The following is a 71747-nucleotide window of genomic DNA, read 5'->3' as shown; positions in this document are numbered from 1 at the left end:
CAGACACAAGATAATTACTACCATGGATGAGACAGACTCTTATTACCATGTATAGCCAAACTGATGAGAAATCAGACACGGAAAAGGCAAACGGAGGGGAAACTCTATGCAGACACAAGATAATTACTACCATGGATGAGACAGACTCTTATTACCATGTATAGCCAAACTGATGAGAAATCAGACACGGAAAAGGCAAACGGAAGGGAAACTCTATGCAACCACAGGATAATTACTACCATGGATGAGACAGACTCTTATTACCATGTATAGCCAAACTGATGAGAAATCAGACACGGAAAAGGCAAACGGAGGGGAAACTCTATGCAGACACAAGATAATTACTACCATGGATGAGACAGACTCTTATTACCATGTATAGCCAAACTGATGAGAAATCAGACACGGAAAAGGCAAACGGAGGGGAAACTCTATGCAGACACAAGATAATTACTACCATGGATGAGACAGACTCTTATTACCATGTATAGCCAAACTGATGAGAAATCAGACACGGAAAAGGCAAACGGAAGGGAAACTCTATGCAACCACAGGATAATTACTACCATGGATGAGACAGACTCTTATTACCATGTATAGCCAAACTGATGAGAAATCAGACACGGAAAAGGCAAACGGAGGGGAAACTCTATGCAGACACAAGATAATTACTACCATGGATGAGACAGACTCTTATTACCATGTATAGCCAAACTGATGAGAAATCAGACACTGAAAAGGCAAACGGAGGGAAAACTCTATGCAGACACAGGATAATTACTACCATGGATGAGATAGACTCTTATTACCATGTATAGCCAAACTGATGAGAAATCAGACACGGAAAAGGCAAACGGAGGGAAAACTCTATGCAGACACAGGATAATTACTACCATGGATGAGATAGACTCTTATTACCATGTATAGCCAAACTGATGAGAAATCAGACACGGAAAAGGCAAACGGAGGGAAAACTCTATGCAGACACAGGATAATTACTACCATGGATGAGACAGACTCTTATTACCATGTATAGCCAAACTGATGAGAAATCAAACACGGAAAAGGCAAACGGAGGGGAAACTCTATGCAGACACAAGATAATTACTACCATGGATGAGATAGACTCTTATTACCATGTATAGCCAAACTGATGAGAAATCAGACACGGAAAAGGCAAACGGAGGGGAAACTCTATGCAGACACAAGATAATTACTACCATGGATGAGACAGACTCTTATTACCATGTATAGCCAAACTGATGAGAAATCAGACACGGAAAAGGCAAACGGAGGGAAAACTCTATGCAGACACAGGATAATTACTACCATGGATGAGACAGACTCTTATTACCATGTATAGCCAAACTGATGAGAAATCAGACACGGAAAAGGCAAACGGAGGGAAAACTCTATGCAGACACAAGATAATTACTACCATGGATGAGACAGACTCTTATTACCATGTATAGCCAAACTGATGAGAAATCAGACACGGAAAAGGCAAACGGAGGGGAAACTCTATGCAAACACAAGATAATTACTACCATGGATGAGACAGACTCTTATTACCATGTATAGTCAAACTGATGAGAAATCAGACACGGAAAAGGCAAACGGAGGGAAACTCTATGCAGACACAAGATAATTACTACCATGGATGAGACAGACTCTTATTACCATGTATAGCCAAACTGATGAGAAATCAGACACGGAAAAGGCAAACGGAGGGGAAACTCTATGCAGACACAGGATAATTACTACCATGGATGAGACAGACTCTTATTACCATGTATAGCCAAACTGATGAGAAATCAGACACGGAAAAGGCAAACGGAGGGAAACTCTATGCAAACACAAGATAATTACTACCATGGATGAGACAGACTCTTATTACCATGTATAGCCAAACTGATGAGAAATCAGACACGGAAAAGGCAAACGGAGGGGAAACTCTATGCAGACACAGGATAATTACTACCATGGATGAGACAGACTCTTATTACCATGTATAGCCAAACTGATGAGAAATCAGACACGGAAAAGGCAAACGGAGGGGAAACTCTATGCAGACACAGGATAATTACTACCATGGATGAGACAGACTCTTATTACCATGTATAGCCAAACTGATGAGAAATCAGACACGGAAAAGGCAAACGGAGGGAAACTCTATGCAGACACAAGATAATTACTACCATGGATGAGACGGACTCTTATTACCATGTATAGCCAAACTGATGAGAAATCAGACACGGAAAAGGCAAACGGAAGGGAAACTCTATGCAGACACAAGATAATTACTACCATGGATGAGACAGACTCTTATTACCATGTATAGCCAAACTGATGAGAAATCAGACACGGAAAAGGCAAACGGAGGGGAAACTCTATGCAGACACAAGATAATTACTACCATGGATGAGACAGACTCTTATTACCATGTATAGCCAAACTGATGAGAAATCAGACACGGAAAAGGCAAACGGAAGGGAAACTCTATGCAGACACAAGATAATTACTACCATGGATGAGACAGACTCTTATTACCATGTATAGCCAAACTGATGAGAAATCAGACACGGAAAAGGCAAACGGAGGGGAAACTCTATGCAGACACAGGATAATTACTACCATGGATGAGACAGACTCTTATTACCATGTATAGCCAAACTGATGAGAAATCAGACACGGAAAAGGCAAACGGAGGGGAAACTCTATGCAGACACAAGATAATTACTACCATGGATGAGACAGACTCTTATTACCATGTATAGCCAAACTGATGAGAAATCAGACACGGAAAAGGCAAACGGAGGGGAAACTCTATGCAGACACAAGATAATTACTACCATGGATGAGACAGACTCTTATTACCATGTATAGCCAAACTGATGAGAAATCAGACACGGAAAAGGCAAACGGAGGGAAAACTCTATGCAGACACAAGATAATTACTACCATGGATGAGACGGACTCTTATTACCATGTATAGCCAAACTGATGAGAAATCAGACACGGAAAAGGCAAACGGAGGGGAAACTCTATGCACACACAAGATAATTACTACCATGGATGAGATAGACTCTTATTACCATGTATAGCCAAACTGATGAGAAATCAGACACGGAAAAGGCAAACGGAGGGGAAACTCTATGCAGACACAAGATAATTACTACCATGGATGAGACAGACTCTTATTACCATGTATAGCCAAACTGATGAGAAATCAGACACGGAAAAGGCAAACGGAGGGGAAACTCTATGCACACACAAGATAATTACTACCATGGATGAGATAGACTCTTATTACCATGTATAGCCAAACTGATGAGAAATCAGACACTGAAAAGGCAAACGGAGGGGAAACTCTATGCAGACACAAGATAATTACTACCATGGATGAGACAGACTCTTATTACCATGTATAGCCAAACTGATGAGAAATCAGACACGGAAAAGGCAAACGGAGGGAAACTCTATGCAGACACAAGATAATTACTACCATGGATGAGATAGACTCTTATTACCATGTATAGCCAAACTGATGAGAAATCAGACACTGAAAAGGCAAACGGAGGGGAAACTCTATGCAGACACAAGATAATTACTACCATGGATGAGACGGACTCTTATTACCATGTATAGCCAAACTGATGAGAAATCAGACACGGAAAAGGCAAACGGAGGGAAAATCTATGCAGACACAAGATAATTACTACCATGGATGAGACAGACTCTTATTACCATGTATAGCCAAACTGATGAGAAATCAGACACGGAAAAGGCAAACGGAGGGGAAACTCTATGCAGACACAAGATAATTACTACCATGGATGAGACGGACTCTTATTACCATGTATAGCCAAACTGATGAGAAATCAGACACGGAAAAGGCAAACGGAGGGAAAATCTATGCAGACACAAGATAATTACTACCATGGATGAGACAGACTCTTATTACCATGTATAGCCAAACTGATGAGAAATCAGACACGGAAAAGGCAAACGGAGGGGAAACTCTATGCAGACACAAGATAATTACTACCATGGATGAGACGGACTCTTATTACCATGTATAGCCAAACTGATGAGAAATCAGACACGGAAAAGGCAAACGGAGGGGAAACTCTATGCAGACACAAGATAATTACTACCATGGATGAGACAGACTCTTATTACCATGTATAGCCAAACTGATGAGAAATCAGACACTGAAAAGGCAAACGGAGGGGAAACTCTATGCAGACACAAGATAATTACTACCATGGATGAGACAGACTCTTATTACCATGTATAGCCAAACTGATGAGAAATCAGACACGGAAAAGGCAAACGGAGGGAAAACTCTATGCAGACACAAGATAATTACTACCATGGATGAGACAGACTCTTATTACCATGTATAGCCAAACTGATGAGAAATCAGACACGGAAAAGGCAAACGGAGGGGAAACTCTATGCAGACACAGGATAATTACTACCATGGATGAGACAGACTCTTATTACCATGTATAGCCAAACTGATGAGAAATCAGACACGGAAAAGGCAAACGGAGGGGAAACTCTATGCAGACACAAGATAATTACTACCATGGATGAGACAGACTCTTATTACCATGTATAGCCAAACTGATGAGAAATCAGACACGGAAAAGGCAAACGGAGGGAAACTCTATGCAGACACAAGATAATTACTACCATGGATGAGACAGACTCTTATTACCATGTATAGCCAAACTGATGAGAAATCAGACACGGAAAAGGCAAACGGAGGGGAAACTCTATGCAGACACAAGATAATTACTACCATGGATGAGACAGACTCTTATTACCATGTATAGCCAAACTGATGAGAAATCAGACACGGAAAAGGCAAACGGAGGGGAAACTCTATGCAGACACAAGATAATTACTACCATGGATGAGACAGACTCTTATTACCATGTATAGCCAAACTGATGAGAAATCAGACACGGAAAAGGCAAACGGAGGGGAAACTCTATGCAGACACAAGATAATTACTACCATGGATGAGACAGACTCTTATTACCATGTATAGCCAAACTGATGAGAAATCAGACACTGAAAAGGCAAACGGAGGGGAAACTCTATGCAGACACAAGATAATTACTACCATGGATGAGACAGACTCTTATTACCATGTATAGCCAAACTGATGAGAAATCAGACACGGAAAAGGCAAACGGAGGGGAAACTCTATGCAGACACAGGATAATTACTACCATGGATGAGACGGACTCTTATTACCATGTATAGCCAAACTGATGGGAAATCAGACACGGAAAAGGCAAACGGAGGGGAAACTCTATGCAGACACAAGATAATTACTACCATGGATGAGACAGACTCTTATTACCATGTATAGCCAAACTGATGAGAAATCAGACACGGAAAAGGCAAACGGAGGGGAAACTCTATGCAGACACAAGATAATTACTACCATGGATGAGACAGACTCTTATTACCATGTATAGCCAAACTGATGGGAAATCAGACACGGAAAAGGCAAACGGAGGGGAAACTCTATGCAGACACAAGATAATTACTACCATGGATGAGACAGACTCTTATTACCATGTATAGCCAAACTGATGAGAAATCAGACACGGAAAAGGCAAACGGAGGGGAAACTCTATGCAGACACAGGATAATTACTACCATGGATGAGACAGACTCTTATTACCATGTATAGCCAAACTGATGAGAAATCAGACACGGAAAAGGCAAACGGAGGGGAAACTCTATGCAGACACAAGATAATTACTACCATGGATGAGACAGACTCTTATTACCATGTATAGCCAAACTGATGAGAAATCAGACACGGAAAAGGCAAACGGAGGGGAAACTCTATGCAGACACAAGATAATTACTACCATGGATGAGACAGACTCTTATTACCATGTATAGCCAAACTGATGAGAAATCAGACACGGAAAAGGCAAACGGAGGGGAAACTCTATGCAGACACAAGATAATTACTACCATGGATGAGACAGACTCTTATTACCATGTATAGCCAAACTGATGAGAAATCAGACACGGAAAAGGCAAACGGAGGGGAAACTCTATGCAGACACAGGATAATTACTACCATGGATGAGACGGACTCTTATTACCATGTATAGCCAAACTGATGGGAAATCAGACACTGAAAAGGCAAACGGAGGGGAAACTCTATGCAGACACAAGATAATTACTACCATGGATGAGACAGACTCTTATTACCATGTATAGCCAAACTGATGAGAAATCAGACACGGAAAAGGCAAACGGAGGGGAAACTCTATGCACACACAGGATAATTACTACCATGGATGAGACGGACTCTTATTACCATGTATAGCCAAACTGATGGGAAATCAGACACTGAAAAGGCAAACGGAGGGGAAACTTTATGCAGACACAAGATAATTACTACCATGGATGAGACAGACTCTTATTACCATGTATAGCCAAACTGATGAGAAATCAGACACGGAAAAGGCAAACGGAGGGGAAACTCTATGCAGACACAAGATAATTACTACCATGGATGAGACAGACTCTTATTACCATGTATAGCCAAACTGATGAGAAATCAGACACGGAAAAGGCAAACGGAGGGGAAACTCTATGCAGACACAGGATAATTACTACCATGGATGAGACAGACTCTTATTACCATGTATAGCCAAACTGATGAGAAATCAGACACTGAAAAGGCAAACGGAGGGGAAACTCTATGCAGACACAAGATAATTACTACCATGGATGAGACAGACTCTTATTACCATGTATAGCCAAACTGATGAGAAATCAGACACGGAAAAGGCAAACGGAGGGGAAACTCTATGCAGACACAGGATAATTACTACCATGGATGAGACAGACTCTTATTACCATGTATAGCCAAACTGATGAGAAATCAGACACGGAAAAGGCAAACGGAAGGGAAACTCTATGCAGACACAAGATAATTACTACCATGGATGAGACAGACTCTTATTACCATGTATAGCCAAACTGATGAGAAATCAGACACGGAAAAGGCAAACGGAGGGGAAACTCTATGCAGACACAAGATAATTACTACCATGGATGAGACGGACTCTTATTACCATGTATAGCCAAACTGATGAGAAATCAGACACGGAAAAGGCAAACGGAGGGGAAACTCTATGCACACACAAGATAATTACTACCATGGATGAGACAGACTCTTATTACCATGTATAGCCAAACTGATGAGAAATCAGACACGGAAAAGGCAAACGGAGGGGAAACTCTATGCAGACACAAGATAATTACTACCATGGATGAGACAGACTCTTATTACCATGTATAGCCAAACTGATGAGAAATCAGACACGGAAAAGGCAAACGGAGGGGAAACTCTATGCAGACACAAGATAATTACTACCATGGATGAGACAGACTCTTATTACCATGTATAGCCAAACTGATGAGAAATCAGACACGGAAAAGGCAAACGGAGGGGAAACTCTATGCAGACACAAGATAATTACTACCATGGATGAGACAGACTCTTATTACCATGTATAGCCAAACTGATGAGAAATCAGACACTGAAAAGGCAAACGGAGGGGAAACTCTATGCAGACACAAGATAATTACTACCATGGATGAGACAGACTCTTATTACCATGTATAGCCAAACTGATGAGAAATCAGACACTGAAAAGGCAAACGGAGGGGAAACTCTATGCACACACAAGATAATTACTACCATGGATGAGACAGACTCTTATTACCATGTATAGCCAAACTGATGAGAAATCAGACACTGAAAAGGCAAACGGAGGGGAAACTCTATGCAGACACAAGATAATTACTACCATGGATGAGACAGACTCTTATTACCATGTATAGCCAAACTGATGAGAAATCAGACACGGAAAAGGCAAACGGAGGGAAACTCTATGCAGACACAAGATAATTACTACCATGGATGAGACAGACTCTTATTACCATGTATAGCCAAACTGATGAGAAATCAGACACTGAAAAGGCAAACGGAGGGGAAACTCTATGCAGACACAAGATAATTACTACCATGGATGAGACAGACTCTTATTACCATGTATAGCCAAACTGATGAGAAATCAGACACGGAAAAGGCAAACGGAGGGGAAACTCTATGCAGACACAAGATAATTACTACCATGGATGAGACAGACTCTTATTACCATGTATAGCCAAACTGATGAGAAATCAGACACGGAAAAGGCAAACGGAGGGGAAACTCTATGCAGACACAAGATAATTACTACCATGGATGAGACAGACTCTTATTACCATGTATAGCCAAACTGATGAGAAATCAGACACGGAAAAGGCAAACGGAGGGGAAACTCTATGCAGACACAAGATAATTACTACCATGGATGAGACGGACTCTTATTACCATGTATAGCCAAACTGATGAGAAATCAGACACTGAAAAGGCAAACGGAGGGGAAACTCTATGCAGACACAAGATAATTACTACCATGGATGAGACAGACTCTTATTACCATGTATAGCCAAACTGATGAGAAATCAGACACGGAAAAGGCAAACGGAGGGGAAACTCTATGCAGACACAAGATAATTACTACCATGGATGAGACAGACTCTTATTACCATGTATAGCCAAACTGATGAGAAATCAGACACGGAAAAGGCAAACGGAAGGGAAACTCTATGCAGACACAAGATAATTACTACCATGGATGAGACAGACTCTTATTACCATGTATAGCCAAACTGATGAGAAATCAGACACGGAAAAGGCAAACGGAGGGGAAACTCTATGCAGACACAAGATAATTACTACCATGGATGAGACGGACTCTTATTACCATGTATAGCCAAACTGATGAGAAATCAGACACGGAAAAGGCAAACGGAGGGGAAACTCTATGCAGACACAAGATAATTACTACCATGGATGAGACAGACTCTTATTACCATGTATAGCCAAACTGATGAGAAATCAGACACGGAAAAGGCAAACGGAGGGGAAACTCTATGCAGACACAAGATAATTACTACCATGGATGAGACAGACTCTTATTACCATGTATAGCCAAACTGATGAGAAATCAGACACGGAAAAGGCAAACGGAGGGGAAACTCTATGCAGACACAAGATAATTACTACCATGGATGAGACAGACTCTTATTACCATGTATAGCCAAACTGATGAGAAATCAGACACGGAAAAGGCAAACGGAGGGGAAACTCTATGCAGACACAAGATAATTACTACCATGGATGAGACAGACTCTTATTACCATGTATAGCCAAACTGATGAGAAATCAGACACTGAAAAGGCAAACGGAGGGGAAACTCTATGCAGACACAAGATAATTACTACCATGGATGAGACAGACTCTTATTACCATGTATAGCCAAACTGATGAGAAATCAGACACTGAAAAGGCAAACGGAGGGGAAACTCTATGCAGACACAAGATAATTACTACCATGGATGAGACAGACTCTTATTACCATGTATAGCCAAACTGATGAGAAATCAGACACTGAAAAGGCAAACGGAGGGGAAACTCTATGCAGACACAAGATAATTACTACCATGGATGAGACAGACTCTTATTACCATGTATAGCCAAACTGATGAGAAATCAGACACGGAAAAGGCAAACGGAGGGAAACTCTATGCAGACACAAGATAATTACTACCATGGATGAGACAGACTCTTATTACCATGTATAGCCAAACTGATGAGAAATCAGACACTGAAAAGGCAAACGGAGGGGAAACTCTATGCAGACACAAGATAATTACTACCATGGATGAGACGGACTCTTATTACCATGTATAGCCAAACTGATGAGAAATCAGACACGGAAAAGGCAAACGGAGGGGAAACTCTATGCAGACACAAGATAATTACTACCATGGATGAGACAGACTCTTATTACCATGTATAGCCAAACTGATGAGAAATCAGACACGGAAAAGGCAAACGGAGGGGAAACTCTATGCAGACACAAGATAATTACTACCATGGATGAGACAGACTCTTATTACCATGTATAGCCAAACTGATGAGAAATCAGACACGGAAAAGGCAAACGGAGGGGAAACTCTATGCAGACACAAGATAATTACTACCATGGATGAGACGGACTCTTATTACCATGTATAGCCAAACTGATGAGAAATCAGACACTGAAAAGGCAAACGGAGGGGAAACTCTATGCAGACACAAGATAATTACTACCATGGATGAGACAGACTCTTATTACCATGTATAGCCAAACTGATGAGAAATCAGACACGGAAAAGGCAAACGGAGGGGAAACTCTATGCAGACACAAGATAATTACTACCATGGATGAGACGGACTCTTATTACCATGTATAGCCAAACTGATGAGAAATCAGACACGGAAAAGGCAAACGGAGGGAAAACTCTATGCAGACACAAGATAATTACTACCATGGATGAGACGGACTCTTATTACCATGTATAGCCAAACTGATGAGAAATCAGACACTGAAAAGGCAAACGGAGGGGAAACTCTATGCAGACACAGGATAATTACTACCATGGATGAGACGGACTCTTATTACCATGTATAGCCAAACTGATGAGAAATCAGACACGGAAAAGGCAAACGGAGGGGAAACTCTATGCAGACACAGGATAATTACTACCATGGATGAGACGGACTCTTATTACCATGTATAGCCAAACTGATGAGAAATCAGACACGGAAAAGGCAAACGGAGGGGAAACTCTATGCAGACACAAGATAATTACTACCATGGATGAGACAGACTCTTATTACCATGTATAGCCAAACTGATGAGAAATCAGACACGGAAAAGGCAAACGGAGGGGAAACTCTATGCAGACACAAGATAATTACTACCATGGATGAGATAGACTCTTATTACCATGTATAGCCAAACTGATGAGAAATCAGACACGGAAAAGGCAAACGGAGGGGAAACTCTATGCAGACACAAGATAATTACTACCATGGATGAGACGGACTCTTATTACCATGTATAGCCAAACTGATGAGAAATCAGACACGGAAAAGGCAAACGGAGGGGAAACTCTATGCAGACACAAGATAATTACTACCATGGATGAGACAGACTCTTATTACCATGTATAGCCAAACTGATGAGAAATCAGACACGGAAAAGGCAAACGGAGGGGAAACTCTATGCAACCACAGGATAATTACTACCATGGATGAGACAGACTCTTATTACCATGTATAGCCAAACTGATGGGAAATCAGACACGGAAAAGGCAAACGGAGGGGAAACTCTATGCAGACACAGGATAATTACTACCATGGATGAGACAGACTCTTATTACCATGTATAGCCAAACTGATGAGAAATCAGACACGGAAAAGGCAAACGGAGGGGAAACTCTATGCAGACACAGGATAATTACTACCATGGATGAGACAGACTCTTATTACCATGTATAGCCAAACTGATGAGAAATCAGACACGGAAAAGGCAAACGGAGGGGAAACTCTATGCACACACAGGATAATTACTACCATGGATGAGACGGACTCTTATTACCATGTATAGCCAAACTGATGGGAAATCAGACACGGAAAAGGCAAACGGAGGGGAAACTCTACGCAGACACAAGATAATTACTACCATGGATCAGACATACTCTTATTACCATGTATAGCCAAACTGATGGGAAATCAGACACTGAAAAGGCAAACGGAGGGGAAACTCTATGCACACACAAGATAATTACTACCATGGATGAGACAGACTCTTATTACCATGTATAGCCAAACTGATGAGAAATCAGACACGGAAAAGGCAAACGGAGGGAAAACTCTATGCAGACACAAGATAATTACTACCATGGATGGGACAGACTCTTATTACCATGTATAGCCAAACTGATGAGAAATCAGACACGGAAAAGGCAAACGGAGGGGAAACTCTATGCAGACACAAGATAATTACTACCATGGATGAGACAGACTCTTATTACCATGTATAGCCAAACTGATGAGAAATCAGACACGGAAAAGGCAAACGGAGGGGAAACTCTATGCAGACACAGGATAATTACTACCATGGATGAGACGGACTCTTATTACCATGTATAGCCAAACTGATGGGAAATCAGACACTGAAAAGGCAAACGGAGGGGAAACTCTATGCAGACACAAGATAATTACTACCATGGATGAGACAGACTCTTATTACCATGTATAGCCAAACTGATGAGAAATCAGACACGGAAAAGGCAAACGGAGGGGAAACTCTATGCAGACACAGGATAATTACTACCATGGATGAGACGGACTCTTATTACCATGTATAGCCAAACTGATGAGAAATCAGACACGGAAAAGGCAAACGGAGGGGAAACTCTATGCAGACACAGGATAATTACTACCATGGATGAGACGGACTCTTATTACCATGTATAGCCAAACTGATGGGAAATCAGACACTGAAAAGGCAAACGGAGGGGAAACTCTATGCAGACACAGGATAATTACTACCATGGATGAGACAGACTCTTATTACCATGTATAGCCAAACTGATGAGAAATCAGACACGGAAAAGGCAAACGGAGGGGAAACTCTATGCAGACACAGGATAATTACTACCATGGATGAGACGGACTCTTATTACCATGTATAGCCAAACTGATGGGAAATCAGACACTGAAAAGGCAAACGGAGGGGAAACTCTATGCAGACACAAGATAATTACTACCATGGATGAGACAGACTCTTATTACCATGTATAGCCAAACTGATGAGAAATCAGACACGGAAAAGGCAAACGGAGGGGAAACTCTATGCACACACAGGATAATTACTACCATGGATGAGACGGACTCTTATTACCATGTATAGCCAAACTGATGGGAAATCAGACACTGAAAAGGCAAACGGAGGGGAAACTCTATGCAGACACAAGATAATTACTACCATGGATGAGACAGACTCTTATTACCATGTATAGCCAAACTGATGAGAAATCAGACACGGAAAAGGCAAACGGAGGGGAAACTCTATGCAGACACAAGATAATTACTACCATGGATGAGACAGACTCTTATTACCATGTATAGCCAAACTGATGAGAAATCAGACACGGAAAAGGCAAACGGAGGGGAAACTCTATGCACACACAGGATAATTACTACCATGGATGAGACGGACTCTTATTACCATGTATAGCCAAACTGATGGGAAATCAGACACTGAAAAGGCAAACGGAGGGGAAACTCTATGCACACACAAGATAATTACTACCATGGATGAGACAGACTCTTATTACCATGTATAGCCAAACTGATGAGAAATCAGACACGGAAAAGGCAAACGGAGGGAAAACTCTATGCAGACACAGGATAATTACTACCATGGATGAGACAGACTCTTATTACCATGTATAGCCAAACTGATGAGAAATCAGACACGGAAAAGGCAAACGGAGGGAAAACTCTATGCAGACACAAGATAATTACTACCATGGATGAGACAGACTCTTATTACCATGTATAGCCAAACTGATGAGAAATCAGACACGGAAAAGGCAAACGGAGGGGAAACTCTATGCAGACACAAGATAATTACTACCATGGATGAGACAGACTCTTATTACCATGTATAGCAAAACTGATGAGAAATCAGACACGGAAAAGGCAAACGGAGGGGAAACTCTATGCAGACACAAGATAATTACTACCATGGATGAGACAGACTCTTATTACCATGTATAGCCAAACTGATGAGAAATCAGACACGGAAAAGGCAAACGGAGGGGAAACTCTATGCAGACACAGGATAATTACTACCATGGATGAGATAGACTCTTATTACCATGTATAGCCAAACTGATGAGAAATCAGACACGGAAAAGGCAAACGGAGGGGAAACTCTATGCACACACAAGATAATTACTACCATGGATGAGACAGACTCTTATTACCATGTATAGCCAAACTGATGAGAAATCAGACACGGAAAAGGCAAACGGAGGGGAAACTCTATGCAGACACAAGATAATTACTACCATGGATGAGATAGACTCTTATTACCATGTATAGCCAAACTGATGGGAAATCAGACACGGAAAAGGCAAACGGAAGGGAAACTCTATGCAGACACAGGATAATTACTACCATGGATGAGACGGACTCTTATTACCATGTATAGCCAAACTGATGAGAAATCAGACACGGAAAAGGCAAACGGAAGGGAAAATCTATGCAGACACAGGATAATTACTACCATGGATGAGACAGACTATTATTACCATGTATAGCCAAACTGATGAGAAATCAGACACGGAAAAGGCAAACGGAGGGAAAACTCTATGCACACACAGGATAATTACTACCATGGATGAGACAGACTCTTATTACCATGTATAGCCAAACTGATGAGAAATCAGACACGGAAAAGGCAAACGGAGGGAAACTCTATGCAGACACAGGATAATTACTACCATGGATGAGACAGACTATTATTACCATGTATAGCCAAACTGATGAGAAATCAGACACGGAAAAGGCAAACGGAGGGAAAACTCTATGCACACACAGGATAATTACTACCATGGATGAGACAGACTCTTATTACCATGTATAGCCAAACTGATGAGAAATCAGACACGGAAAAGGCAAACGGAGGGAAACTCTATGCAGACACAAGATAATTACTACCATGGATGAGACGGACTCTTATTACCATGTATAGCCAAACTGATGAGAAATCAGACACGGAAAAGGCAAACGGAAGGGAAAATCTATGCAGACACAAGATAATTACTACCATGGATGAGACAGACTCTTATTACCATGTATAGCCAAACTGATGAGAAATCAGTCACGGAAAAGGCAAACGGAGGGGAAACTCTATGCAGACACAAGATAATTACTACCATGGATGAGACAGACTCTTATTACCATGTATAGCCAAACTGATGAGAAATCAGACACAGAAAAGGCAAACGGAGGGGAAACTCTATGCAGACACAAGATAATTACTACCATGGATGAGACAGACTCTTATTACCATGTATAGCCAAACTGATGAGAAATCAGACACTGAAAAGGCAAACGGAGGGGAAACTCTATGCAGACACAAGATAATTACTACCATGGATGAGACGGACTCTTATTACCATGTATAGCCAAACTGATGGGAAATCAGACACGGAAAAGGCAAACGGAGGGGAAACTCTATGCACACACAAGATAATTACTACCATGGATGAGACAGACTCTTATTACCATGTATAGCCAAACTGATGGGAAATCAGACACGGAAAAGGCAAACGGAGGGGAAACTCTATGCACACACAAGATAATTACTACCATGGATGAGACAGACTCTTATTACCATGTATAGCCAAACTGATGAGAAATCAGACACAGAAAAGGCAAACGGAGGGGAAACTCTATGCAGACACAAGATAATTACTACCATGGATGAGACAGACTCTTATTACCATGTATAGCCAAACTGATGAGAAATCAGACACTGAAAAGGCAAACGGAGGGGAAACTCTATGCAGACACAAGATAATTACTACCATGGATGAGACAGACTCTTATTACCATGTATAGCCAAACTGATGGGAAATCAGACACGGAAAAGGCAAACGGAGGGGAAACTCTATGCACACACAGGATAATTACTACCATGGATGAGACAGACTCTTATTACCATGTATAGCCAAACTGATGAGAAATCAGACACGGAAAAGGCAAACGGAGGGGAAACTCTATGCAGACACAGGATAATTACTACCATGGATGAGACAGACTCTTATTACCATGTATAGCCAAACTGATGGGAAATCAGACACGGAAAAGGCAAACGGAGGGGAAACTCTATGCACACACAAGATAATTACTACCATGGATGAGACAGACTCTTATTACCATGTATAGCCAAACTGATGAGAAATCAGACACTGAAAAGGCAAACGGAGGGGAAACTCTATGCACACACAGGATAATTACTACCATGGATGAGACAGACTCTTATTACCATGTATAGCCAAACTGATGAGAAATCAGACACGGAAAAGGCAAACGGAGGGGAAACTCTATGCACACACAAGATAATTACTACCATGGATGAGACAGACTCTTATTACCATGTATAGCCAAACTGATGGGAAATCAGACACGGAAAAGGCAAACGGAGGGGAAACTCTATGCACACACAAGATAATTACTACCATGGATGAGACAGACTCTTATTACCATGTATAGCCAAACTGATGAGAAATCAGACACGGAAAAGGCAAACGGAGGGGAAACTCTATGCAGACACAAGATAATTACTACCATGGATGAGACAGACTCTTATTACCATGTATAGCCAAACTGATGAGAAATCAGTCACGGAAAAGGCAAACGGAGGGGAAACTCTATGCAGACACAAGATAATTACTACCATGGATGAGACAGACTCTTATTACCATGTATAGCCAAACTGATGAGAAATCAGACACAGAAAAGGCAAACGGAGGGGAAACTCTATGCAGACACAAGATAATTACTACCATGGATGAGACAGACTCTTATTACCATGTATAGCCAAACTGATGAGAAATCAGACACTGAAAAGGCAAACGGAGGGGAAACTCTATGCAGACACAAGATAATTACTACCATGGATGAGACAGACTCTTATTACCATGTATAGCCAAACTGATGGGAAATCAGACACGGAAAAGGCAAACGGAGGGGAAACTCTATGCAGACACAAGATAATTACTACCATGGATGAGACAGACTCTTATTACCATGTATAGCCAAACTGATGGGAAATCAGACACGGAAAAGGCAAACGGAGGGGAAACTCTATGCACACACAGGATAATTACTACCATGGATGAGACAGACTCTTATTACCATGTATAGCCAAACTGATGAGAAATCAGACACTGAAAAGGCAAACGGAGGGGAAACTCTATGCAGACACAAGATAATTACTACCATGGATGAGACAGACTCTTATTACCATGTATAGCCAAACTGATGGGAAATCAGACACGGAAAAGGCAAACGGAGGGGAAACTCTATGCACACACAGGATAATTACTACCATGGATGAGACAGACTCTTATTACCATGTATAGCCAAACTGATGAGAAATCAGACACGGAAAAGGCAAACGGAGGGGAAACTCTATGCAGACACAGGATAATTACTACCATGGATGAGACAGACTCTTATTACCATGTATAGCCAAACTGATGGGAAATCAGACACGGAAAAGGCAAACGGAGGGGAAACTCTATGCAGACACAAGATAATTACTACCATGGATGAGACGGACTCTTATTACCATGTATAGCCAAACTGATGAGAAATCAGACACTGAAAAGGCAAACAGAGGGGAAACTCTATGCAGACACAAGATAATTACTACCATGGATGAGACAGACTCTTATTACCATGTATAGCCAAACTGATGAGAAATCAGACACTGAAAAGGCAAACGGAGGGAAACTCTATGCAGACACAGGATAATTACTACCATGGATGAGATAGACTCTTATTACCATGTATAGCCAAACTGATGAGAAATCAGACACGGAAAAGGCAAACGGAGGGGAAACTCTATGCAGACACAGGATAATTACTACCATGGATGAGACAGACTCTTATTACCATGTATAGCCAAACTGATGAGAAATCAGACACTGAAAAGGCAAACGGAGGGGAAACTCTATGCAGACACAGGATAATTACTACCATGGATGAGACGGACTCTTATTACCATGTATAGCCAAACTGATGAGAAATCAGACACTGAAAAGGCAAACAGAGGGGAAACTCTATGCAGACACAAGATAATTACTACCATGGATGAGACAGACTCTTATTACCATGTATAGCCAAACTGATGAGAAATCAGACACTGAAAAGGCAAACGGAGGGAAACTCTATGCAGACACAGGATAATTACTACCATGGATGAGACAGACTCTTATTACCATGTATAGCCAAACTGATGAGAAATCAGACACGGAAAAGGCAAACGGAGGGGAAACTCTATGCAGACACAGGATAATTACTACCATGGATGAGACAGACTCTTATTACCATGTATAGCCAAACTGATGAGAAATCAGACACTGAAAAGGCAAACGGAGGGGAAACTCTATGCAGACACAGGATAATTACTACCATGGATGAGACGGACTCTTATTACCATGTATAGCCAAACTGATGAGAAATCAGACACGGAAAAGGCAAACGGAGGGGAAACTCTATGCAGACACAAGATAATTACTACCATGGATGAGACAGACTCTTATTACCATGTATAGCCAAACTGATGAGAAATCAGACACTGAAAAGGCAAACAGAGGGGAAACTCTATGCAGACACAAGATAATTACTACCATGGATGAGACAGACTCTTATTACCATGTATAGCCAAACTGATGAGAAATCAGACACTGAAAAGGCAAACGGAGGGGAAACTCTATGCAGACACAGGATAATTACTACCATGGATGAGACAGACTCTTATTACCATGTATAGCCAAACTGATGAGAAATCAGACACGGAAAAGGCAAACGGAGGGGAAACTCTATGCAGACACAAGATAATTACTACCATGGATGAGACAGACTCTTATTACCATGTATAGCCAAACTGATGGGAAATCAGACACGGAAAAGGCAAACGGAGGGGAAACTCTATGCAACCACAGGATAATTACTACCATGGATGAGACAGACTCTTATTACCATGTATAGCCAAACTGATGAGAAATCAGACACGGAAAAGGCAAACGGAGGGGAAACTCTATGCAGACACAAGATAATTACTACCATGGATGAGACAGACTCTTATTACCATGTATAGCCAAACTGATGGGAAATCAGACACGGAAAAGGCAAACGGAGGGGAAACTCTATGCAGACACAAGATAATTACTACCATGGATGAGACAGACTCTTATTACCATGTATAGCCAAACTGATGAGAAATCAGACACGGAAAAGGCAAACGGAGGGGAAACTCTATGCAGACACAAGATAATTACTACCATGGATGAGACAGACTCTTATTACCATGTATAGCCAAACTGATGGGAAATCAGACACGGAAAAGGCAAACGGAGGGGAAACTCTATGCAGACACAAGATAATTACTACCATGGATGAGACAGACTCTTATTACCATGTATAGCCAAACTGATGGGAAATCAGACACGGAAAAGGCAAACGGAGGGGAAACTCTATGCAGACACAGGATAATTACTACCATGGATGAGACAGACTCTTATTACCATGTATAGCCAAACTGATGAGAAATCAGACACGGAAAAGGCAAACGGAGGGGAAACTCTATGCAGACACAAGATAATTACTACCATGGATGAGACAGACTCTTATTACCATGTATAGCCAAACTGATGGGAAATCAGACACGGAAAAGGCAAACGGAGGGGAAACTCTATGCAACCACAGGATAATTACTACCATGGATGAGACAGACTCTTATTACCATGTATAGCCAAACTGATGGGAAATCAGACACGGAAAAGGCAAACGGAGGGGAAACTCTATGCAACCACAGGATAATTACTACCATGGATGAGACAGACTCTTATTACCATGTATAGCCAAACTGATGGGAAATCAGACACGGAAAAGGCAAACGGAGGGGAAACTCTATGCAGACACAAGATAATTACTACCATGGATGAGACAGACTCTTATTACCATGTATAGCCAAACTGATGAGAAATCAGACACTGAAAAGGCAAACGGAGGGAAAACTCTATGCAGACACAGGATAATTACTACCATGGATGAGACAGACTCTTATTACCATGTATAGCCAAACTGATGAGAAATCAGACACTGAAAAGGCAAACGGAGGGGAAACTCTATGCACACACAGGATAATTACTACCATGGATGAGACAGACTCTTATTACCATGTATAGCCAAACTGATGGGAAATCAGACACGGAAAAGGCAAACGGAGGGGAAACTCTATGCAGACACAAGATAATTACTACCATGGATGAGACAGACTCTTATTACCATGTATAGCCAAACTGATGAGAAATCAGACACGGAAAAGGCAAACGGAGGGGAAACTCTATGCAGACACAGGATAATTACTACCATGGATGAGACGGACTCTTATTACCATGTATAGCCAAACTGATGAGAAATCAGACACGGAAAAGGCAAACGGAGGGGAAACTCTATGCACACACAGGATAATTACTACCATGGATGAGACAGACTCTTATTACCATGTATAGCCAAACTGATGAGAAATCAGACACGGAAAAGGCAAACGGAGGGGAAACTCTATGCAGACACAAGATAATTACTACCATGGATGAGACAGACTCTTATTACCATGTATAGCCAAACTGATGAGAAATCAGACACGGAAAAGGCAAACGGAGGGGAAACTCTATGCAGACACAAGATAATTACTACCATGGATGAGACAGACTCTTATTACCATGTATAGCCAAACTGATGAGAAATCAGACACGGAAAAGGCAAACGGAGGGGAAACTCTATGCAGACACAAGATAATTACTACCATGGATGAGACAGACTCTTATTACCATGTATAGCCAAACTGATGAGAAATCAGACACGGAAAAGGCAAACGGAGGGGAAACTCTATGCAAACACAGGATAATTACTACCATGGATGAGACAGACTCTTATTACCATGTATAGCCAAACTGATGAGAAATCAGACACGGAAAAGGCAAACGGAGGGGAAACTCTATGCAGACACAAGATAATTACTACCATGGATGAGACAGACTCTTATTACCATGTATAGCCAAACTGATGGGAAATCAGACACGGAAAAGGCAAACGGAGGGGAAACTCTATGCACACACAGGATAATTACTACCATGGATGAGACAGACTCTTATTACCATGTATAGCCAAACTGATGGGAAATCAGACACGGAAAAGGCAAACGGAGGGGAAACTCTATGCAGACACAAGATAATTACTACCATGGATGAGACAGACTCTTATTACCATGTATAGCCAAACTGATGAGAAATCAGACACGGAAAAGGCAAACGGAGGGGAAACTCTATGCAGACACAAGATAATTACTACCATGGATGAGACAGACTCTTATTACCATGTATAGCCAAACTGATGGGAAATCAGACACGGAAAAGGCAAACGGAGGGGAAACTCTATGCAGACACAAGATAATTACTACCATGGATGAGACAGACTCTTATTACCATGTATAGCCAAACTGATGGGAAATCAGACACGGAAAAGGCAAACGGAGGGGAAACTCTATGCAACCACAGGATAATTACTACCATGGATGAGACAGACTCTTATTACCATGTATAGCCAAACTGATGAGAAATCAGACACGGAAAAGGCAAACGGAGGGGAAACTCTATGCAGACACAAGATAATTACTACCATGGATGAGACAGACTCTTATTACCATGTATAGCCAAACTGATGGGAAATCAGACACGGAAAAGGCAAACGGAGGGGAAACTCTATGCAACCACAGGATAATTACTACCATGGATGAGACAGACTCTTATTACCATGTATAGCCAAACTGATGGGAAATCAGACACGGAAAAGGCAAACGGAGGGGAAACTCTATGCAGACACAGGATAATTACTACCATGGATGAGACAGACTCTTATTACTATGTATAGCCAAACTGATGGGAAATCAGACACGGAAAAGGCAAACGGAGGGAAAACTCTATGCAACCACAAGATAATTACTACCATGGATGAGACAGACTCTTATTACCATGTATAGCCAAACTGATGGGAAATCAGACACGGAAAAGGCAAACGGAGGGGAAACTCTATGCAGACACAGGATAATTACTACCATGGATGAGACAGACTCTTATTACCATGTATAGCCAAACTGATGGGAAATCAGACACGGAAAAGGCAAACGGAGGGGAAACTCTATGCAACCACAGGATAATTACTACCATGGATGAGACAGACTCTTATTACCATGTATAGCCAAACTGATGGGAAATCAGACACGGAAAAGGCAAACGGAGGGGAAACTCTATGCAACCACAGGATAATTACTACCATGGATGAGACAGACTCTTATTACTATGTATAGCCAAACTGATGAGAAATCAGACACGGAAAAGGCAAACGGAGGGAAAACTCTATGCAACCACAAGATAATTACTACCATGGATGAGACAGACTCTTATTACTATGTATAGCCAAACTGATGGGAAATCAGACACGGAAAAGGCAAACGGAGGGAAAACTCTATGCAACCACAGGATAATTACTACCATGGATGAGACAGACTCTTATTACTATGTATAGCCAAACTGATGGGAAATCAGACACGGAAAAGGCAAACGGAGGGAAAACTCTATGCAACCACAAGATAATTACTACCATGGATGAGACAGACTCTTATTACCATGTATAGCCAAACTGATGGGAAATCAGACACGGAAAAGGCAAACGGAGGGGAAACTCTATGCAGACACAGGATAATTACTACCATGGATGAGACAGACTCTTATTACCATGTATAGCCAAACTGATGGGAAATCAGACACGGAAAAGGCAAACGGAGGGGAAACTCTATGCAACCACAGGATAATTACTACCATGGATGAGACAGACTCTTATTACCATGTATAGCCAAACTGATGGGAAATCAGACACGGAAAAGGCAAACGGAGGGGAAACTCTATGCAACCACAGGATAATTACTACCATGGATGAGACAGACTCTTATTACCATGTATAGCCAAACTGATGGGAAATCAGACACGGAAAAGGCAAACGGAGGGGAAACTCTATGCAACCACAGGATAATTACTACCATGGATGAGACAGACTCTTATTACCATGTATAGCCAAACTGATGAGAAATCAGACACGGAAAAGGCAAACGGAGGGGAAACTCTATGCACACACAAGATAATTACTACCATGGATGAGACAGACTCTTATTACCATGTATAGCCAAACTGATGGGAAATCAGACACGGAAAAGGCAAACGGAGGGGAAACTCTATGCAGACACAGGATAATTACTACCATGGATGAGATAGACTCTTATTACCATGTATAGCCAAACTGATGGGAAATCAGACACGGAAAAGGCAAACGGAGGGGAAACTCTATGCACACACAAGATAATTACTACCATGGATGAGACAGACTCTTATTACCATGTATAGCCAAACTGATGGGAAATCAGACACGGAAAAGGCAAACGGAGGGGAAACTCTATGCAGACACAAGATAATTACTACCATGGATGAGACAGACTCTTATTACCATGTATAGCCAAACTGATGAGAAATCAGACACGGAAAAGGCAAACGGAGGGGAAACTCTATGCACACACAAGATAATTACTACCATGGATGAGACAGACTCTTATTACCATGTATAGCCAAACTGATGGGAAATCAGACACGGAAAAGGCAAACGGAGGGGAAACTCTATGCAGACACAGGATAATTACTACCATGGATGAGATAGACTCTTATTACCATGTATAGCCAAACTGATGGGAAATCAGACACGGAAAAGGCAAACGGAGGGGAAACTCTATGCACACACAAGATAATTACTACCATGGATGAGACAGACTCTTATTACCATGTATAGCCAAACTGATGGGAAATCAGACACGGAAAAGGCAAACGGAGGGGAAACTCTATGCACACACAGGATAATTACTACAATGGATGAGATAGACTCTTATTACCATGTATAGCCAAACTGATGAGAAATCAGACACTGAAAAGGCAAACGGAGGGGAAACTCTATGCAGACACAAGATAATTACTACCATGGATGAGACAGACTCTTATTACCATGTATAGCCAAACTGATGGGAAATCAGACACGGAAAAGGCAAACGGAGGGGAAACTCTATGCAGACACAAGATAATTACTACCATGGATGAGACAGACTCTTATTACCATGTATAGCCAAACTGATGAGAAATCAGACACGGAAAAGGCAAACGGAGGGAAAACTCTATGCACACACAGGATAATAACTACCATGGATGAGACAGACTCTTATTACCATGTATAGCCAAACTGATGAGAAATCAGACACGGAAAAGGCAAACGGAGGGAAAACTCTATGCAGACACAGGATAATTACTACCATGGATGAGACAGACTCTTATTACCATGTATAGCCAAACTGATGAGAAATCAGACACGGAAAAGGCAAACGGAGGGAAAACTCTATGCAGACACAGGATAATTACTACCATGGATGAGACAGACTCTTATTACCATGTATAGCCAAACTGATGAGAAATCAGACACTGAAAAGGCAAACGGAGGGGAAACTCTATGCAGACACAGGATAATTACTACCATGGATGAGACGGACTCTTATTACCATGTATAGCCAAACTGATGAGAAATCAGACACGGAAAAGGCAAACGGAGGGGAAACTCTATGCACACACAGGATAATTACTACCATGGATGAGACAGACTCTTATTACCATGTATAGCCAAACTGATGGGAAATCAGACACGGAAAAGGCAAACGGAGGGGAAACTCTATGCACACACAGGATAATTACTACCATGGATGAGACAGACTCTTATTACCATGTATAGCCAAACTGATGGGAAATCAGACACGGAAAAGGCAAACGGAGGGGAAACTCTATGCAGACACAAGATAATTACTACCATGGATGAGACAGACTCTTATTACCATGTATAGCCAAACTGATGAGAAATCAGACACGGAAAAGGCAAACGGAGGGGAAACTCTATGCAGACACAAGATAATTACTACCATGGATGAGACAGACTCTTATTACCATGTATAGCCAAACTGATGAGAAATCAGACACGGAAAAGGCAAACGGAGGGGAAACTCTATGCAGCCACAGGATAATTACTACCATGGATGAGACAGACTCTTATTACCATGTATAGCCAAACTGATGAGAAATCAGACACGGAAAAGGCAAACGGAGGGGAAACTCTATGCAGCCACAGGATAATTACTACCATGGATGAGACAGACTCTTATTACCATGTATAGCCAAACTGATGGGAAATCAGACACGGAAAAGGCAAACGGAGGGGAAACTCTATGCAGACACAGGATAATTACTACCATGGATGAGACAGACTCTTATTACCATGTATAGCCAAACTGATGGGAAATCAGACACGGAAAAGGCAAACGGAGGGGAAACTCTATGCAACCACAGGATAATTACTACCATGGATGAGACAGACTCTTATTACCATGTATAGCCAAACTGATGAGAAATCAGACACGGAAAAGGCAAACGGAGGGGAAACTCTATGCACACACAAGATAATTACTACCATGGATGAGACAGACTCTTATTACCATGTATAGCCAAACTGATGGGAAATCAGACACGGAAAAGGCAAACGGAGGGGAAACTCTATGCAGACACAGGATAATTACTACCATGGATGAGACAGACTCTTATTACCATGTATAGCCAAACTGATGAGAAATCAGACACTGAAAAGGCAAACGGAGGGGAAACTCTATGCACACACAGGATAATTACTACCATGGATGAGACAGACTCTTATTACCATGTATAGCCAAACTGATGGGAAATCAGACACGGAAAAGGCAAACGGAGGGGAAACTCTATGCAGACACAGGATAATTACTACCATGGATGAGATAGACTCTTATTACCATGTATAGCCAAACTGATGGGAAATCAGACACGGAAAAGGCAAACGGAGGGGAAACTCTATGCAGACACAAGATAATTACTACCATGGATGAGACAGACTCTTATTACCATGTATAGCCAAACTGATGAGAAATCAGACACTGAAAAGGCAAACGGAGGGGAAACTCTATGCACACACAGAATAATTACTACCATGGATGAGACAGACTCTTATTACCATGTATAGCCAAACTGATGAGAAATCAGACACGGAAAAGGCAAACGGAGGGGAAACTCTATGCAGACACAGGATAATTACTACCATGGATGAGACAGACTCTTATTACCATGTATAGCCAAACTGATGAGAAATCAGACACTGAAAAGGCAAACGGAGGGGAAACTCTATGCAGACACAAGATAATTACTACCATGGATGAGACAGACTCTTATTACCATGTATAGCCAAACTGATGGGAAATCAGACACGGAAAAGGCAAACGGAGGGGAAACTCTATGCACACACAGGATAATTACTACTATGGATGAGACAGACTCTTATTACCATGTATAGCCAAACTGATGAGAAATCAGACACTGAAAAGGCAAACGGAGGGGAAACTCTATGCACACACAGGATAATTACTACCATGGATGAGACAGACTCTTATTACCATGTATAGCCAAACTGATGAGAAATCAGACACTGAAAAGGCAAACGGAGGGGAAACTCTATGCAGACACAAGATAATTACTACCATGGATGAGACAGACTCTTATTACCATGTATAGCCAAACTGATGAGAAATCAGACACTGAAAAGGCAAACGGAGGGGAAACTCTATGCACACACAGGATAATTACTACTATGGATGAGACAGACTCTTATTACCATGTATAGCCAAACTGATGAGAAATCAGACACGGAAAAGGCAAACGGAGGGGAAACTCTATGCACACACAGGATAATTACTACCATGGATGAGACAGACTCTTATTACCATGTATAGCCAAACTGATGAGAAATCAGACACTGAAAAGGCAAACGGAGGGGAAACTCTATGCAGACACAAGATAATTACTACCATGGATGAGACAGACTCTTATTACCATGTATAGCCAAACTGATGGGAAATCAGACACGGAAAAGGCAAACGGAGGGGAAACTCTATGCACACACAGGATAATTACTACTATGGATGAGACAGACTCTTATTACCATGTATAGCCAAACTGATGAGAAATCAGACACGGAAAAGGCAAACGGAGGGGAAACTCTATGCAGACACAAGATAATTACTACCATGGATGAGACAGACTCTTATTACCATGTATAGCCAAACTGATGAGAAATCAGACACGGAAAAGGCAAACGGAGGGGAAACTCTATGCACACACAAGATAATTACTACCATGGATGAGACAGACTCTTATTACCATGTATAGCCAAACTGATGAGAAATCAGACACGGAAAAGGCAAACGGAGGGGAAACTCTATGCAGACACAGGATAATTACTACCATGGATGAGACAGACTCTTATTACCATGTATAGCCAAACTGATGAGAAATCAGACACGGAAAAGGCAAACGGAAGGGAAACTCTATGCAGACACAAGATAATTACTACCATGGATGAGACAGACTCTTATTACTATGTATAGCCAAACTGATGAGAAATCAGACACTGAAAAGGCAAACGGAGGGGAAACTCTATGCAGACACAAGATAATTACTACCATGGATGAGACAGACTCTTATTACCATGTATAGCCAAACTGATGAGAAATCAGACACTGAAAAGGCAAACGGAGGGGAAACTCTATGCAGACACAGGATAATTACTACCATGGATGAGACAGACTCTTATTACCATGTATAGCCAAACTGATGAGAAATCAGACACGGAAAAGGCAAACGGAGGGGAAACTCTATGCACACACAGGATAATTACTACTATGGATGAGACAGACTCTTATTACCATGTATAGCCAAACTGATGAGAAATCAGACACGGAAAAGGCAAACGGAGGGGAAACTCTATGCAGACACAAGATAATTACTACCATGGATGAGACAGACTCTTATTACCATGTATAGCCAAACTGATGGGAAATCAGACACGGAAAAGGCAAACGGAGGGGAAACTCTATGCAGACACAAGATAATTACTACCATGGATGAGACAGACTCTTATTACCATGTATAGCCAAACTGATGAGAAATCACACACGGAAAAGGCAAACGGAGGGGAAACTCTATGCACACACAAGATAATTACTACCATGGATGAGACAGACTCTTATTACCATGTATAGCCAAACTGATGAGAAATCAGACACGGAAAAGGCAAACGGAGGGGAAACTCTATGCAGACACAGGATAATTACTACCATGGATGAGACAGACTCTTATTACCATGTATAGCCAAACTGATGAGAAATCAGACACTGAAAAGGCAAACGGAGGGGAAACTCTATGCAGACACAAGATAATTACTACCATGGATGAGACAGACTCTTATTACCATGTATAGCCAAACTGATGAGAAATCAGACACGGAAAAGGCAAACGGAGGGGAAACTCTATACAGACACAGGATAATTACTACCATGGATGAGACAGACTCTTATTACCATGTATAGCCAAACTGATGAGAAATCAGACACGGAAAAGGCAAACGGAGGGGAAACTCTATGCAGACACAAGATAATTACTACCATGGATGAGACAGACTCTTATTACCATGTATAGCCAAACTGATGAGAAATCAGACACGGAAAAGGCAAACGGAGGGGAAACTCTATGCACACACAGGATAATTACTACTATGGATGAGACAGACTCTTATTACCATGTATAGCCAAACTGATGAGAAATCAGACACGGAAAAGGCAAACGGAGGGGAAACTCTATGCACACACAAGATAATTACTACCATGGATGAGACAGACTCTTATTACCATGTATAGCCAAACTGATGAGAAATCAGACACGGAAAAGGCAAACGGAGGGGAAACTCTATGCAGACACAAGATAATTACTACCATGGATGAGACAGACTTTTATTACCATGTATAGCCAAACTGATGGGAAATCAGACACTGAAAAGGCAAACGGAGGGGAAACTCTATGCAACCACAGGATAATTACTACCATGGATGAGACAGACTCTTATTACCATGTATAGCCAAACTGATGGGAAATCAGACACGGAAAAGGCAAATGGAGGGGAAACTCTATGCACACACAGGATAATTACTACCATGGATGAGACAGACTCTTATTACCATGTATAGCCAAACTGATGAGAAATCAGACACGGAAAAGGCAAACGGAGGGGAAACTCTATGCAGACACAGGATAATTACTACCATGGATGAGACAGACTCTTATTACCATGTATAGCCAAACTGATGAGAAATCAGACACGGAAAAGACAAACGGAGGGGAAACTCTATGCAGACACAAGATAATTACTACCATGGATGAGACAGACTCTTATTACCATGTATAGCCAAACTGATGAGAAATCAGACACGGAAAAGGCAAACGGAGGGGAAACTCTATGCAGACACAGGATAATTACTACCATGGATGAGACAGACTCTTATTACCATGTATAGCCAAACTGATGGGAAATCAGACACGGAAAAGGCAAATGGAGGGGAAACTCTATGCACACACAGGATAATTACTACCATGGATGAGACAGACTCTTATTACCATGTATAGCCAAACTGATGGGAAATCAGACACGGAAAAGGCAAATGGAGGGGAAACTCTATGCACACACAGGATAATTACTACCATGGATGAGACGGACTCTTATTACCATGTATAGCCAAACTGATGAGAAATCAGACACGGAAAAGGCAAACGGAGGGGAAACTCTATGCAGACACAGGATAATTACTACCATGGATGAGACAGACTCTTATTACCATGTATAGCCAAACTGATGAGAAATCAGTCACGGAAAAGGCAAACGGAAGGGAAACTCTATGCAACCACAGGATAATTACTACCATGGATGAGACAGACTCTTATTACCATGTATAGCCAAACTGATGAGAAATCAGACACGGAAAAGGCAAACGGAAGGGAAACTCTATGCACACACAGGATAATTACTACCATGGATGAGACAGACTCTTATTACCATGTATAGCCAAACTGATGAGAAATCAGTCACGGAAAAGGCAAACGGAAGGGAAACTCTATGCACACACAGGATAATTACTACCATGGATGAGACAGACTCTTATTACCATGTATAGCCAAACTGATGAGAAATCAGACACGGAAAAGGCAAACGGAGGGGAAACTCTATGCAGACACAGGATAATTACTACCATGGATGAGACAGACTCTTATTACCATGTATAGCCAAACTGATGAGAAATCAGTCACGGAAAAGGCAAACGGAAGGGAAACTCTATGCAACCACAGGATAATTACTACCATGGATAAGACAGACTCTTATTACCATGTATAGCCAAACTGATGAGAAATCAGTCACGGAAAAGGCAAACGGAAGGGAAACTCTATGCAACCACAGGATAATTACTACCATGGATGAGACAGACTCTTATTACCATGTATAGCCAAACTGATGGGAAATCAGACACTGAAAAGGCAAACGGAGGGGAAACTCTATGCAGACACAAGATAATTACTACCATGGATGAGACAGACTTTTATTACCATGTATAGCCAAACTGATGGGAAATCAGACACTGAAAAGGCAAACGGAGGGGAAACTCTATGCAGACACAAGATAATTACTACCATGGATGAGACAGACTCTTATTACCATGTATAGCCAAACTGATGGGAAATCAGACACGGAAAAGGCAAATGGAGGGGAAACTCTATGCACACACAGGATAATTACTACCATGGATGAGACAGACTCTTATTACCATGTATAGCCAAACTGATGAGAAATCAGACACGGAAAAGGCAAATGGAGGGGAAACTCTATGCAGACACAGGATAATTACTACCATGGATGAGACAGACTCTTATTACCATGTATAGCCAAACTGATGAGAAATCAGACACGGAAAAGGCAAACGGAGGGGAAACTCTATGCAGACACAGGATAATTACTACCATGGATGAGACAGACTCTTATTACTATGTATAGCCAAACTGATGAGAAATCAGACACGGAAAAGGCAAACGGAGGGGAAACTCTATGCAGACACAAGATAATTACTACCATGGATGAGACAGACTCTTATTACCATGTATAGCCAAACTGATGGGAAATCAGACACGGAAAAGGCAAACGGAGGGGAAACTCTATGCACACACAGGATAATTACTACTATGGATGAGACAGACTCTTATTACCATGTATAGCCAAACTGATGAGAAATCAGACACGGAAAAGGCAAACGGAGGGGAAACTCTATGCAGACACAAGATAATTATTACCATGGATGAGACAGACTCTTATTACCATGTATAGCCAAACTGATGAGAAATCAGACACGGAAAAGGCAAACGGAGGGGAAACTCTATGCAGACACAAGATAATTACTACCATGGATGAGACAGACTCTTATTACCATGTATAGCCAAACTGATGAGAAATCAGACACGGAAAAGGCAAACGGAGGGGAAACTCTATGCAGACACAAGATAATTACTACCATGGATGAGACAGACTTTTATTACCATGTATAGCCAAACTGATGAGAAATCAGACACGGAAAAGGCAAACGGAGGGGAAACTCTATGCACACACAGGATAATTACTACTATGGATGAGACAGACTCTTATTACCATGTATAGCCAAACTGATGAGAAATCAGACACGGAAAAGGCAAACGGAGGGGAAACTCTATGCAGACACAAGATAATTACTACCATGGATGAGACAGACTCTTATTACCATGTATAGCCAAACTGATGGGAAATCAGACACGGAAAAGGCAAACGGAGGGAAAACTCTATGCAGACACAAGATAATTACTACCATGGATGAGACAGACTCTTATTACCATGTATAGCCAAACTGATGAGAAATCAGACACGGAAAAGGCAAACGGAGGGGAAACTCTATGCAGACACAAGATAATTACTACCATGGATGAGACAGACTCTTATTACCATGTATAGCCAAACTGATGAGAAATCAGACACGGAAAAGGCAAACGGAGGGAAACTCTATGCAGACACAAGATAATTACTACCATGGATGAGACAGACTCTTATTACCATGTATAGCCAAACTGATGAGAAATCAGACACGGAAAAGGCAAACGGAGGGGAAACTCTATGCACACACAGGATAATTACTACCATGGATGAGACAGACTCTTATTACCATGTATAGCCAAACTGATGGGAAATCAGACACGGAAAAGGCAAATGGAGGGGAAACTCTATGCACACACAGGATAATTACTACCATGGATGAGACAGACTCTTATTACCATGTATAGCCAAACTGATGAGAAATCAGTCACGGAAAAGGCAAACGGAGGGGAAACTCTATGCAACCACAGGATAATTACTACCATGGATGAGACAGACTCTTATTACCATGTATAGCCAAACTGATGAGAAATCAGACACGGAAAAGGCAAATGGAGGGGAAACTCTATGCAGACACAGGATAATTACTACCATGGATGAGACAGACTCTTATTACCATGTATAGCCAAACTGATGAGAAATCAGACACGGAAAAGGCAAACGGAGGGGAAACTCTATGCAGACACAGGATAATTACTACCATGGATGAGACAGACTCTTATTACCATGTATAGCCAAACTGATGAGAAATCAGACACGGAAAAGGCAAATGGAGGGGAAACTCTATGCAGACACAGGATAATTACTACCATGGATGAGACGGACTCTTATTACCATGTATAGCCAAACTGATGGGAAATCAGACACGGAAAAGGCAAACGGAGGGGAAACTCTATGCAGACACAGGATAATTACTACCATGGATGAGACAGACTCTTATTACCATGTATAGCCAAACTGATGGGAAATCAGACACGGAAAAGGCAAACGGAGGGGAAACTCTATGCAGACACAAGATAATTACTACCATGGATGAGACAGACTCTTATTACCATGTATAGCCAAACTGATGAGAAATCAGACACGGAAAAGGCAAACGGAGGGGAAACTCTATGCAGACACAAGATAATTACTACCATGGATGAGACAGACTCTTATTACCATGTATAGCCAAACTGATGGGAAATCAGACACGGAAAAGGCAAACGGAGGGGAAACTCTATGCAGACACAGGATAATTACTACCATGGATGAGATAGACTCTTATTACCATGTATAGCCAAACTGATGAGAAATCAGACACTGAAAAGGCAAACGGAGGGGAAACTCTATGCACACACAGGATAATTACTACCATGGATGAGACAGACTCTTATTACCATGTATAGCCAAACTGATGGGAAATCAGACACGGAAAAGGCAAACGGAGGGGAAACTCTATGCAGACACAAGATAATTACTACCATGGATGAGACAGACTCTTATTACCATGTATAGCCAAACTGATGGGAAATCAGACACGGAAAAGGCAAACGGAGGGGAAACTCTATGCAGACACAGGATAATTACTACCATGGATGAGACAGACTCTTATTACTATGTATAGCCAAACTGATGAGAAATCAGACACTGAAAAGGCAAACGGAGGGGAAACTCTATGCAGACACAAGATAATTACTACCATGGATGAGACAGACTCTTATTACCATGTATAGCCAAACTGATGAGAAATCAGACACGGAAAAGGCAAACGGAGGGGAAACTCTATGCAGACACAGGATAATTACTACCATGGATGAGACAGACTCTTATTACCATGTATAGCCAAACTGATGAGAAATCAGACACGGAAAAGGCAAACGGAGGGGAAACTCTATGCAGACACAGGATAATTACTACCATGGATGAGACAGACTCTTATTACTATGTATAGCCAAACTGATGAGAAATCAGACACTGAAAAGGCAAACGGAGGGGAAACTCTATGCAGACACAAGATAATTACTACCATGGATGAGACAGACTCTTATTACCATGTATAGCCAAACTGATGAGAAATCAGACACGGAAAAGGCAAACGGAGGGGAAACTCTATGCAGACACAGGATAATTACTACCATGGATGAGACAGACTCTTATTACTATGTATAGCCAAACTGATGAGAAATCAGACACTGAAAAGGCAAACGGAGGGGAAACTCTATGCAGACACAAGATAATTACTACCATGGATGAGACAGACTCTTATTACCATGTATAGCCAAACTGATGAGAAATCAGACACGGAAAAGGCAAACGGAGGGGAAACTCTATGCAGACACAGGATAATTACTACCATGGATGAGACAGACTCTTATTACTATGTATAGCCAAACTGATGAGAAATCAGACACGGAAAAGGCAAACGGAGGGGAAACTCTATGCAGACACAAGATAATTACTACCATGGATGAGACAGACTCTTATTACCATGTATAGCCAAACTGATGAGAAATCAGACACTGAAAAGGCAAACGGAGGGGAAACTCTATGCAGACACAGGATAATTACTACCATGGATGAGACGGACTCTTATTACCATGTATAGCCAAACTGATGGGAAATCAGACACGGAAAAGGCAAACGGAGGGGAAACTCTATGCAGACACAGGATAATTACTACCATGGATGAGACGGACTCTTATTACCATGTATAGCCAAACTGATGAGAAATCAGACACGGAAAAGGCAAACGGAGGGAAAACTCTATGCAGACACAAGATAATTACTACCATGGATGAGACAGACTCTTATTACCATGTATAGCCAAACTGATGAGAAATCAGACACGGAAAAGGCAAACGGAGGGGAAACTCTATGCAGACACAAGATAATTACTACCATGGATGAGACAGACTCTTATTACCATGTATAGCCAAACTGATGAGAAATCAGACACGGAAAAGGCAAACGGAGGGGAAACTCTATGCAGACACAAGATAATTACTACCATGGATGAGACAGACTCTTATTACCATGTATAGCCAAACTGATGGGAAATCAGACACGGAAAAGGCAAACGGAGGGGAAACTCTATGCACACACAAGATAATTACTACCATGGATGAGACAGACTCTTATTACCATGTATAGCCAAACTGATGAGAAATCAGACACTGAAAAGGCAAACGGAGGGGAAACTCTATGCACACACAGGATAATTACTACCATGGATGAGACAGACTCTTATTACCATGTATAGCCAAACTGATGAGAAATCAGACACGGAAAAGGCAAACGGAGGGGAAACTCTATGCAGACACAAGATAATTACTACCATGGATGAGACAGACTCTTATTACCATGTATAGCCAAACTGATGAGAAATCAGACACGGAAAAGGCAAACGGAGGGGAAACTCTATGCAGACACAAGATAATTACTACCATGGATGAGACAGACTCTTATTACCATGTATAGCCAAACTGATGGGAAATCAGACACGGAAAAGGCAAACGGAGGGGAAACTCTATGCACACACAAGATAATTACTACCATGGATGAGACAGACTCTTATTACCATGTATAGCCAAACTGATGAGAAATCAGACACGGAAAAGGCAAATGGAGGGGAAACTCTATGCAGACACAGGATAATTACTACCATGGATGAGACAGACTCTTATTACCATGTATAGCCAAACTGATGGGAAATCAGACACGGAAAAGGCAAACGGAGGGGAAACTCTATGCAGACACAGGATAATTACTACCATGGATGAGACAGACTCTTATTACCATGTATAGCCAAACTGATGGGAAATCAGACACGGAAAAGGCAAACGGAGGGGAAACTCTATGCAGACACAAGATAATTACTACCATGGATGAGACAGACTCTTATTACCATGTATAGCCAAACTGATGGGAAATCAGACACGGAAAAGGCAAACGGAGGGGAAACTCTATGCAGACACAGGATAATTACTACCATGGATGAGACAGACTCTTATTACCATGTATAGCCAAACTGATGGGAAATCAGACACGGAAAAGGCAAACGGAGGGGAAACTCTATGCAGACACAGGATAATTACTACCATGGATGAGACAGACTCTTATTACCATGTATAGCCAAACTGATGAGAAATCAGACACGGAAAAGGCAAACGGAGGGGAAACTCTATGCAGACACAAGATAATTACTACCATGGATGAGACAGACTCTTATTACCATGTATAGCCAAACTGATGAGAAATCAGACACGGAAAAGGCAAACGGAGGGGAAACTCTATGCAGACACAGGATAATTACTACCATGGATGAGACAGACTCTTATTACCATGTATAGCCAAACTGATGAGAAATCAGACACGGAAAAGGCAAACGGAGGGGAAACTCTATGCAGACACAAGATAATTACTACCATGGATGAGACAGACTCTTATTACCATGTATAGCCAAACTGATGAGAAATCAGACACGGAAAAGGCAAACGGAGGGAAAACTCTATGCAGACACAAGATAATTACTACCATGGATGAGACAGACTCTTATTACCATGTATAGCCAAACTGATGGGAAATCAGACACGGAAAAGGCAAACGGAGGGGAAACTCTATGCACACACAAGATAATTACTACCATGGATGAGACAGACTCTTATTACCATGTATAGCCAAACTGATGGGAAATCAGACACGGAAAAGGCAAACGGAGGGGAAACTCTATGCACACACAAGATAATTACTACCATGGATGAGACAGACTCTTATTACCATGTATAGCCAAACTGATGAGAAATCAGACACGGAAAAGGCAAACGGAGGGGAAACTCTATGCAGACACAAGATAATTACTACCATGGATGAGACAGACTCTTATTACCATGTATAGCCAAACTGATGAGAAATCAGACACGGAAAAGACAAACGGAGGGGAAACTCTATGCAGACACAAGATAATTACTACCATGGATGAGACAGACTCTTATTACCATGTATAGCCAAACTGATGAGAAATCAGACACGGAAAAGGCAAACGGAGGGGAAACTCTATGCAGACACAAGATAATTACTACCATGGATGAGACAGACTCTTATTACCATGTATAGCCAAACTGATGAGAAATCAGACACGGAAAAGGCAAACGGAGGGGAAACTCTATGCAGACACAAGATAATTACTACCATGGATGAGACAGACTCTTATTACCATGTATAGCCAAACTGATGGGAAATCAGACACGGAAAAGGCAAACGGAGGGGAAACTCTATGCACACACAAGATAATTACTACCATGGATGAGACAGACTCTTATTACCATGTATAGCCAAACTGATGGGAAATCAGACACGGAAAAGGCAAACGGAGGGGAAACTCTATGCACACACAAGATAATTACTACCATGGATGAGACAGACTCTTATTACCATGTATAGCCAAACTGATGAGAAATCAGACACGGAAAAGGCAAACGGAGGGGAAACTCTATGCAGACACAAGATAATTACTACCATGGATGAGACAGACTCTTATTACCATGTATAGCCAAACTGATGAGAAATCAGACACGGAAAAGGCAAACGGAGGGGAAACTCTATGCAGACACAGGATAATTACTACCATGGATGAGACAGACTCTTATTACCATGTATAGCCAAACTGATGGGAAATCAGACACGGAAAAGGCAAACGGAGGGGAAACTCTATGCAGACACAGGATAATTACTACCATGGATGAGACAGACTCTTATTACCATGTATAGCCAAACTGATGGGAAATCAGACACGGAAAAGGCAAACGGAGGGGAAACTCTATGCACACACAAGATAATTACTACCATGGATGAGACAGACTCTTATTACCATGTATAGCCAAACTGATGGGAAATCAGACACGGAAAAGGCAAACGGAGGGGAAACTCTATGCAGACACAGGATAATTACTACCATGGATGAGACAGACTCTTATTACCATGTATAGCCAAACTGATGGGAAATCAGACACGGAAAAGGCAAACGGAGGGGAAACTCTATGCAGACACAGGATAATTACTACCATGGATGAGACAGACTCTTATTACCATGTATAGCCAAACTGATGAGAAATCAGACACGGAAAAGACAAACGGAGGGGAAACTCTATGCAGCCACAAGATAATTACTACCATGGATGAGACAGACTCTTATTACCATGTATAGCCAAACTGATGAGAAATCAGACACGGAAAAGACAAACGGAGGGGAAACTCTATGCAGACACAAGATAATTACTACCATGGATGAGACAGACTCTTATTACCATGTATAGCCAAACTGATGAGAAATCAGACACGGAAAAGGCAAACGGAGGGGAAACTCTATGCAGACACAAGATAATTACTACCATGGATGAGACAGACTCTTATTACCATGTATAGCCAAACTGATGGGAAATCAGACACGGAAAAGGCAAACGGAGGGGAAACTCTATGCACACACAAGATAATTACTACCATGGATGAGACAGACTCTTATTACCATGTATAGCCAAACTGATGAGAAATCAGACACGGAAAAGGCAAACGGAGGGGAAACTCTATGCAGACACAAGATAATTACTACCATGGATGAGACAGACTCTTATTACCATGTATAGCCAAACTGATGAGAAATCAGACACGGAAAAGGCAAACGGAGGGGAAACTCTATGCAGACACAAGATAATTACTACCATGGATGAGACGGACTCTTATTACCATGTATAGCCAAACTGATGGGAAATCAGAAACGGAAAAGGCAAACGGAGGGGAAACTCTATGCAGACACAAGATAATTACTACCATGGATGAGACAGACTCTTATTACCATGTATAGCCAAACTGATGAGAAATCAGACACGGAAAAGGCAAACGGAGGGGAAACTCTATGCAGACACAGGATAATTACTACCATGGATGAGACAGACTCTTATTACCATGTATAGCCAAACTGATGAGAAATCAGACACGGAAAAGGCAAACGGAGGGGAAACTCTATGCAGACACAAGATAATTACTACCATGGATGAGACAGACTCTTATTACCATGTATAGCCAAACTGATGGGAAATCAGACACGGAAAAGGCAAACGGAGGGGAAACTCTATGCAGACACAGGATAATTACTACCATGGATGAGACAGACTCTTATTACCATGTATAGCCAAACTGATGGGAAATCAGACACGGAAAAGGCAAACGGAGGGGAAACTCTATGCACACACAAGATAATTACTACCATGGATGAGACAGACTCTTATTACCATGTATAGCCAAACTGATGAGAAATCAGACACTGAAAAGGCAAACGGAGGGGAAACTCTATGCACACACAGGATAATTACTACCATGGATGAGACAGACTCTTATTACCATGTATAGCCAAACTGATGAGAAATCAGACACGGAAAAGGCAAACGGAAGGGAAACTCTATGCAGACACAGGATAATTACTACCATGGATGAGACAGACTCTTATTACCATGTATAGCCAAACTGATGGGAAATCAGACACGGAAAAGGCAAACGGAGGGGAAACTCTATGCAGACACAAGATAATTACTACCATGGATGAGACGGACTCTTATTACCATGTATAGCCAAACTGATGGGAAATCAGACACGGAAAAGGCAAACGGAGGGGAAACTCTATGCAGACACAAGATAATTACTACCATGGATGAGACGGACTCTTATTACCATGTATAGCCAAACTGATGGGAAATCAGACACGGAAAAGGCAAACGGAGGGGAAACTCTATGCACACACAAGATAATTACTACCATGGATGAGACAGACTCTTATTACCATGTATAGCCAAACTGATGGGAAATCAGACACGGAAAAGGCAAACGGAGGGGAAACTCTATGCAGACACAAGATAATTACTACCATGGATGAGACAGACTCTTATTACCATGTATAGCCAAACTGATGAGAAATCAGACACTGAAAAGGCAAACGGAGGGGAAACTCTATGCACACACAGGATAATTACTACCATGGATGAGACAGACTCTTATTACCATGTATAGCCAAACTGATGGGAAATCAGACACGGAAAAGGCAAACGGAGGGGAAACTCTATGCACACACAGGATAATTACTACCATGGATGAGACAGACTCTTATTACCATGTATAGCCAAACTGATGGGAAATCAGACACGGAAAAGGCAAACGGAGGGGAAACTCTATGCAGACACAGGATAATTACTACCATGGATGAGACAGACTCTTATTACCATGTATAGCCAAACTGATGGGAAATCAGACACGGAAAAGGCAAACGGAGGGGAAACTCTATGCACACACAGGATAATTACTACCATGGATGAGACAGACTCTTATTACCATGTATAGCCAAACTGATGGGAAATCAGACACGGAAAAGGCAAACGGAGGGGAAACTCTATGCAGACACAAGATAATTACTACCATGGATGAGACAGACTCTTATTACCATGTATAGCCAAACTGATGAGAAATCAGACACGGAAAAGGCAAACGGAGGGGAAACTCTATGCAGACACAAGATAATTACTACCATGGATGAGACAGACTCTTATTACCATGTATAGCCAAACTGATGGGAAATCAGACACGGAAAAGGCAAACGGAGGGGAAACTCTATGCACACACAGGATAATTACTACCATGGATGAGACAGACTCTTATTACCATGTATAGCCAAACTGATGGGAAATCAGACACGGAAAAGGCAAACGGAGGGGAAACTCTATGCAGACACAAGATAATTACTACCATGGATGAGATAGACTCTTATTACCATGTATAGCCAAACTGATGGGAAATCAGACACGGAAAAGGCAAACGGAGGGGAAACTCTATGCAGACACAGGATAATTACTACCATGGATGAGACAGACTCTTATTACCATGTATAGCCAAACTGATGGGAAATCAGACACGGAAAAGGCAAACGGAGGGGAAACTCTATGCACACACAGGATAATTACTACCATGGATGAGACAGACTCTTATTACCATGTATAGCCAAACTGATGGGAAATCAGACACGGAAAAGGCAAACGGAGGGGAAACTCTATGCACACACAGGATAATTACTACCATGGATGAGACAGACTCTTATTACCATGTATAGCCAAACTGATGAGAAATCAGACACGGAAAAGGCAAACGGAGGGGAAACTCTATGCAGACACAAGATAATTACTACCATGGATGAGACAGACTCTTATTACCATGTATAGCCAAACTGATGAGAAATCAGACACTGAAAAGGCAAACGGAGGGGAAACTCTATGCAGACACAGGATAATTACTACCATGGATGAGATAGACTCTTATTACCATGTATAGCCAAACTGATGAGAAATCAGACACGGAAAAGGCAAACGGAGGGAAAACTCTATGCAGACACAGGATAATTACTACCATGGATGAGATAGACTCTTATTACCATGTATAGCCAAACTGATGAGAAATCAGACACGGAAAAGGCAAACGGAGGGGAAACTCTATGCAGACACAGGATAATTACTACCATGGATGAGACAGACTCTTATTACCATGTATAGCCAAACTGATGAGAAATCAGACACTGAAAAGGCAAACGGAGGGGAAACTCTATGCAGACACAGGATAATTACTACCATGGATGAGATAGACTCTTATTACCATGTATAGCCAAACTGATGAGAAATCAGACACTGAAAAGGCAAACGGAGGGGAAACTCTATGCAGACACAGGATAATTACTACCATGGATGAGACAGACTCTTATTACCATGTATAGCCAATTGATGAGAAATCAGACACAGAAAAGGCAAACGGAGGGGAAACTCTATGCAGACACAGGATAATTACTACCATGGATGAGATAGACTCTTATTACCATGTATAGCCAATTGATGAGAAATCAGACACTGAAAAGGCAAACGGAGGGAAACTCTATGCAGACACAGGATAATTACTACCATGGATGAGACAGACTCTTATTACCATGTATAGCCAAACTGATGAGAAATCAGACACGGAAAAGGCAAACGGAGGGAAACTCTATGCAGACACAAGATAATTACTACCATGGATGAGACAGACTCTTATTACCATGTATAGCCAAACTGATGAGAAATCAGACACTGAAAAGGCAAACGGAGGGGAAACTCTATGCAGACACAAGATAATTACTACCATGGATGAGACAGACTCTTATTACCATGTATAGCCAAACTGATGGGAAATCAGACACGGAAAAGGCAAACGGAGGGGAAACTCTATGCAGACACAAGATAATTACTACCATGGATGAGACAGACTCTTATTACCATGTATAGCCAAACTGATGAGAAATCAGACACGGAAAAGGCAAACGGAGGGGAAACTCTATGCAGACACAAGATAATTACTACCATGGATGAGACAGACTCTTATTACCATGTATAGCCAAACTGATGAGAAATCAGACACGGAAAAGGCAAACGGAGGGGAAACTCTATGCAACCACAGGATAATTACTACCATGGATGAGACAGACTCTTATTACCATGTATAGCCAAACTGATGAGAAATCAGACACGGAAAAGGCAAACGGAGGGGGAACTCTATGCAACCACAGGATAATTACTACCATGGATGAGACAGACTCTTATTACCATGTATAGCCAAACTGATGAGAAATCAGACACTGAAAAGGCAAACGGAGGGGAAACTCTATGCAGACACAAGATAATTACTACCATGGATGAGACGGACTCTTATTACCATGTATAGCCAAACTGATGAGAAATCAGACACGGAAAAGGCAAACGGAGGGGAAACTCTATGCAGACACAAGATAATTACTACCATGGATGAGACAGACTCTTATTACCATGTATAGCCAAACTGATGAGAAATCAGACACGGAAAAGGCAAACGGAGGGGAAACTCTATGCAGACACAAGATAATTACTACCATGGATGAGACAGACTCTTATTACCATGTATAGCCAAACTGATGAGAAATCAGACACGGAAAAGGCAAACGGAGGGAAAACTCTATGCAGACACAAGATAATTACTACCATGGATGAGACGGACTCTTATTACCATGTATAGCCAAACTGATGAGAAATCAGACACGGAAAAGGCAAACGGAGGGAAAACTCTATGCAGACACAAGATAATTACTACCATGGATGAGACAGACTCTTATTACCATGTATAGCCAAACTGATGAGAAATCAGACACGGAAAAGGCAAAGGGAGGGGAAACTCTATGCAGACACAAGATAATTACTACCATGGATGAGACGGACTCTTATTACCATGTATAGCCAAACTGATGAGAAATCAGACACGGAAAAGGCAAACGGAGGGAAAACTCTATGCAGACACAAGATAATTACTACCATGGATGAGACGGACTCTTATTACCATGTATAGCCAAACTGATGAGAAATCAGACACGGAAAAGGCAAACGGAGGGGAAACTCTATGCAGACACAAGATAATTACTACCATGGATGAGACAGACTCTTATTACCATGTATAGCCAAACTGATGAGAAATCAGACACGGAAAAGGCAAACGGAAGGGAAACTCTATGCAACCACAGGATAATTACTACCATGGATGGGACAGACTCTTATTCCAATGCAGATTCAGACTGATAAAAATCAAACACGAAAAAAACACATTAAACAGAAAAAAAATTATAGATCTTACTGAAGTATGAGATCTTGTCGCACGTTCAGACCCTGCGGAATCCTTGTCTGTAATTTGAATATCCACTACGACTCCCTATTTACCGTATTTTTTGGACTATAAGACGCACTTTTTCCCAAAAAAATTTGGGAGGAAAATGGGGGGGTGTCTTATAGTGCAAACACAGTCTTACTGGGGGGTTGCAACAGTGGTCTAGCAGCGGAACCAGTGGTGGCAGAGGTGTGGTGATACTGTGGCGGTGCAGAGAGCACCTGAACAGGGTTCCTTCCTCAGGATGCCAACGGCAGAAATGTGTCCACGTCACAGCCCGGTGTCCACGGTGAGCAGAGTGCATCACCGGTTTCCCTGCGGCCATCTTCCTGAAGTCGTGGGCCACTGGAGGCTTCAGGACAATGGCTGCCGGAGGCCGCGTGTGTGTAAATTGAGATTTTGGTGGCACTTGGCTTCAGAAAAATGGTTGCCGAGATCTTAATCTGTGCACGCGTGGCCTACGGCAGCCATTTTCCTGAAGCTTCCAGTGGACCATGGCTTCAGGAAGATGGCCACAGGAAAATCGGTGATGCACTCTGCTCTGGAGTTCCGGACAGCCTGGAAGCAATTTAGGGTCCCCTAAGCCAGATGGAGTTGGAGGCCTCCTTGCTGCGCTGTTCTCTGAGGTCCTTGCTGCTTAAAGCTATGCTCGAACCTCTGTTCCTTATGGTCCCCTTTCTTGCCCGTATGGCAGGCAGCTCGAGCCTATAGCTGGTGTCGCTCCTTTGTGGCGGCTCCGGACTCTGATATGCTTCTGTGCCCCAAGTGTCTGATGGGCCAGGGGACCTGCAGTTCCCTGCCCTCCAGATTTAGCTGCTGGGACTGTTGTACCCGTGCAGCCATGAACTCCGGCGTCCGGTTCTAGCGCTCTGTTCTGGGGTGAGCTTGGTCACAGCTCCACTCCCCAGCTTTTCCTACACTTCTCTCTTCCTCTATAAACAGAGTGATAAATGTGGTATGATTGTTGTCTTGAATTTGGAAGACTACAAAAATCAAATGTTGGAATTGTTATCAGATACTTCCACATATGAAAAACTCAAAAATAATCCAACTGAAAAGTTAAATGAAGAAATTAGTAAAATTATTTTTGAAGGACTAAGTTTGGGTGTTCTTAGTAAAAAAAACAAGCTGACTTATTGTTTGTACCGAATCCTGTCCTCGCGATCTTATATGGTTTACCGAAAGTCCATAAAAGCACTGGAATCCCTCCAATGAAACCCATTGTCTCTGGAATTGGATCAATAAATGAACATTTTTGTGAATGGGCCAATTCCTTATTGCAATCTTTGGTACAAAAACTACCAGGCTACTTAAAAGATTCTAAAGACGTTCTGAGAGGTTTTTTTTAAAAAAAAGGGCTCAATAATTTTTCATGGCTATGTTGTGACGTTGTGTCACTGTACACTTGTATCCCTCATGAACTAGCTGTACAAGCTCTTCATTTTCATCTGAAAAACTCCAGTAACTACTCAGAAGATCTTATTGATTTTTTATTACAGGTTCTTTTTTGCTAATGTATAATTTGTTATCTTTTAACAGTGATGTGTACTTACAAAAACAGGCGTTTCTATGGGAGCAAAATAAATTAAATGAAAACCTCGCACATCTGAGCATATTAGAGACATAAGTAACACTAGGATCAGGAATCGTAATGTCTCTATGGCGGCAAAACATTCTATAATGGATCATGCATGTAACACATCCTCCCTCAAGATACCGGGCACAGAACGGGTCAGGAATCCCCGCTGTGGGGGAGAGGTCAAAAGACGTCTCCTCAGGCGCGAGGCTTTTTGGATCTATAACTTAGCAACTAGATTTCCTACTGGCCTAAATAGAAGAAGCAAAATCAGGTTTCATTATTAATGGTGAACTATTAACACTTGTTTTATTTTATTCTGCATGCATTAGTCTAGTTTTATATTTCATGTTCACAGCATTTTGTTACAATGTTTCAGGCTGTTTGCTTAATTATCAGTTTTAACCTATCAGGACCTTAGTATTCTGTCACCTGACATTTGTAATAGATTTGATTGGTCTGAAAACACTATATGTATCTTTTGCTGTGTTACATGGTTTAGCTGTGAAAAAGATCTATTTACAGATCGAAACGCGTCGCTAGACCCTTCCCCCCTTGACATATGTCCACTTAATTTGAGAATTGCTGCCAACTACATTTATTTTAATGGATTAATAAAGTTTTCAATTTTAAGGAGCTGGAACGCCCTTTTCTTTTTCTTGGATACTCCACGTCCTGTCAAGACAAAGTTCCGTGCACCTGTGGCTGTCGGTGAGCTGGCTGAGGATTTCAGCCTATTTTTCTATACATGATTCATTTCCACTTCAGTCTCTGTAAAAACAAACTCCTTGAACCCCTTTCTGACATCAGGCGTAAATGTACGCCGATGTCGGACTCTCTCCCTTTGATGTGGGCTCCGGCGGTGAGAACACATCTCTTCCGGCACGTCAGTTGTTTTGAACAGCTGACATGTGCCCCTAACAGCCTTTGACAGCAGCATTTAACTCACACTTCCGGACAGCACCGGAAATCAAGCCCATCAGTGACCCTGTCACATGATCGTGGGTCACCGATGGGTTGGTATGAAAATCAGAGGTCTCTAGCAGACCTCTATAGTTGTCATTGCTGGATTGCTATGAGCGCTGCCCGCTAGCTGAAATCACATGAACCAGGGATCATCCCGCCAAACTCCCACTCTCCTTTTAACATGGGCAAAATGCTACTCAGAAAACACAGGGTGATGGAAAAACAGTGTGGCAATGCTTTACTGTACCACAAAACAGGCAGGTAGCACACAGAACAGTCCCAGCACAGTACCCAGATGGTGCATATTACAGTCTCACCCTTCTGCTGTGACTTCAAATCTTCCAGAGTAGCTACCCCACCTGTGGCACACACACAGAAAGGAGGTAACGACAAGCGTAGGAAAATGACAGTCCATTGAGTCCATACAAGGTACAAGGCCAGTTGATCTGAGGATAGCAACCTGGCTTCATCTTCCAGGGTTGACTACGTCACCTGTGGCACGCACACAGAGAGGAGGTAACGACAAGCGTAGGAAAACAACAGTCCATTGAGTCCATACAAGGTACAAGGCCAGTTGATCCGAGAATCATAACTTAGCTTCTCCAAACGTATCCATGTTTCAGTGATGGTCAATGGAGCAGATCTGTATTCTTCCAACCGAGGCTGAATACCCCTAGGTTGTTTCCTGTAGAATGATAGATCCGTGTCCCTCGTGATGGAGCCATGATGTGAAATAGCTTCTGTCCTGTGTCTGGTCCTTTTGGAATGTATAGATGTCTTGGCAGAATCTCTCTGACTGTTTCTCTCTGTCTCTTTACTCTTTATACAGAGGCATGTAACCTATTTTTATACTAAACAAGTGTCCCTCATTCAGTATTTACACAAAGGGTAAGAATGGAGATGAGATTATTATAGCATTACTTGATTATTTAAACTATTTGCATAGTTTTTCCCTCTATGCTTTAGAAGTCAACAAACTGGCTCCATAACACAATGTATAATTAGCATATCAGCAAACATCACTAGTGATCAAGGATAATCGCACAATAAAAGTCAATATTACCGGCTTACACAAACAAAAGTCTGTTTTCTTGACCAATTAGAAATCAACACTTACATTTGTAAGCCAACATACAGATAACATTCTATTATTCTTTGTCTGCTAAAAATAGTCATCTGGTTAATTAAGATACAATGCTGTATGTCTTCACAATGCCAAAAGTAGAAAAAAAAAGGTTTTTAAAACTATTAAAAATATATATAAAAATTCAAATCACCCCCCTTTCACCCCATTCAAAATAAATTAAAAAAAAATCAAACATACACTTATTTGGTATCGCCGCGTTCAGAAACGCCCGATTTATCAATATAAAAAAAGAATTAACCCGATCGCTAAATGGTGTAACGAGAAACAAGTCAAAACGCCAGAATTACGTTTTTTGGTCGCTGCAATGTTGCGTTAAAATGCAATAACGGGTGATCAGAAGATCGTATCTGCACCAAAATGGTATCCATTAAAAACGTCAGCTCGGCACACAAAAAATAAGCCTTCACCCAACCCAAGATCATGAAAAATGGGGATGCGACGGGTATCGGAAAATGGCGCAATTTTTTTATACTTTACCTAATAAAGAGGAGTTATTTTTACTGATAAATGTTTGTTTTGGGTCATTTATTTTCTGTTGGTATTTGGTTTATTCTATAAAACTCCCATAAAACGATTTAGATGAAGGAATTGAGGGTAAACTGATTAAATTTGCTGATGACACAAAGCTAGGAGGGATAGCTAATACTAGAGAAGAGAGAGAGGATTCAAAAAGATATAAATAAACTGGAGAAGTGGGCAGCAACTAACAGATTTTTTTTTAACAGGGAAAAATGCAAAGTACTACATCTGGGCAATAAAAATGAAAAAAGCATATACAGAATGGGAGGAATAGGGCTAAGCAACAGCACATGTGAAAAAGACTTGGGTATACTAATAGATCACAGACTGAATATGAGTCAACAGTGTGATGCAGCAGCAAAAAAGGCAAATGCAATTCTAGGATGTATTAACAGAAGCATACAGTCTAGATCACGTGAAGTCATTATTTCCCTCTACTCCTCTTTGGTCAGACCTCATCTGGAATATTGTGTCCAGTTTTGGGTACCACATTTTAAAAAAGACATCAACAAACTGGAGCAAGTTCAGAAAAGAACGACCAGAATGGTGACCGGTCTGCAAACCCTGTCTTATGAGGAAAGGTTGCAGGATTTGGGAATGTTTAGTTTGCAAAAGAGAAGACTGAGGAGACTTAATAGCTGTCTACAAATATCTAAAGGGCTGTCACATTGTAGAAGGATCAACTTTATCCTCATTTGCACAAGGAAAGACTAGACACAATGGGATGAAATTGAATGGGAGGAGACACAGATTAGATATTAGAAAATTTTTTTTGACAGAGTGATCAATGAGTGGAACAAGCTGCCACGAGAAGTGGTGAGTTCTCCTTCAATGGAAGTCTTCAAACAGAGGCTGGACAGACATCTGACTGGGATGATTTAGCGAATCCTGCTTTGAGCAGGAGGTTGGACCAGATGGCCCAGGAGGTCCCATCCAACTCTACGATTCTATGATTCTCACCTTGAATTTATCCTATAAAACTCCCATATAATATTCTGACCTTGAATTTATTCTATAAAACTCCCATATAATATTCTCACCTTGAATTTATCCTATAAAACTCCCATATAATATTCTGACCTTGAATTTATCCTATAAAACTCCCATATAATATTCTGACCTTGAATTTGTCCTATAAAACTCCCATATAATATTCTCACCTTGAATTTATCCTATAAAACTCCCATATAATATTCTCACCTTGAATTTATCCTATAAAACTCCCATATAATATTCTCACCTTGAATTTATCCTATAAATCTCCCATATAATATTCTCACCTTGAATTTATCCTATAAAACTCCCATATAATATTCTCACCTTGAATTTATCCTATAAAACTCCCATATAATATTCTCACCTTGAATTTATCCTATAAAACTCCCATATAATATTCTCACCTTGAATTTATCCTATAAAACTCCCATATAATATTCTCACCTTGAATTTATCCTATAAAACTCCCATATAATATTCTGACCTTGAATTTATCCTATAAAACTCCCATATAATATTCTGACCTTGAATTTATCCTATAAAACTCCCATATAATATTCTGACCTTGAATTTATCCTATAAAACTCCCATATAATATTCTGACCTTGAATTTATCCTATAAAACTCCCATATAATATTCTGACCTTGAATTTATCCTATAAAACTCCCATATAATATTCTCACCTCGAATTTATTCTATAAAACTCCCATATAATATTCCATCCTTGAACGCACGCCGCGCGCATCGTGTGTTTGTACAATTTGTGAATAATATATATAGGTTCTTCCCGTCTGAGTTCTTTTTGAAGGTCAACAAAAAACGATTTTCCTGTCATTCATTTCTCACACTCTAGGTATAATAATGACTTTTCCCTGTGTGGGATTTTTGATAAAGAGGTTGACAACCTGGTTGGACATCCCCTTCTCATTCCTCATGTTCGGTCCTGTTACAATAAAAACACTTACACAAACCTCCCATGCTGGCTCCGTTTCAGTGGTGTCGGCACTTGTGTTCTTGGGGTTCTTTTGAGGTTTTTACGTCATGTGAGTCCTGTGCCCAATCAGCGCTGATGTCACTGTCCCCACCTTCGGACAAATCAAGCATCATGAAGCCGTCAGAGAGCAGCCGCAGCCCTGGCTTCATGTTGATGTTCAATACGTCCGAAGGAAGGAACAGTGAAGCTGCCGCTGATTGGGTGCAGGGCTCGTGTGATGTGAGAACCTCACATAAGCCCCGGAACAGTGAGTCTCAACACCGCTGAAGTGGAACCGGCACGCCAGCGGAGTATGAGTGTTTTTATTTTAATGAGGCCAAACATGAGGAATGAGTTCAGAGAAAATTTATATATAGGAAGAAGCCGAGCGGTGAAACACGTGTCTGGGTGTCAGGAAGGGTGTCACGACTCTGCATCAGGTGAATCGCTCTCCCTTTACTACTTATAACTTTTATTATCGACATTTGGGATTATTTAGGGTTCACTCAGTCAGCTGATTATAGTATACATACTGTTTAGAATTAGTGACATTTTGGTCTATTACCTTACATGGCATGGTATAATCAGTGAATTAGATGCACTGCTTTCCCTATTCACACCTCTTGCTATTGACTTTTGGGATTACTTAGCAGTCATCTATTCAGCTGTTCATTGTAGTGAATACTGTCTATGCTAAGTGGCTGTTTGGTCTTTTGACCTTATATGATGTGGCACAATTAATGGAAAATAATGCCTTAATTTCGTTTTAGTCGAAGAATTATATATTTTTTCATATATCTGGCACTGTGCACTTTATGATAAATAATTATTTGCATATTTTTTGGCATTAAATTTTGGATATATGGGCATTCATTAGCTTTGTATTTTCCACTGATTTTTGCACGAGTTGTTCCGTCCTGATTTTTGAGGCATTCTGCTTAATTTTACATAAATTGTTGTTTTTAATATTTGAAACAAAAATGTTATTTTTATGGATCTCTTCTTTTGTCCTTACGTTATCATAAGGAAGGATTGGAGTTAAATATTTATGCTGAAGCGCCATATATCTTTATTGTCTCTTCTGGACATTTACTTGATGGTATATATATACACACACACACTACCGTTCAAAAGTTTAGGGTCACTGAGAAATTTCCATGTTTTTTACAATGACGCTAACATTAAATGATTCAGAAATACATTCTATACATTGTTAATGTGGTAAATGACTCTTCTAGCTGCAAACGTCTGGTTTGTAATGCAATATCGTCATAGGTGTATAGAGGCCCATTTCCAACAACCTTCACTCCAGTGTTCTTATGGCACTTTGTGTTTGCTAACTGTGTAAAGAAGGCGAAGGCTAATGGATGGTTAGAATACCCTTGAAAACCCTTGTGCAAGTATGTTAGCACAGCTGAAAACAGTTTGGCTGATTAGAGAAGCTATAAACCTGACCTTCCTTTGAGCTAGTTGAGAATCTGGAGCAATACATTTGTTGGTTCCATTAAACTCTCAAAATGGCCAGAAAAAAAAGAACTTTCATGTGAAACTCTACAGTTTATTCTTGTTCTTAGAAAGGAAGACTATTCCATGCGAGAAATTGACAAGAAACTGAAGATTTCCTACAACGGTGTGTACTACTCCCTTCAGAGGAGAGCACAAACAGGCTCTAACCAGAGTAGAAAGAGAAGTGGGAGGCCCCGCTGCACAACTTAGCAACAAGACAAGTACATTAGAGTCTGTAGTTTGAGAAATTGTCGCCTCACAGGTCCTCAACTGGCAGCTTCATTAAATAGTACACGCAAAACGCCAGTGTCAACGTCTACAGTGAAGAGGCGACTCCGGGATGCTGGCCTTCAGGGCAGAGTGGCAAAGAAAAAGCCATATCTGAGACTGGCTAATAAAAGGAAAAGATTAATATGGGCCAAAGAACACAGATATAGGACAGAGGAAGATTGGAAAAAAGTGTTATGAACAGACGAATCCAAGTTTGAGGTGTTTGGATCACACAGAAGAACATTTGTGAGACGCAGAACAACTGAAAAGATGCTGGAAGAGTGCCTGACGCCATCTGTCAAGCATGGTGGAGGTAATGTGATGTCTGGGGTTGCTTTGGTGCTGCTAAAGTGGGAGATTTGTACAAGGTAAAAGGGATTTTGAATAAGGAAGGCTATCACTCCATTTTGCAACGCCATACCCTGTGGACAGCGCATGATTGGAGCCAATTTCATCCTACAACAGGACAATGACCCAAATTATGCAAGAACTATTTAGGGAAGAAGCAGGCAGCTGGTATTCTATCTGTAATGGAGTGGCCAGCGCAGTCACCAGATCTTAACCCCACTGAGCTGTTGTGGGAGCAGCTTGACCGTATGGTGCGCATGTCAAAGGTCTGCAATGCTGGAATTGCTGCAAAGGGGGCATTCTGTGATGAAAGCAAAGTCTGAAGGAGAAAATTATTATTTCAAATAAAAATCTTTTTCTAGCCTTCTCAATGTCTGGACGAGATTTTAAATTCATTTGGCAACTCATTTGATTAATAAAAGTATGAGTGTTCATGGAAAACACAAAATTGTCTGGGTGACCCCAAACTTTTGAGCGGTAGTGTATATACATTATATATATATATACACACACGTAACTATTCCTTGATTAGAAGATTCACTGACAAAATGATAAAACTAAACTTTATTAATTCCAAATGTAAAACTATACCCATAATTCACTCCCTGAAGGTTAGTCAGTAGGTGACTAATAGAAAAAACATGTACCCCACAGTTCAGTGTATAGGGTGAGGTGATGTATACACACTCACTCTCCAAGCCTCTCATTTCTACGGGTTTCATCATCCTCACCAAAGGCGACTCATCAGGAGACTATTCAATATTGACCTGTATTCAAGCTGGACTAGATGAAGAAAACCCTAAAATCATGTATCATGTTATCCAAAACAGTCAGAAAACTAGCCCCATATTGGCAGATCCCAGACCTCAAACTATATACTTCAGAAGTTTATAAGCCACTCCAGTGTCAGGAATAGATAGTATGTGAAAATACCGTATATACCGCTCAGGGAACACTTACCTGTCAGAGATCATTTCCATATTCATACTAAATAATGGCACAGATCTCCCAGACATTATGACTGCACATATCCCTAGTCTCTATAACGATATTGTTAACTTACACAGTATATAGTTTGCGGTCTGGGGTCTGCCAATATGGGGCTAGTTTTCTGACTGTTTCGGATAACATGATACATGATTTGTTGTTTTTTTCATTTAGTCCCGCTTGAATATAGGTCAATATTAAATAGTCTCTTGATGAGTCGCCTTTGGTGAGGACGATGAAACCCGTAGAAATGAGAGGCTTGGAAATGTGGGATACATGTTTTTTCTATTAAGCTATGTGCACACGGTGCGTATTCTGCTTTGGAATTTTCCACGCAAAATTTTCTAAATCCGCAGGTCAAATGACCTGCATTTTTCCTGCAGATTTAGTGCATTTTTTGTGCGATTTTACTGCATATTTTGTGCGGTTTTCCCCTTCAGTTTTCCACCTGCAGATTTCTAGAATGGAGCAGGTGGAAAACTGCAGAAAACCCGCACAAAAGAAGTGACATGCTGCATTTTTCATTCCACACCAAATCTGCACGGAAAAAAACGCAGCATGTGCACTGCGGATTTTGTTTTACATAGCCTTTAATGCTACTGTACATCACATGCAGTTCTGCTGCGATTCCGCAGGGCCAAATGCGCTGCGGATCTGCAGCAGAATTCGCACCATGTGCACATAGCCTCAGTCACCTACTGACTAACCTTCAGGGGGTGAATTATTTGTATAATTTTACATTTGAAATTAATAAAGTTTAGTTTTATCCTTTTGTCAGCAAACATGAGGAATGACAAGAGACAACCCATTTAAGAAGATTTAATTGTGGTTAAATCTAGTCAAACATTATGAACAGAAAAAAGTCTTCTCCCCTATGTGACATCTCTGATGTTTATTAACAGTTGATTTAAAAGTAAAATATTTCCCACATTAAGAAAATGAAAAAGGCTTCTCCTCTGTGTGACTGCTCTGATGCTTAACAAAATATGATTTGTGCGCAAAACATTTCCCACATTCTGAACAGAAAAAAGGCTTCTCCCCTGTGTGAGTTCTCTGGTGCTTAACTAAATCTGATTTCTTGTTAAAACATTTCCCACATTCTGTACAAGAAAAAGGCTTCTCCCCTGTGTGGATTCTCTGGTGCATAACTAAATCTGATTTCTTGTTAAAACATTTCCCACATTCTGTACAAGAAAAAGGCTTCTCCCCTGTGTGGGTTCTATAGTGAATAACAAAATTTGATTTCTCGTTAAAGCATTTCCCACATTCTGAACAGGAAAAAAGCTTCTCCCCTGTGTGGTTTCTTTGATGGCGATCAAGATGTGTTTTCCGTTTAAAACATTTCTCACATTCTGAACATGAAAAAGGCTTCTCCCCTGTGTGAGTTCTCTGGTGAGAAACAAGCAGTGATTTAACTGCAAAACATTCCCCACATTCTGAACATGAATATTGCTTCTCTCCTGTGTGAGTTCTTTGGTGCTTAACAAGATTCCCTTTCAGGTTAAAACATTTCCCACATTCTGAACATGAAAAAGGCTTCTCCCCTGTGTGAGTTTTTTGGTGTTGAACAAGATTCACTTTCTGGTTAAAACATTTCCCACATTCTGAACATGAAAAAGGCTTCTCCCCCGTGTGAGTTCTCTGGTGAGTAACCAATTTTGATTTCTTGTTAAAACATTTCCCACATTCTGAACATGAAAAAGGCTTCTCCCCTGTGTGAGTTCTATGGTGATTAACCAATTTTGATTTCTTGTTAAAATATTTCCCACATTCTGAACATGAAAATGACTTCTTTGCTGTAGGAGCAGTTTGTTTTTTAATGCCTCTTTTTTTACTTTGATTTTCCTTAGTAGTCAGTAATGAATCAGAAGATGGGACCTGCTTCATGGGATCAGATGACAGATCTTTGCTGTGAATGGATGATGGTATATCTGGAGTAATGGCAATCACTTCAGTTGTATCTTGTAGGATCTCAAGATCATCAGATTTAAAAATTGTAGATGTCATCTGTCCCTCTGATCTCCTGGTACAGTCATCTGCTAAGAAAAAAACAATTAGTTTTTAATAAAATATCCCTGAGTTTTATATTTTTGAACATTTCTACTTAAACTGTCCATAAAAATGGCAAGCTATGTAAAAGCTTTAATTATTTACCAAGACAATGACAGTTCACAGTCTAATAGAAAACCTTGTTGGATGAGCCAGTAGTGTGCGGTGTTCAACTGTTTGTTCATTCTGCCTCCCAAATATCAAATAAAAAGAAACCAGTCAATGTTATGTAGGTGAAAATAATACCAATTCTCATCTCACAAAAACAAGTCCCCACTCAGGTCCATCATCTGTCAATGGAAAAACAGATAAGGCAGATTACAGTTAATGCTATAGTTAGGGTTCGTGTTGGGGCTAAAGTTAGGGTTAGGGTTTATTCTAAAGTTAGGGTTAGGCTAAAGAATTTCACTTTGGTGGTGGGTATTTTCTGTCATATTTACCCCCCAAACTCACTTCAAATGTGAAGTGGTCCCTAAAAAAATGGTTTCGTAAATTTTGTTGCAAAAATGAGAAATCGCTGGTCAACTTTTAACTCTTATAATTTCCTAATGAAAAAATATTTCCAAAATTGTGCTCATGTGAAGTAGACATGTGGGAAATGTTACTTATTAACTATTTTGTGCGATATGACTCTTTGATAAGGGCATAAAAATTAAAATTTTAAAAATTTTTGCCAAATTTCCATTTTTTAACAAATAAATGAAAGTCATAAAATAAATGTTACCACTATCATAAAGTACAATATGTCACAAGAAAACAGAGTCACCAGGATTCCTTGAAGCGTTTTAGAGTTATGACCTCATAAAGTGACACTGGTCAGCGTTGAAAAAATTGGCCCGATCACGAAGGCAAAAACTGACTTCTGGCGCTAAAGTGTTAATATTTTGTTGCACAACCTTTTGAGGCAATCACTGCAATCAAACGATTCCTGCAACTGTCACTGAGACTTCTGCACCTCTCGACAGGTATTTTGGCCACTCAAGAGCAAACTGCTCCAGTTGTCTCATGTTTGAAGGTCGCCTTTTCCAGACGGCATGTTTCAGCTCTTTCCAAAGTTGCTCAATAGGATTTAGGTCAGGGCTCATAGAAGACCACTTCAGCATAGTCCAATGTCTTACTCTTAGCCATTCTTGGGTGTTTTTAGCTGTGTATTTGGGTCATTATCCTGTTGCAAGACCCACGACCTGCGACTGAGACCAAGCTTTCTGACATTGGGCAGCACATTTCTCTCTAGAATCCCTTGAGAGTCTTGAGATTTCATTGTACCGTGCACAGATTCTAGACACCTTGTGCCAGATGCATCAAAGCAGCCCCAGAACATAACAGAGCCTCCTCCATGTTTCACATGAGCAAGGCAATACTTGGGATATGGAAAGCAGAGAAGATAGTGCCAAGCATGCTCATGGTGGACATCTTTTGAGCTGCCAGGTGACCATGAACAGTGCTCCCAATACATTGTGTCTGCAAACTATTCCAGCAAGATCTGCATTCAAATAGCTAAATGGCGCTCCTTCCCTTCTGAACACTGCCATGTGCCCAGACAGTAGTGTACAATCGTATATAGGGTATAGTGCGAAGCTGGAAAATAATCTGTAAGATCCATTTGTTTTCTATTATCCTTTGTGAAGAATTCCAAACTTACCACCACATAAAGTGACACACGTCAGATACTAATAATGGGGCCTGATTAGGAACTACTGAAATGATCAAACTCCACAGTCTCCATCAGTAATAAATGAGCAGCTAGTGGTGAAACCTCTCTGGGGTAATTAGAGTATGGGGCTCGGTGACGTCACAATCTAAACTATTGTAAGGGCCAATATTTTCTGTCAGATGAGTTTCAAGAAGAAATATTACACATTTATAGAGAACTGTGTATAATAGTGCAGAGCTGAGATGTCTTAAAGTGCCCCTGTCAGCAGGATTGTGCTTAGTAACCTACAGACACTGTCAGGTCAGCGCCATTATACTGATTACAGTGATACCTGGTGATGAAATCCGTCTTGTGGTTGTTTAATCTGTATTAGTAGTTTTCAGTTAATGAGATTCTCGTGCTCTGGGGCGGGGCTGTGGGTGGGGCTGTGGGCGGGGCTTTATGTGGTGCTCTGATTACATATTCATCTGTATTGGCTTATGACAGGTCGCTGATCCCTCACTGACCTGCCCCCCATTATTACATAATGCATATAATAGCATTGATATTATTGGTGATAATGCCTATAATATTGTGACTATTGTGAGGCTTAGAAAAAAAATTACATCCAGCAAAATGTCACCGGCGATGGCGGCGCCTGTGTGGCGCCCCTGAGGGTTCAGTCGCCACCGAGGTACTGCAGCTCCTCCTGAGGTGTGGTACCCCACCATCCAGGTAAGGTGGAAGCTCCTGACCGCACTCCAACACTTGCACCCCTCACCACACAGTAGTGTAGCAAAGCCACATTGCGGCTCCCTGCTTGGAACAAGAAACGTGCTAGGAGGCGGGTGGAGTTAGAATACATAAAAGAGCAGGAAGGTTAAGAATTTCAGTTCAGTGAGTTCAGTGAGCTGAGTGAGTGCAGTGAGGCATTCAGTCGGAGAGTGTGAGAGAGAGAAGATCCCTGAGAGGGATGGAGGAAGGAGGTGCTGCAGCAGACCTCAGTGATCTGAGCCTGCTGGCACGGGAAAGGAAAGAAAGAGAAAGACATTGAACGGAAACCTGACTTTTCATAAGAAGGAAAGACTAGCACGGAACGTGAGGAGTAAAAGAGAACAGAGGACGTGGGTCAGAGGAGAACCCTTCCTAGAAGTTCTAAGCGCAAGGCCGGGGCCCGGTCTCCGAGGTTGTTCGGATACTAATGGTCCTGCAACAGACACCGGAGGAGTAGTGGGCTGTAAATGCGCTACTCCCATCTCAGACTTGGGGGCACAACAACAACATTGATAGTGAGCCGGGACTAGGAAGCAAGGAGTCCCCGAAGCAGGCTACAGCTGTCTGCCGTACGAGGAAAGTTCATAAGAACATCGGACAGGAGGAACTCCAGTGTAACTCAGTACTGGGAGTACTTCACTTACAGGCGCTATAAGAGGAGACGTTCAGAAAGGCACATGATGGCGGAGTGTTGGAAGGGAGCATCCTATATTGCCTGGAGGTTGACTGAGTCCCTGACCCGGAGGACACAGCACGGAGGCAGGCACCTGTTTGCACAACAGACTGTGAGTAAAGCTTTGGAACTACATACCCCAGTGTCCTACATTTATTCCTGCGCCAACACACCCCACACCGCTACATCTGGGTACCAGCTTCTACAATGCCTGCGCCTCTCCTCTACCCCTACATCTACACTGCCCTGGAACTACAGCTCCACCTGTGGGGAGCTTCACCATCTTGGCTGCAACACATCACCAGTCCCAGAGGATCTGCATGCAGCGTCGGCTTAACATCACACTTGCCGAACACCACAGGTGGCGTCACAAACTATTCATCTACTCAACTACATTTCACCATTCAGCCCCCCTTCTACTTGGGTGCCCAGGGCCACGGACCTGATCACCGCTGCTGTGACACATCCTGCTGATACCAGCCATGTACCGAGTACCCCACAGCCCTGGGAGGGCGACCCACCGGCGCAGTAGCATCTATAAGTAAGAGATAGAGGCTACTGGGCAGGGGCCGCCGGTGACATTTTGCTGGATGTAATTTTCTTTCTAAGCCTCACAATAGCCACAATATTATAGGCATTATATATATATATATATATATATATATATATATATATATATACATACATATACATATATATATTTACCTTAAATTGTCTGTCATCCACTTCCGTCTGGATGTCCTCGAATCCCACAATCCACCGCGCCGCACCGCAAAGTACGCCAACTGCCATATTGGAATACCAAAGTGATAGGTATTCCAATATGGCACCCGCTGGTGATACCAGGCCCTTCCACAGTACCACCAGCAGGATACTGCCGGGACCCTCCCGCCACCACCGGACCCGCCGCTGCCTGTCCACTCACCTCTGTCCCAGCCGGCAGGAAAGACTGCGGCTTGCGGCCTGTGCTGGAGATGGGGTGCGGGCGCCCTCTGGTGACACCGCACCCCATCTCCAGCACAGGCCGCAAGCCGCGGTCTTTCCTGCCAGCTGGCCGCTGCTAGAATCCCCCCCGCCGCTGCCTGCCCACCATGTACATACACAAACACGTACTCACACACATCTCCAGCACAGGCCGCAAACCACCCGCTTTCCTGCCGGCTGTGACTGCACGGAGGTGGGTGCGCAGGCAGCTGCGGGACACACACCCACATGTACACACACACACACACTTCCCTCTCGATGCGATAACATCGGGCACACCTCTAGTCAACAATAATATCAATGCTATTATATGCATTATGTAATAATGGGGGGAAGGTCAGTGAGGGGTCAGCGACCTGTCATAAGCCAATACAGAGGAATATGGAATCAGAGCACCACATAAAGCCCCGCCCACAGCCCCACCCACAGCCCCGCCCCAGAGCACGAGAATCTCATTAACTGAAAACTACAAATACAGATTACACAACAGTAAACCAGAGTTGCCCTCATTTATGGTGGACCATTGGAGCTACTATGGATCCTGAGCAGAAGATTAGAGAAAATAATATTGCTCCCCATTTCAGGAGAGATTGTGCAGTAATCTGAATTCCTTAGGACCAAAAACAATGTAATGTATGACGTGGAGTAAATCCATGACACCAGGGCTGGAGCCAACACATCTCCTGCAGGCGGGAATAAATGTATATTACAGCCATCAGCCACACACAGCTTAGAGATCTATCATGGCACAGGTGGAATGTTTGTCCTGGAGATTATCACAATCCTCCTTGAAGTTAGTTGGTTTTAATACAAGTCAGGATAAAGGGAAACTCTGCTGTTATTGGACAGAAATTCACACTCGGCCTCACTGCACATTTACTGTTGTCTCTCATAAAAGGAAAGTTTGGCCAGAAAGACTGGACCTGGTCTTGTAGGGACCATGAGACATTGAGCAGCACAGAAGGGAGAGAAGATTCATCCGATAAGATCTCAGGGATCTAGGAAGCCAACAGCATCATTACCCTCCGCTTTCTCTTACAGGCCCAGCATAAGATTTTTCTTCAAGTGATTTTCTATCTTGTCAGCACATTCTACGTACGCTGTCATTTGGCTTTATAGTTACAGATCTGGGCAGGTAACGGTCAGCGTCTCCTAATGTGAAGGAGAGAATGGCTAGTTACTATCTCTTTGTCTTGAGAATAAACTTCAGTTGTGTGCAAACCTTTACTGAGAAAAGATTAGACATCTAAGGTCGGGATCACACCACTGGGTGTGATGTGAGAAACTCGCACGAGTCTGTCGCATCAACAACCATGTATTTCTATGCAGCCGCAGCTCCGGTCCTGAGTACAGGCAGCAGCGCCGGATATTGATGCGAGAGACTCATGCGTTTCTTGCATCACACACGGTAGTTTGATTCCGGCCTAACTCTGTGTTCGGTGTGACTCTTTAAGAGCAAACTCGGCCTATATTGGGTCAGGTACAAGTAATCATATAGATCTCTCTTTAAGGGATCACCCTCACACTAATACCAGGGGGTAGGTGGATCCTCCAGGTTTTAAGTTCTATAGAAAAGGGCTTTCAATGCCCAAAGTCATTTGAACAGTTTTGGGTGGAGGAGAATGTTGTGGTCTAGAGGCAAAATGGTGATCATGGTAATACGGCCGGACTACACCACCGATAAAGCAGCCACAGCCGGTGACTGAGAGGAATCTGTGACTTCTCTGCATTCAGTGGTTACTACTCACCTGGGTAGTCATATGTGGGAATCTCCTCTTTACACCACTCATCACCCCTCACATATGTCTCTGTAGTATTAATATGGGTCAGATCTTCACCCTGAAACAAATACTGTAAAAGTCACCGACAGATGGAGATGTCCCATCTATGATCAGCTCTAATCCTGCCATCTCCACCGTTCTCATTACACAAGTATAAAACATATAATACTGGTGGATAAAACAAGACTGAGCACAAGACCTTCACAGCCGTCTACACATCATAGGGGAGATCTCCTGACACCTTCTCTCCATCTACCTGATGATCCTGAGGAGCACTGGGATCGTCTTGGTTACAGTCCTGTGGAAGAAGAGGATGGGGACATCTCTCTGGTGTTGTCCTCTTACTGGATAGATCTGGAGGAAACACATACAGAGACTGAATTCATTCTCTACATACAGATAACTATAGGCCGTGTGTATTTAGTCCTGTCTATTACCTGGAGATGTGAGAGGCTGGGGAACCTCCATTATGACGTCCTTGTACAGATCTCTGTGTCCTTCTAAATACTCCCACTCCTCCATGGAGAAATAGACAGCGACATCCTGACACCTTATAGAAACCTAACACATACAATGATACCGTCATCCCCCGATCCCTTCATAGTGTTACTGTATAATGTCCCAGCATTCCCAGCAGTGTCACCTCTCCAGTCAGCAGATCAATCATCTTGTAGATGAGTTCTAGGATCTTCTGGTCATTGATGTCCTCATGGATCAGGGGGTGAGGTGGAGGCCCCGTGATTGGGCTCAGTGGTCTTCCCCATCCCTCAGACACAGGGTCCTGACAGCGATCACTAGAGGTCTTCTTCACCACTGTGTAATCCTGGTTATGGAGAGACACATTAATAAATCTCACTACAGACATTTCCAGAGTCCTCACCTCTCCAGTTCTGTCCATCTGTTATTCCCATAGATAAGAATGATGTAATGTGACGTCATCAGAATCTCTCACCTCTCCAGTGAGACAGAAGAGGACCAGGAGGATCAGGAGGCAGTCAGCACCCATACTGCTCAGAAACCAGTACCAGGCTCTCACGCAGGAAAATGATGAAGAAATACATCAGGATAAGACTTTGCCAACAAACAGCAACCTTGTACGCCTTCAGAGTCCTCCTGGATGGAGAAAGAAAGATGTTGTGAAGAAGAAACGGAGAGTGGTGGTCATGGGGGATTCCCTGTTGAGAGGAACAGAGGCCGCTATCTGCAGACCGGATATAACTTCAAGAGAAATGTGCTGTCTTCCAGGTGCAAAAATTAAAGATGTGTCTGACAGGATATCAGGACTCTTCAGACCTACAGATGACTACCCATTCCTGCTACTACATGTGGGGACAAATGACACCGCAAGAAATGACCTGGAAACCATCTGCAGAGACTTTGAAGACTTAGGCAAGAAAGTGAAAGAACTGGGAGCGCAGGTGGTCTTCTCTTCCATCCTCCCAGTGGATGGCCATGGAACAAGGAGGTGGAATAAGATTCTGCAGGTGAACAACTGGCTACGTCGATGGTGCCGTCAGCAACAATTTGGATTTCTGGATCACGGAGTGAACTACTTATACGATGGACTACTTGCTAGAGATGGGGTGCACCTTACGAAGACTGGAAAGCATGTATTTGGAAGTCGCCTTGCTACACTTGTAAGGAGAGCTTTAAACTAGAACAACATGGGAAGGGAAGCAAAAGACCAGAAAAAGCCATACACCTGACAAATGCTATTGAGAACTCTGCTAATAGAAGTGGAAAGGAAGAACAAAGACGAAAGAATCTAATTAATAAAAATATTGGAGAAAGAGAAACCAATCACAAACTAAAATGTTTCTATACTAATGCACAAAGCATGGGCAACAAACAAGGAGAATTGGAACTACTAACACAGGAAAAGAAATATGATGTCATTGGAATCACTGAAACTTGGTGGGATGATACACATGATTGGAATACAAGACTAGAAGGATACAACTTATTTGCAAGAAACAGACTTGATAAACGAGGAGGAGGTGTTGCATTGTATGTTAGAAACGCGTATATCTGCACAGAGATTGAAGCTTCAGAGACTGGGAGTTCTGTGGAAACTGTTTGGGTAAGAATACAAGGACAGAACAATGGAAAGGACACCATTGTAGGCATTTACTACAGGCCGCCTGTGCAAGCTGAAGATATGGATGAACTCTTTATGCATCAAATGGCCAAGTTCTCCAAAAAATATGACATAGTTGTCATGGGAGATTTCAACTATCCAGACATTTGTTGGGAATCTCTCTCAGGCAAAACTAACAGGTCAAGGAAATTCTTATCCTCTCTTGCTGACAACTTTATCTTCCAAAAGGTAGGGGAGAAAACAAGGGGAACTGCTACCTTGGATCTAATCCTTATAAACAGGGAGGAAATGGTTGAGGAGGTAAAAGTGGCTGGAACCCTAGGAGGTAGCGACCATGCTATTTTAGAATTTTGGATAACTAGAGGCGGAAGACCTGTGAAGACTCAGACGTCAAGGTTAGATTTCAGAAAGGCAGATTTTAAGGGATTCAGAAAGATAATTGGAGGGATCCAATGGCTGGATATCCTTAAAGACAAAAATGTCCAGGAAGGATGGGAAATCTTGAAAAATGAAATTCTCAAAGCACAGTTGTTAACAATTCCGAAAAGAGGGAAGAATAGGAAGCATTTAAGGAAACCAGGATGGGTGAACACAGAACTTAAGCACATGCTAAAAAGGAAGAAAAAAATGTTTATAAAATGGAAAGAGGGAGGCATATCTAAAGAAGAATATAATGCTGTCTGCAGAATCTGCAGGGCACAAATCAGATTAACTAAAGCTGATAATGAATTGAGGCTTGCAAGAGATGTCAAAAGCAATAATAAAGGATTTTGGGGATATGTCAAAAGTAAAAGAAAAGTCAAAGATGCTATAGGATTTTTACAGGATGAAAATGATGAAATGGTAAGACAGGATGTTGAGAAGGCTGAACTTTTAAATTCCTATTTTGCATCTGTTTTCTCTCAGAAAGGAAATGTAACACCAACTGTTATTCACTGTCCTATTAAGGGAATAGAAGAATCCAGGATATCTATAAACAGAAAGATAGTGAGGAAACACTTAGCTAACCTAAATGAATTCAAGTCTCCAGGTCCAGATGAATTACACCCCAGAGTACTGAAGGAGATAGCAGAAGAAATTTCTGAACCACTCTCCATAATCTTTGAAAATTCTTGGAGAACAGGAGAAGTGCCAGAAGACTGGAGAAGAGCAAATGTTGTTCCTATCTTCAAAAAGGGGAAGAAGGTGGACCCAGGCAACTATAGGCCGGTGAGTCTGACTTCTATACCAGGAAAGATCTTTGAACAAATTATTAAACAACATGTAAGTCAATACCTGGATAAGAATGAAGTGATCAAACAGAGTCAGCATGGGTTTGTAACTAATAAGTCATGTCAGACTAACTTAATTTCCTTCTATGACGGTATCACTGATTGGGTGGATCAAGGAAATGCTGTAGATATAGTATATCTTGACTTCAGCAAAGCATTTGACAAAGTCTCTCATACAATCCTTATTGAAAAAATGACTAAGTATGGAATGGACAAGGCAACTGTTAGGTGGATTCATAGCTGGCTTAGTGATCGGACCCAAAGAGTGGTCGTAAATGGCTGCACATCCAGTTGGAAGAATGTCTCAAGTGGGGTACCACAGGGCTCTGTCCTGGGCCCTGTATTGTTCAACATCTTTATCAACGATTTAGATGAAGGAATTGAGGGTAAACTGATTAAATTTGCTGATGACACAAAGCTAGGAGGGATAGCTAATACTAGAGAAGAGAGAGAGAGGATTCAAAAAGATTTAAATAAACTGGAGAAGTGGGCAGTAACTAACAGAATGGTTTTTAACAGGGAGAAATGCAAAGTACTACATCTGGGCAATAAAAATGAAAAAAGCATATATAGAATGGGAGGGATAGGGCTAAGTGACAGCACATGTGAAAAAGACTTGGGTATACTAATAGATCACAGACTGAATATGAGTCAACAGTGTGATGCAGCAGCAAAAAAGGCAAATGCAGTTCTAGGATGTATTAACAGAAGCATACAGTCTAGATCACGTGAAGTCATTATTTCCCTCTACTCCTCTTTGGTCAGACCTCATCTGGAATATTGTGTCCAGTTTTGGGCACCACATTTTAAAAAAGACATCAACAAACTGGAGCAAGTTCAGAAAAGAGCGACCAGAATGGTGACCGGTCTGCAAACCCTGTCTTATGAGGAAAGGTTGCAGGATTTGGGAATGTTTAGTTTGCAAAAGAGAAGACTGAGAGGAGACTTAATTGCTGTCTACAAATATCTAAAGGGCTGTCACATTGTAGAAGGATCAACTTTATTCTCATTTGCACAAGGAAAGACTAGAAGCAATGGGATGAAACTGAATGGGAGGAGACACAGATTAGATATTAGAAAAAACTTTTTGACAGTTAGAGTGATCAATGAGTGGAACAGGCTGCCACGAGAAGTGGTGAGTTCTCCTTCAATGGAAGTCTTCAAACAGAGGCTGGACAGACATCTGACTGGGATGATTTAGCGAATCCTGCTTTGAGCAGGGGGTTGGACCAGATGGCCCAGGAGGTCCCTTCCAACTCTACGATTCTATGATTCTATGATTCTATGATTCTATGACCTCTAGGGTGAGGTGTAACATCCTCTCCGCCATCTTGTCTCTGTCCATATCCATCCTTGACGAGTAAATCAGGAAAATTCTCTTTTGTAGAAGATCTTCACTGAGAGGATCTGATATTGTAGAGACCTGAATGAGAAGAAGATGATCCGATGTAACATCATAAGAATCCTGTGTAATAATACAATGAGAGCAGCAATCTGCAGAGTAGGGAGATATGATTGACAAATATTTATATACATACACATATCTATATATATATATAATTTCACCAAAGAAAGTAAGGACTGCAGCACTCACCAATCCATATTGAAAGTCCGTAGTTTATTTGTAGCAAAAGTGTAAAACTTCATGGCCGGGAGGCTGAAGAGAGGAGTGAGCAAACTCTGACGACGGCCTAACAGCACTTTCATGGGTCAGCTATATATATATATATATATATATATATATATTCGTCTAATTCTGTCTGTCTGTAACGGAAATCCCGCGTCGCTGACTGGTCGCGCTTGGGGACATCACTGAAGGTGGAGGAAGATGGCGCCCGCAGCAGTCCTCCACAGAAACTTCAACGATGTGCCCTGCCTTAACTTGAGCAGAGGAGGGCAAAACCCCCCGGTCAGCAAGGGGCAAGCCTTAGGCAGGACGCAGATGCTGTTCAGAAGGAAATCTCCACACGGGCCTGTTCCCAGGAGCTACAGTCTGAGGAAAGGGCTAAAAAGCCTTCACTAGACCCCTGTACAGCTGTATAATGAGGCCCAGGCTTTATAGTGAAGGGACAGGAGTGAGGGCCTGTTCCCAGGAGCTACAGTCTGTGGAAATGGCTAAAAAGCCTTCACTAGACCCCTGTACAGCTGTATAATGAGGCCCAGGCTTTATAGTGAAGGGACAGGAGTGAGGGCCTGTTCCCAGGAGCTACAGTCTGTGGAAATGGCTAAAAAGCCTTCACTAGACCCCTGTACAGCTGTATAATGAGGCCCAGGCGTTATAGTGAAGGGACAGGAGTGAGGGCCTGTTCCCAGGAGCTAAAGACTGAGGAAAGGGCTAAAAAGCCTTCACTAGACACCGGAACAGCTATATAATGAGGTCCAGGCTTTATAGTGAAGGGACAGGAGAGAGGGCCTGTTCCAAGGAGCTACAGTCTGATGAAAGGGCTAAAAAGCCTTCACTAGACCCCTGTACAGCTGTATAATGAGGCCCAGGCTTTATAGTGAAGGGACAGGAGAGAGGGTCTGTTCCCAGGAGCTACAGTTTGAGGAAAGAGCTAAAAAGCCTTCACTAGACCCCTGCACAGCTGTATAATGAGGCCCAGGCTTTATAGTGAAGGGACAGGAGTGAGGGCCTGTTCCAAGGAGCTACAGTCTGAGGAAAGGGCTAAAAAGCCTTCACTAGACCCCTGTACAGCTGTATAATGAGGCCCAGGCTTTATAGTGGAGGGAAAGGAGTGAGGGCCTGTTACCAGGAGCTACAGTCTGAGGAAAGGGCTAAAAAGCCTTCACTAGACCCCTGTACAGCTGTATAATGAGGCCCAGGCTTTATAGTGAAGGGACATGAGTGAGGGTCTGTTCCCAGGAGCTACAGTCTGAGGAAAGGGCTAAAAAGCCTTCACTAGACCCCTGTACAGCTGTATAATGAGGCCCAGGCTTTATAGTGAAGGGACAAGAGGGAGGGCCTGTTCCAAGGAGCTACAGTCTGAGGAAAGGGCTACAAAGCCTTCAATAGATCCCTGTACAGCTGTATAATGAGGCCCAGGCTTTATAGTGAAGGGACAGGAGTGAGGGCCTGTTCCAAGGAGCTACAGTCTGAGGAAAGGGCTACAAAGCCTTCAATAGATCCCTGTACAGCTGTATAATGAGGCCCAGGCTTTATAGTGAAGGGACAGGAGTGAGGGCCTGTTCCCAGGAGCTACAGTCTGAGGAAAGGGTTAAAAAGCCTTCACTAGACCCCTGTACAGCTGTATAATGAGGCCCAGGCTTTATAGTGAAGGGACAGGAGTGAGGGCCTGTTCCCAGGAGCTACAGTCTGAGGAAAGGGCTAAAAAGTCTTCACTTGACCCCTGTACAGCTGTATAATGAGGCCCAGGCTTTATAGTGAAGGGACAGGAGTGAGGGCCTGTTCCCAGGAGCTACAGTCTGAGGAAAGAGCTAAAAAGCCTTCACTTGACCCCTGTACAGCTGTATAATGAGGCCCAGGCTTTATAGTAAAGGGACAGGAGTGAGGGCCTGTGCCCAGGAGCTACAGTCTGAGGAAAGGGCTAAAAAGCCTTCACTAGACCCCTGTACAGCTGTATAATGAGGCCCAGGCTTTATAGTGAAGGGACAGGAGGGAGAAAAGTGGGGGAAGGAGCCAGAAGAGCCGGACTGCCCATCACTAACCTGCAGAGCCGCACTCCACATATATGGCTGCTCTGTGCACACAGGACCTGTGATGAGGTCACAGGAGGGGAGGAGTCAGGGGTCACATGATCAAGGGCCTCAGTGTGGGCAGGACTCTGCTGTGCTGGTTGTCATGGTGCTGGATGAGGGGAAGTTTCTGTGTCAGGAGGGGTTTACAGGGTGGATGTAGCAGAGCCCTGTGTGTATGAGGTGTACGGGGCGCAGCCGTGTGTGTATGAGGTGTACGGGGCGCAGCCGTGTGTGTACGAGGTGTACGGAGCGGAGCCGCGTGTGTGCGAGGTGTACGGAGCGGAGCCGCGTGTGTGCGAGGTGTACGGAGCGGAGCCGCGTGTGTGCGAGGTGTACGGAGCGGAGCCGCGTGTGTGCGAGGTGTACAGAGCGGAGCCGTGTGTGTACGAGGTGTACGGAGCGGAGCCGTGTGTGTACGGAGCGGAGCCGTGTGTGTACGAGGTGTACGGAGCGGAGCCGTGTGTGTACGAGGTGTACGGAGCGGAGCCATGTGTGTACGAGGTGTACGGAGCGGAGCCGTGTGTGTACAAGGTGTGCGCTGTGGAGCCCTTTGTGTACGAGGTGTACAGAGCGGAGCCGTGTGTGTACGAGGTGTACGGAGCGGAGACGTGTGTGTACGAGGTGTACGGAGCGGAGCCGTGTGTGTACGAGGTGTACGGAGCGGAGCCGTGTGTGTACGAGGTGAACGGAGCGGAGCCGTGTGTGTACGAGGTGTACGGAGCGGAGCCGTGTGTGTACAAGGTGTGCGGTGTGGAGCCCTTTGTGTACGAGGTGTACAGAGCGGAGCCGTGTGTGTACGAGGTGTACGGAGCGGAGCCGTGTGTGTACGAGGTGTACGGAGCGGTGTGTGTACAAGGTGTGCGGTGCGGAGCCCTTTGTGTACGAGGTGTACAGAGCGGAGCCGTGTGTGTACGAGGTGTACGGAGCGGAGCCGTGTGTGTACGAGGTGTACGGAGCGGAGCCGTGTGTGTACGAGGTGTGCGGTGCGGAGCCCTTTGTGTACGAGGTGTACAGAGCGGAGCCGCGTGTGTACGAGGTGTAAGGAGCGCAGCCCTGTGTGTTCTAGGTGTACGGAGCGGAGCCGTGTGTGTACGAGATGTACGGAGCGGAGTCATGTATGAGGTGTACGGTGCGGAGCCCTGTGTGTACGAGGTGTAAGGAGCACAGCTGTGTGTACGAGGTGTACAGAGTGGAGACGTGTGCGTACGAGGTGTACGGAGCGGAGCCGTGTTTGTACGTGGTGTACGGAGCAGAGCCATGTGTGTACGAGGTGTACGGAGCGGAGCCGTGTGTGTACGAGGTGCACGGAGCGGAGCCGCTTGTGTACGAGGTGTACGGAGCGGAGCCGCGTGTGTGCGAGGTGTACGGAGCGGAGCCGCGTGTGTGCGAGGTGTACGGAGCGGAGCCGCGTGTGTGCGAGGTGTACAGAGCGGAGCCGTGTGTGTACGAGGTGTACGGAGCGGAGCCGTGTGTGTACGGAGCGGAGCCGTGTGTGTACGAGGTGTACGGAGCGGAGCCGTGTGTGTACGAGGTGTACGGAGCGGAGCCATGTGTGTACGAGGTGTACGGAGCGGAGCCGTGTGTGTACAAGGTGTGCGCTGTGGAGCCCTTTGTGTACGAGGTGTACAGAGCGGAGCCGTGTGTGTACGAGGTGTACGGAGCGGAGACGTGTGTGTACGAGGTGTACGGAGCGGAGCCGTGTGTGTACGAGGTGTACGGAGCGGAGCCGTGTGTGTACGAGGTGAACGGAGCGGAGCCGTGTGTGTACGAGGTGTACGGAGCGGAGCCGTGTGTGTACAAGGTGTGCGGTGTGGAGCCCTTTGTGTACGAGGTGTACAGAGCGGAGCCGTGTGTGTACGAGGTGTACGGAGCGGAGCCGTGTGTGTACGAGGTGTACGGAGCGGTGTGTGTACAAGGTGTGCGGTGCGGAGCCCTTTGTGTACGAGGTGTACAGAGCGGAGCCGTGTGTGTACGAGGTGTACGGAGCGGAGCCGTGTGTGTACGAGGTGTACGGAGCGGAGCCGTGTGTGTACGAGGTGTGCGGTGCGGAGCCCTTTGTGTACGAGGTGTACAGAGCGGAGCCGCGTGTGTACGAGGTGTAAGGAGCGCAGCCCTGTGTGTTCTAGGTGTACGGAGCGGAGCCGTGTGTGTACGAGATGTACGGAGCGGAGTCATGTATGAGGTGTACGGTGCGGAGCCCTGTGTGTACGAGGTGTAAGGAGCACAGCTGTGTGTACGAGGTGTACAGAGTGGAGACGTGTGCGTACGAGGTGTACGGAGCGGAGCCGTGTTTGTACGTGGTGTACGGAGCAGAGCCATGTGTGTACGAGGTGTACGGAGCGGAGCCGTGTGTGTACGAGGTGCACGGAGCGGAGCCGCTTGTGTACGAGGTGTACGGAGCGGAGCCGCGTGTGTACGAGGTGTACGGAGCGGAGCCGTGTGTGTACGAGGTGTACGGAGCGGAGCCGTGTGTGTATAAGGTGTGAGGTGCAGAGCCCTTTGTGTACGAGGTGTACAGAGCGGAGCCGTGTGTGTACGAGTTGTACGGAGCGGAGCCGTGTGTGTACGAGGTGTACGGAGCGGAGCCGCGTGTGTACGAGGTGTACGGAGTGGAGCTGTGTGTGTACAAGGTGTGCGGTGCGGAGCCCTTTGTGTACGAGGTGTACAGAGCGGAGCCGTGTGTGTACGAGGTGTACGGAGCGGAGCCGCATGTGTACGAGGTGTAAGGAGCACAGCCCTGTGTGAACTAGGTGTACGGAGCGGAGCCGTGTGTGTACGAGATGTACGGAGCGGAGTCATGTATGAGGTGTACGGTGCGGAGCCCTGTGTGTATGAGGTGTAAGGAGCACAGCCCTGTGTGTACAAGGTGTACGGAGCGGAGACGTGTGTGTACGAGGTGTACAGAGCAGAGACGTGTGTACGAGGTGTACGGAGCGGAGACGTGTGTGTACGAGGTGTACGGAGCGGAGCTGTGTGTGTACGAGGTGTACGGAGCGGAGCCGTGTGTGTACGAGGTGTACGGAGCGGAGCCGTGTGTGTACGAGGTGAAATGTTTTAGACTCAAATTTTTCTATTTCACAGAGAGTAAAATGGAGCCATAATTTACACGGAAATTTCTCCATAAACCTGAGGTCAGGAATGACTGCACACGGCCGGGTTCCAATGGGGAGAGTCACTGTTTTGCTTTTGGAGCACTAATTTGGCAGTCCTAGCTTGTGGGGGCCAATTGTAAAGCCCCCGATGTTTGTGGACAACATACGACCCCCTAAGGTTACCCCATTTCAGACCCTGTACCCATCAGGGAAGTCATCTATGAGTGTAATGGGCATTTTTATCTTACAGGTGTCACTGATTTCTTTACTACTTGCTGTGAAGATAATATTACATGTGTTCCGAGGTGCAGCGAGGGGTTCAGCCCAAGGACATCTGAGTGGGCTCCTAACCAGATGTTATGATGGTGCCTCACATGCCTTGTCAGTGCCTCTCTTCTCACTATGGTCACTGCAGCTTCTCAGTGGGTCGACCTCCCAGGGCTATGGGGTGCTCGGAACCAGGCCCTATGAGCTTCAATGGGAGATGTCACGGCAGCTGGGACCCGGCCCGTGGCCCTGGGTGCCCATTGTAAAAGGAGTTGTTGCAGTGTGCTTAGAGTGATGAAAGTTTATGAGTGATTCGTGACGCCACCTGTGGTGTTCGGCAATACAGATTTAAGCCGACGCTGCAGACAGATCCTGTGGGACAGATGGTGTGGTGCAGCAGTGATGTTATAGCCCTCCACAGGCAGGGCTGTAGTCCCAGGGCAGTGTAGAGACGCGTTGCAGGAATGGTGCAGTGTAGGCACAGGGATGCAGCGGTGCCAGGTGTGTGTGAGGCGGGAATGAGTGGAGGACACCAGGGCATGTCGTTCCAAAGCTTTACTCACAGTCTGTTGTACAAACAGGTGCCTGCCTCCATGCCGTGTCCTCCAGGTCAGGGACTCAGTCAAC

At 42.8% G+C, this 71747-nt stretch overlaps 1 protein-coding gene across 2 annotated transcripts; it reads right to left on the bottom strand.

Annotated features, from left to right (window-relative positions):
* Nucleotides 1-53606: 53606 nt before the first annotated feature.
* LOC141072499 (uncharacterized) lies at nt 53607-61785 on the bottom strand. Of its 2 annotated transcripts, none has more exons than XM_073559775.1 (6): nt 61649-61785; nt 61340-61519; nt 61134-61257; nt 60953-61050; nt 60664-60754; nt 53607-54841 (listed from the first exon to the last, which is right to left on the bottom strand). In XM_073559775.1, the coding sequence occupies exons 1-6, from the start codon at nt 61700-61702 to the stop codon at nt 53733-53735; spliced, it is 1656 nt and encodes a 551-aa protein (XP_073415876.1). In that variant the 5' UTR covers nt 61703-61785; the 3' UTR covers nt 53607-53732. The 2 variants fall into 2 exon arrangements, with proteins under 2 accessions (XP_073415876.1, XP_073415877.1); XM_073559776.1 differs by having other exon boundaries at nt 53607-54838; nt 61649-61784.
* Nucleotides 61786-71747: the final 9962 nt, after the last annotated feature.

This window comes from Dendrobates tinctorius, unplaced genomic scaffold, assembly GCF_039654945.1.
Source record: "Dendrobates tinctorius isolate UK_male_01 unplaced genomic scaffold, ASM3965494v1 ptg000274l, whole genome shotgun sequence".
Taxonomy (NCBI): Eukaryota; Metazoa; Chordata; class Amphibia; order Anura; family Dendrobatidae; genus Dendrobates; species Dendrobates tinctorius.
Note: the sequence above shows the minus strand (reverse complement) of the source record. Positions and strands in the feature narration are given on the sequence as shown.

Coding starts and splice junctions, on each gene's coding strand:
- LOC141072499 (XM_073559775.1), bottom strand. CDS start 61,702: ATGGGTGCTGACTGCCTCCTGATCCTCCTGGTCCTCTTCTGTCTCACT. Junction 61,258..61,339: donor TTGATCTGCTGACTGGAGAG/GTGACACTGCTG, acceptor TGTATGTGTTAG/GTTTCTATAAGGTGTCAGGA. Junction 54,842..60,663: donor TCCCACATATGACTACCCAG/GTGAGTAGTAAC, acceptor TTTTTTTCTTAG/CAGATGACTGTACCAGGAGA.